Here is a 72089-nt window from a genome sequence, read left to right as displayed (position 1 = left end):
ACCCTTTTTTTAAATGTATTCTTGTATTTCAAATGTTCTGGTGATTTCAGGAAAGTCCGTTCTGAGGGCTGATTAGCAGATAGATAATATTCCCGTTTATGTCTATAATTTACATTTCCTCTGGGAATCAATCAAGTAGCCTATTATTCAATGTTGGTTTTGTTGTTGTGTGTGTGTGTGTGTGTGTGTGTGTGTGTGTTCCAGGTCATAACAGGGGAAAGCTACCCAGCCTCTTGCCACCCAGAGGAGGTCTCTCATGGATATATCACCATCAAGGTAACAACACAATGCTGTATGTAGCAGAAAGCGTATACATGATTACACAATGGTATTACTTTATTGAAGAACTCACTCAACCCCCCCCCCCCCGTCTGTCTCTGTCTCTCTCCGTCTCTGTCTGTCTCTCTCTCTCTTGCTCTGTCTCTCTCTCTCTGTCTCTCTCTCTCTGTCTCTCTCTCTCTCTGTCTCTCTCCGTCTCTGTCTCTGTATCTCTGTCTCTCTCGCTCTGTCTCTCTCTCTCTCTGTCTCTCTCTCTCTCGCTCTGTCTCTCTCGCTCTGTGTCTCTGTTTCTCTCTCTGTCTCTCTAGCCCAGGGTAAAGCTGCACTATGTGGAGATGGGGGCGGGGCCTCCGGTCATGCTGTGTCACGGCTTCCCTGAGAGCTGGTACTCCTGGAGATACCAGGTACACACACACACACACACACACACACACACACACACACACACACACACACACACACACACACACACACACACACACACACACACACACACACACACACACACACACACACACACACACACACACACACACGACTACTCACTCACACACCTCTCTCTCTCTCTCTCAGATTCCAGCTCTAGCTGATGCAGGGTTTAGAGTCTTATCTCTGGACATGAAGGGCTATGGAGAGTCTACAGCTCCACCAGGTTAGAGTGTGTGTGAATATTGTCTATATGTATATAGTGAATTGAATTATGACTTAATTAATTAATTCTTAAGGGTTAAGGTAAGGGATAGGGTTGAATCTAAACAATATATAATGAGTGCCTGGCACTGGGATTGAACACGGGACCCTCGGAGCCGGAGCTCGCGGCTTTACGTCCACAACACCCTACTTGATGGTAATAGCGCTCACCGTTGCCCCTAGTAGCCGGTTTTAGAGGCATCTCCCAACATACTGGGGACCTGGATGAACAACACACATCGCCTTGGATCTGGAGTGACCTGACTGGAGTAGGGTCTGGAGTGACCTGACTGGAGTGACCTGACTGGAGTAGGGTCTGGAGTGACCTGACTGGAGTGACCTTACTGGAGTGACCTGGCTGGAGTAGGGTCTGGAGTGACCTGGCTGGAGTGACCTGACTGGAGTAGGGTCTGGAGTGATGTGACCTGATTGGAGTAGGATCTGGAGTGACCTGACTGGAGTGACCTGACTGGAGTGACCTGACTGGAGTAGGGTCTGGAGTGACCTGACTGGAGTGACCTGACTGGAGTGACCTGGCTGGAGTGACCTGGCTGGAGTAGGGCCTGGAGTGACCTGACTGGAGTGACCTGACTGGACTGACCTGGCTGGAGTAGGGTCTGGAGTGACCTGGCTGGAGTGACCTGACTGGAGTGACCTGGCTGGAGTAGGGTCTGGAGTGACCTGATTGGAGTAACCTGGCTGGAGTAGGGTCTGGAGTGACCTGGCTGGAGTGACCTGACTGAAGTAGGGTCTGGAGTGACCTGACTGTAGTGACCTGGCTGGAGTAGGGTCTGGAGTGACCTGACTGGAGTGACCTGGCTGGAGTGACCTGACTGGAGTGACCTGACTGGACACCAATCTTAATGAGAAGTGCTGTGTGTGGCACCTTCCTTCCTTATTTATACCCTCTATCTTTCCTTTCTCACGCTAGAGAAGTACAGTTATGTGACTGTCGACACGTACAGGGTTTACTGACAATGTCTCGTTCCATGGTTTTACAGTTTTAAGTTTAGTCTGCTGTTAGTTGAACAGTTTAAAGCCTGGTTTCTCCATCTCCCTGCTGGTTAGTTGAACAGATTAAAGCCTGGTTTCTCCATCTCCCTGCTGGTTAGTTGAACAGTTTAAAGCCTGGTTTCTCCATCTCCCTGCTGGTTAGTTGAACAGATTAAAGCCTGGTTTCTCCGTCTCCCTGCTGTTAGTTGAACAGATTAAAGCCTGGTTTCTCCATCTCCCTGCTGGTTAGTTGAACAGATTAAAGCCTGGTTTCTCCATCTCCCTGCTGTTAGTTGAACAGTTTAAAGCCTGGTTTCTCCATCTCCCTGCTGTTAGTTGAACAGATTAAAGCCTGGTTTCTCCATCTCCCTGCTGTTAGTTGAACAGTTTAAAGCCTGGTTTCTCCATCTCCCTGCTGTTAGTTGAACAGATTAAAGCCTGGTTTCTCCATCTCCCTGCTGTTAGTTGAACAGATTAAAGCCTGGTTTCTCCATCTCCCTGCTGGTTAGTTGAACAGATTAAAGCCTGGTTTCTCCATCTCCCTGCTGGTTAGTTGAACAGTTTAAAGCCTGGTTTCTCCATCTCCCTGCTGTTAGTTGAACAGATTAAAGCCTGGTTTATCCATCTCCCTGCTGTTAGTTGAACAGATTAAAGCCTGGTTTCTCCATCTCCCTGCTGGTTAGTTGAACAGATTAAAGCCTGGTTTCTCCATCTCCCTGCTGTTAGTTGAACAGATTAAAGCCTGGTTTCTCCATCTCCCTGCTGTTAGTTGAACAGATTAAAGCCTGGTTTCTCCATCTCCCTGCTGGTTAGTTGAACAGATTAAAGCCTGGTTTTTCCATCTCCCTGCTGGTTAGTTGAACAGATTAAAGCCTGGTTTCTCCATCTCCCTGCTGTTAGTTGAACAGATTAAAGCCTGGTTTCTCCATCTCCCTGCTGGTTAGTTGAACAGATTAAAGCCTGGTTTCTCCATCTCCCTGCTGGTTAGTTGAACAGTTTAAAGCCTGGTTTCTCCATCTCCCTGCTGTTAGTTGAACAGATTAAAGCCTGGTTTCTCCATCTCCCTGCTGTTAGTTGAACAGATTAAAGCCTGGTTTCTCCATCTCCCTGCTGGTTAGTTGAACAGATTAAAGCCTGGTTTCTCCATCTCCCTGCTGTTAGTTGAACAGATTAAAGCCTGGTTTCTCCACCTCCCTGCTGTTAGTTGAACAGATTAAAGCCTGGTTTCTCCATCTCCCTGCTGTTAGTTGAACAGATTAAAGCCTGGTTTCTCCATCTCCCTGCTGGTTAGTTGAACAGATTAAAGCCTGGTTTCTCCATCTCCCTGCTGTTAGTTGAACAGATTAAAGCCTGGTTTATCCATCTCCCTGCTGTTAGTTGAACAGATTAAAGCCTGGTTTCTCCATCTCCCTGCTGTTAGTTGAACAGATTAAAGCCTGGTTTATCCATCTCCCTGCTGTTAGTTGAACAGATTAAATCCTGGTTTCTCCGTCTCCCTGCTGTTAGTTGAACAGATTAAAGCCTGGTTTCTCCATCTCCCTGCTGTTAGTTGAACAGATTAAAGCCTGGTTTATCCATCTCCCTGCTGTTAGTTGAACAGATTAAAGCCTGGTTTCTCCATCTCCCTGCTGTTAGTTGAACAGATTAAAGCCTGGTTTATCCATCTCCCTGCTGTTAGTTGAACAGATTAAAGCCTGGTTTCTCCAACTCCCTGCTGGTTAGTTGAACAGTTTAGAGCCTGGTTTCTCCATCTCCCTGCTGGTTAGTTGAACAGATTAAAGCCTGGTTTCTCCATCTCCCTGCTGGTTAGTTGAACAGTTTAGAGCCTGGTTTCTCCATCTCCCTGCTGGTTAGTTGAACAGATTAAAGCCTGGTTTCTCCATCTCCCTGCTGGTTAGTTGAACAGATTAAAGCCTGGTTTCTCCATCTCCCTGCTGTTAGTTGAACAGATTAAAGCCTGGTTTCTCCATCTCCCTGCTGGTTAGTTGAACAGATTAAAGCCTGGTTTCTCCATCTCCCTGCTGTTAGTTGAACAGATTAAAGCCTGGTTTCTCCACCTCCCTGCTGTTAGTTGAACAGATTAAAGCCTGGTTTCTCCATCTCCCTGCTGTTAGTTGAACAGATTAAAGCCTGGTTTCTCCATCTCCCTGCTGGTTAGTTGAACAGATTAAAGCCTGGTTTCTCCATCTCCCTGCTGTTAGTTGAACAGATTAAAGCCTGGTTTATCCATCTCCCTGCTGTTAGTTGAACAGATTAAAGCCTGGTTTCTCCATCTCCCTGCTGTTAGTTGAACAGATTAAAGCCTGGTTTATCCATCTCCCTGCTGTTAGTTGAACAGATTAAATCCTGGTTTCTCCGTCTCCCTGCTGTTAGTTGAACAGATTAAAGCCTGGTTTCTCCATCTCCCTGCTGTTAGTTGAACAGATTAAAGCCTGGTTTATCCATCTCCCTGCTGTTAGTTGAACAGATTAAAGCCTGGTTTCTCCATCTCCCTGCTGTTAGTTGAACAGATTAAAGCCTGGTTTATCCATCTCCCTGCTGTTAGTTGAACAGATTAAAGCCTGGTTTCTCCATCTCCCTGCTGGTTAGTTGAACAGTTTAGAGCCTGGTTTCTCCATCTCCCTGCTGGTTAGTTGAACAGATTAAAGCCTGGTTTCTCCATCTCCCTGCTGGTTAGTTGAACAGATTAAAGCCTGGTTTCTCCATCTCCCTGCTGTTAGTTGAACAGATTAAAGCCTGGTTTCTCCATCTCCCTGCTGGTTAGTTGAACAGATTAAAGCCTGGTTTCTCCATCTCCCTGCTGGTTAGTTGAACAGATTAAAGCCTGGTTTCTCCATCTCCCTGCTGTTAGTTGAACAGATTAAAGCCTGGTTTCTCCATCTCCCTGCTGGTTAGTTGAACAGATTAAAGCCTGGTTTCTCCATCTCCCTGCTGGTTAGTTGAACAGATTAAAGCCTGGTTTCTCCATCTCCCTGCTGGTTAGTTGAACAGATTAAAGCCTGGTTTCTCCATCTCCCTGCTGTTAGTTGAACAGATTAAAGCCTGGTTTCTCCATCTCCCTGCTGGTTAGTTGAACAGATTAAAGCCTGGTTTCTCCATCTCCCTGCTGGTTAGTTGAACAGATTAAAGCCTGGTTTCTCCATATCCCTGCTGGTTAGTTGAACAGATTAAAGCCTGGTTTCTCCATCTCCCTGCTGTTAGTTGAACAGATTAAAGCCTGGTTTCTCCATCTCCCTGCTGTTAGTTGAACAGATTAAAGCCTGGTTTCTCCATCTCCCTGCTGTTAGTTGAACAGTTTAAAGCCTGGTTTCTCTGTCTCCCTGCTGGTTAGTTGAACAGATTAAAGCCTGGTTTCTCCATCTCCCTGCTGTTAGTTGAACAGATTAAAGCCTGGTTTCTCCATCTCCCTGCTGTTAGTTGAACAGATTAAAGCCTGGTTTCTCCATCTCCCTGCTGGTTAGTTGAACAGATTAAAGCCTGGTTTCTCCATCTCCCTGCTGTTAGTTGAACAGTTTAAAGCCTGGTTTCTCCATCTCCCTGCTGTTGGGGGACTGTAGTGTCAAACACAATAGGAACACCATCATTATTACAGACCAAGATTGATTTATTCAATTTCAATAACACTCTCTCTTCCTCTTTCCTCTCCCACACGTTCTCTCTCTAGACATAGAGGAGTACTCACAGGAACAGATCTGCCAGGTAAAGGACACGCGTACATACGAACAAAACATCCTCTGTCTATCCTTGACATGATTGTAATGGTTTTCTGTATGTTCTTATCTCTGTTGTAGGATCTTGTGACTTTCATGGATAAAATGGTGAGTCCACTCCCAATAATCAGCCCTGTATATGTTAAGCTATCAGGGTGAAGTATTAGTCGCCACATGGGCGGTGTGATGCTACAGGAAGAGCTCAACGCTTCCTTTAACGCTCTCGCTCTCTCTCTCTCTCTCTCTCTCTCTCTCTCTCTCTCTCTCTCGCTCTGTCTCTCTCTCGCTCTGTCTCTCTCTCGCTCTGTTTCTCTCGCTCTGTCTCTGTCTCTCGCTCTGTCTCTCTCTCGCTCTGTCTCTGTCTCTCGCTCTGTCTCTCTCTCTCTCTGTCTCTCGCTCTGTCTCTCTCTCTCGCTCTGTCTCTCTCTGTCTCTCTCTGTCTCTGTCTCTCTCTCTCGCTCTGTCTCTCTCTGTCTCTGTCTCTCTCTCTCTCTGTCTCTGTCTCTGTCTCTCTCTCTCTGTCTCTCGCTCTGTCTCTCTCTCTCGCTCTGTCTCTCTCTCTCGCTCTGTCTCTCTCTCTCGCTCTGTCTCTCTCTGTCTCTGTCTCTCTCTGTCTCTGTCTCTCTCTCTCTCTCTCTGTCTCTCTCTCTGTCTCTCTCTCAGGGTATTCCCCAGGTGACTCTGGTTGGTCATGATTGGGGTGGAGTTGTGGTCTGGAACATGGCCCGGTGTCATCCAGAGAGAGTCAGGTAGACTAAAGGGGTCTAAACACCTTACGCAAACGCAGCGCAAACGGAGTATGTGAATGTCGTTTTACGGCATAAAATGGGCGTAGTCCTGCCACATTTATTTATTTATTATTCCACTCAAATATTGTTACGGACTGCACAATTCCTTCCGCGGCGGCGGGGGCCGCGTTGAGTAGTGTGGAGCTTTGTATTTTATCACCAAACTCACTTTGGTTGAAAATGGAACTTCTAAACGAAGGTATTTTGTTTAGTATTAATAACTACCTGATTAACTACCTAAAAACAGCCTCAAGCCATGTGATTTTTCTCTGACCGCATAAATGATGGCGTTCTATTTTTAGCTAATATTGAGGGAGCGAATATATTCAAGCAGCATGTTAAACTGCGATAATGTTGTAGGTTACACTGGCAAGTATAGAAATATTTACCAGGGCATATTATTACATTTATAAATGGGATTATTTCACATGGGGGAATCTAAAAGACTAGTTTGCTTGCTGTTTTTTAGCCAGCTAGCTTGCAAGCTGCTAGCGGAGTAGCCTACAGCCTACTGCCAGGCACCAAACAAGGTCATGTAAAACAAACCTAAACTTGTAGCTATTATTCAATAGGCAGTTGGTTTTCATTGAAATTAGCTAACAGTGGTGATGTTTTTGATTTGATTCCTATTTGCTTTTACCACAAATGGGAAGACATCAAGGAAATCTCTGCTATCGCCCCCTTGTGTATGTTGCTATTGGGGGGTTTAGGAACACATGGACCGGCAAGGCTATTATGTTACAAAAGGAATATGTTGCTCCCCCCCCCCCAAACATCTGACTCCACCCAAGAGCACACACGCGTGTAGGTAGATCTACGCACGTTAAGTATGTGGAAACCTTAACACACACACACACACTCCCTGAGACGGTAAAGTAAAGAATTAAACCAATACCTGGTGTGTGTGTGTGTGTGTGTGTGTGTGTGTGTGTAGAGCGGTAGCTTCTCTGAACACCCCTCTGTTTCCTGTGGACCCCTCCAAGGATCCAATGAACTTCCTGAAGACTGTGCCAATCTTTGACTACCAACTCTACTTCCAGGACCCCGTAAGTGTGTGTGTGGAACGGAGGGGAGAGGAACTTTACTCTATTGTCCCCCTACTGTACCATATTCATCCATTATGCGTCAGTACAACAGCTTTGGTAGCCAAGTCACCCGTTATAGAAGTCAGTATTCAACGTCCATCCATGTCTGAGGACGTCGGGAGATGACGTTGAAACCGGCCACTAGGGGGCGACAGTGAGCGCTGTTACTTTTCAAGAAGGTTTCAGTTTTGACAGAGTGTTGTGGAAGGGGATGGAGGATGGGTGTAATCATCTGTCTGACTCAAAAGGTCCCAAACCTTAACCCTTACCTTAACCAGTTAGAGATAACAACTAACCTTAACCAGTTAGAGTTAATGACTAACCTTAAACACTTAAAAATGTGATGATTGAACAACTTAGAAATGTGACATTTTGAGAAACATGGACGAACGTCTCATTTTGACATGAGACTGTGAAAGCTGGTTGGGCTTTGGTTCCAGTTTTTCGCAAGTACTAATTGTTGCTAGTGCTAAATGATCCTCTAATTACTCAAGTTGCTTTTGTTTACATTGTGAACATAGTCAATGTAGCTAGCTAGCGAGAGTTTGTTCTAGCTAGTAGCTTCTTGACTTTATAAATCTTAGTACAATAACCAGTGGTGTGTCTAGTGGAGGCCATATGCAACCAAAATCAACTTTTATTTCTCATTATTTAAATTCACAAGATAGAATGAACACACGACACACAGCCATCGAGAATTGAACCTCTGATTCTTGAGCTTGGACGCTGCCATTGGACATGACGCAACACGGCGGTATAGCAGCTTTCATTGAGGAAGAATTTCCTCAATGGCTGAAAGCTCATGGCAATACCGGCCGCCTGATGGCTATAGTATAGCAGGGCCGTAAGTCCTCTACAGGATGTACTGTAACAGAGACCTTTCCTTATGTAACTCATCTACAGGATGTAACAGAGACCTTTCCTTATGTAACTCCTCTACAGGATGTAACAGAGACCTTTCCTTATGTAACTCTACAGGATGTAACAGAGACCTTTCCTTATGTAACTCCTCTACAGGATGTAACAGAGACCTTTCCTTATGTAACTCTACAGGATGTAACAGAGACCTTTCCTTATGTAACTCATCTACAGGGTGTAACAGAGACCTTTCCTTATGTAACTCATCTACAGGGTGTAACAGAGACCTTTCCTTATGTAACTCTACAGGATGTAACAGAGACCTTTCCTTATGTAACTCTACAGGATGTAACAGAGACCTTTCCTTATGTAACTCTACAGGATGTAACAGAGCCCTTTCCTTATGTAACTCCTCTACAGGATGTAACAGAGACCTTTCCTTATGTAACTCTACAGGATGTAACAGAGACCTTTCCTTATGTAACTCTACAGGGTGTAACAGAGACCTTTCCTTATGTAACTCCTCTACAGGGTGTAACAGAGACCTTTCCTTATGTAACTCCTCTACAGGATGTAACAGAGACCTTTCCTTATGTAACTCTACATGATGTAACAGAGACCTTTCCTTATGTAACTCCTCTACAGGATGTAACAGAGCCCTTTCCTTATGTAACTCTACAGGATGTAACAGAGACCTTTCCTTATGTAACTCTACAGGATGTAACAGAGACCTTTCCTTATGTAACTCCTCTACAGGATGTAACAGAGACCTTTCCTTATGTAACTCTACAGGATGTAACAGAGACCTTTCCTTATGTAACTCTACATGATGTAACAGAGACCTTTCCTTATGTAACTCCTCTACAGGATGTAACAGAGCCCTTTCCTTATGTAACTCTACAGGATGTAACAGAGACCTTTCCTTATGTAACTCTACAGGATGTAACAGAGACCTTTCCTTATGTAACTCCTCTACAGGATGTAACAGAGACCTTTCCTTATGTAACTCTACATGATGTAACAGAGACCTTTCCTTATGTAACTCCTCTACAGGATGTAACAGAGACCTTTCCTTATGTAACTCTACAGGATGTAACAGAGACCTTTCCTTATGTAACTCCTCTACAGGATGTAACAGAGACCTTTCCTTATGTAACTCCTCTACAGGGTGTAACAGAGACCTTTCCTTATGTAACTCCTCTACAGGATGTAACAGAGACCTTTCCTTATGTAACTCTACAGGATGTAACAGAGCCCTTTCCTTATGTAACTCTACAGGATGTAACAGAGACCTTTCCTTATGTAACTCCTCTACAGGATGTAACAGAGACCTTTCCTTATGTAACTCTACAGGATGTAACAGAGACCTTTCCTTATGTAACTCCTCTACAGGATGTAACAGAGACCTTTCCTTATGTAACTCCTCTACAGGATGTAACAGAGCCCTTTCCTTATGTAACTCTACAGGATGTAACAGAGACCTTTCCTTATGTAACTCTAAAGGATGTAACAGAGACCTTTCCTTATGTAACTCCTCTACAGGATGTAACAGAGACCTTTCCTTATGTAACTCTACAGGATGTAACAGAGACCTTTCCTTATGTAACTCTACAGGATGTAACAGAGACCTTTCCTTATGTAACTCTACATGATGTAACAGAGACCTTTCCTTATGTAACTCCTCTACAGGATGTAACAGAGCCCTTTCCTTATGTAACTCTACAGGATGTAACAGAGACCTTTCCTTATGTAACTCTACAGAATGTAACAGAGACCTTTCCTTATGTAACTCATCTACAGGATGTAACAGAGACCTTTCCTTATGTAACTCATCTACAGGATGTAACAGAGCCCTTTCCTTATGTAACTCTAAAGGATGTAACAGAGACCTTTCCTTATGTAACTCTACAGGGTGTAACAGAGACCTTTCCTTATGTAACTCTACAGGATGTAACAGAGACCTTTCCTTATGTAACTCTACAGGATGTAACAGAGACCTTTCCTTATGTAACTCCTCTACAGGATGTAACAGAGCCCTTTCCTTATGTAACTCTACAGGATGTAACAGAGACCTTTCCTTATGTAACTCTACAGGATGTAACAGAGACCTTTCCTTATGTAACTCTACAGGGTGTAGCTGAAACTGAGATGGAGAAAGACCTGGCAAGGACCTTCAAGATCTTCTTCCGTGGCAGTGGAGATAAGGTGACACACACACACGCTGACACACACGCACGCAGACACACACACACACACACACACACACACACACACACACTCTCTCTCTCTCTTGTGAATGATCTCTGTTGTGTTGTTCTCCAGGATAATGTTCCTCAGATCAACACTGCTGGAGTTTGTGCCAGAGGTGAGTCTAGAAGACAAACCAACGTTATGATTGGAGGCTTGGGGCTGAAGGTGTGACCTATGGTATTCAACAGAACCAACTGACTGGATGGACAATACTGTGCTGTAAAACTTGTGCAACATAGTACATTGCTGTCAATCAATCTTCACACTGGTGTGTGTGTGTGTGTAGGTGGTCTGTTCGTAGGACTACCAGATGAGATTCCCAGGAGCTCCATCCTCAGTGAGACTGCTCTGCAGTTCTACATCACTCAGTTCAAAGACAAGGGATTCAGGTACACACACTCTCTCTCCCTCACACACACAATGGCAGCAGCAGGAGGAGAGTGACAGAGTGTTCTGTTTTTCCAGAGGGCCGTTGAACTGGTACCGTAATGTTGTGAGCAACTGGAAATGGCTATGCTCCCGACCCAGGGCTAAGGTAGGGGTGTGTGTGTGTGTGTTAACACAGTTACAGTAAATGTTGACGAATGATTGCGGTTTCCTGTGTTTGTGTAGCTCTTGATGCCAGCTCTCATGGTGACAGCTGGTAAAGATCCTGTCCTGCTGCCTGTCTTCTCCAAGGGGATGGAAACCATGGTGAGACCACACACACATATTTATACACACATGTATACATGTAATTGACACGTGTGACTGTGACATCTCTGTGTGTCAGATACCCAACCTAACAACAGGACACATCGAAGAGTGTGGACACTGGACCCAGATGGAAAGGTGAGTCCCAGTGTGTGTGTGTGTGTTTGTCCTTGCACAGACCAATGGAGGGGAGGCTGACCATGTGAACTCTGCAGTCAGCTCCTGTTAGTCACCAGAATGACCTCTGATCTAAAGCCCTGCTGAGGGAGACGGGTCAGGTAGAGGTTAAAGGTCATAGGGTCACTTCTGCTCTGCTGTCTAAGGAATTTGGTGTGTGGTATAAACTGTGTACAGTGTACTGGTTGAAAGAGTTGTGTATATTGGCTGACGTACTGTATTTGGCATAACGTGTGTGTGTGTGTGTGTGTGTGTGTGTGTGTGTGTGTGTGTGTGTGTGTGTGTGTTTTTTTAGGCCGTCTGAGCTGAACACCATTCTGATCTCCTGGCTGAAAGACACTCACAACAACACTGGGGTTGCCATGACACCCAAGCTGTGATCAGTTACCAGGACAACGTATTCCTCTTAGTGCACTTTGTAGTGGACTCTTGGAATCACCTGTTCATTCAGAATTATTTCTAAAACTGTACGATAACCTTTTTTAAAAACCTGAAACATTTTTCTCTTCTAAAGACACACGATGCACAAATAGACAGTACCAACAGCCACGACACCTCCAGCATGATTGTCTCCAAACGTCCCTTTTTGAGCCATTTCATGAGAAAGTGCGACTGGCCTATACGTTGAGTGTACAAAATATAAAGGACACCTGCTCTTTCCATGACTTAGGTCCCATTCTACATCTGCACTGCTTGCTGTTTGGGGTTTTAGGCTGGGTTTCTGTACAGCACTTTGTGGCATCAGCTGATGTAAGAAGGACTTTATAAATACATTTGATTTGAATTTGATTTGACTAGTGTTACTATAGAATGTCGATTATGTCATTATTACCCCAGCTTGTCTGTTTTTTCAAGTGGACAATTCGGACGGGATTAGATTTTACCAAACTGCCTCTGTAATAATTGTTTTCCTTATTCACAATTGACCGTTATGACGGAAGCCTGGAGGCTCTTCCAGGTCGTGAAGATATTTCAAATGTCTAGGGATCAACCAGCTCTGTCTCACGATAGTACAGAGTTTAACAGGTGCTGCACCCAGTTTGGGTAAGAACACGAGAACAAATTGATGCTTAAAACAACGTGCTATGCAGGTACCCTACAGATGAATGATTTGTTTTGTCAAATAACCTAGTGCCATACTTCTCTTTCAATAGATGAAGTGGACGATTCTGAGCCAATGATTTGATACATTGCCAAATCCGTCTGGTAATTTAATGTCTGCAGGTTACAGCTCATTCTTCTTATTGATATGCATTATTATTTTGACTTTCTCTGAACTGAAGGCCATTAGCCCAATATTAGACAATCCCTAGACATTTAAAATGTCTTCACACCTAGAAGAGCCTCCAGGCTGACGTCATAACGGTCAATTAGGGGGGAAACAAAAATAATTACAGGGGCAGTTTGGTAAAACTAATCCGGTCTGAATCGTCCACTGGAAAAACAGACATGCTGTGGTAATAATGACATACCTGACTTTCTATAGTAACGCTAGTCCCGTACGAATAGGGTTAAAGAAGGATTTTTAAGTCTTGAGACAATTGAGACATGGATTGTGTATGTGTGTCATTCAGAAGGTGAATGGACAAGACATAAGATTCAAGTGCCTTTTAAAACGGGGTATGGTAGTAGGTGCCAGGCGCACCGGTTTGTGTCAAGAACTGCGAGAGTGGAGGAAGAGGAGAGAGTGGAGGAAGAGGAGAGAGTGGAGGAAGAGGAGAGAGTGGAGGAAGAGGAGAGAGTGTTAACATCAAACATCTTTCCTCTGTGATGCTGTACACACATTCACACTATAGGAGAAAGCGCTTCGGAGATGAAATTATTTTTCTTAGTAAATGTACCGCGCCTTTTCATTCCCCAGGACACGAGCACAAAGAGCAGATTCATATTTTCTCCATCGTTTCATGTCCCACAGCACCATAACAACAATATGAGATCGACTTCAGGGCTCTACTCATTCCGCATCGTTCCGGAAGTACAGCGTGATTGAAATGTGAAGGCAATGTAACCGCGTTAGTGGAGACTGCATTCACGGTAAACGCTGCATATGTCAGCACATTCACAAATGACCTGTAACGCATTTCTGTAACGCTTTGGCAATACAGATTGAATGGTGCCCACGTCCCTTAAACTGAAGTAAAACCCTCACCCCCGCCTTCTCTCGCGCTCTCTCTGAGACACACAGAATAATAGGAAAGTATTTTACTGTATTTTATTGATGTGTGTATATATATTTAAAAATACAATGTTCAATGTAACCCTGAATCTAAAAACTCAAATAAAAATATTAATTCCCCTATATCATCATCCTACACTGGCTATGGAGTTACATTTAATACATGTACTGTTATGATTCTCCTTGTTGTACCTCGTTAGTAGATATCTTGAGGGAATTAAACTGTAGACCGTGTTCCAATCTAGAACACAGCCACGGCCGTCGTCATGGTTACAACAACTTCTTCTCAAACGGCTTCTTCCAGGTGGGCAGGATCTGGGCGTAGACCTTTTCAATCTGTAACCAATCACAACAGACCTTTTCAATCTACAACCAATCACAACAGACATTGTTGCACATCATATACACCCCCCCCCCCCCCCCCCCCCCCCCCCCTCAAAAGACACACACACACACACACTCACCATCCCTACCCTTACCTGTGTAGATTTCTTGAGTCCGTATCTGAAGAGCGTGGCCTGGTGTTCAGAGTTATGGAACAAGATGTCGAAGGTGACGTCTCTACCCATCATATCGTCTATAGCAGGCTTCACCACAGAGTAGAAGTCCCTGGGATGATGGACCTCATCCAGCATGTTCCTCACCTACATTCACACAGAGGAGCTATTACCTCACCTACACACACAGAGGAGCTATGACCTCATCTACACACACAGAGGAGCTATGACCTCACCTACACACACAGAGGATCTATGACCTCACCTACATACACAGAGGAGCTATAACCTCACCTACACACACACAGAGGAGCTATAACCTCACCTACACACACACAGAGGAGCTATAACCTCACCTACACACACAGAGGAGCTAAAACCTCACCTACACACACAAAGAGGAGCTATGACCTCACCTACACACACACAGAGGAGCTATGACCTCACCTACACACACACAGAGGAGCTATGACCTCACCTACACACACAGAGGAGCTATAACCTCACCTACACACACACACACAGAGGAGCTATAACCTCACCTACACACACAGAGGAGCTATAGCCTCACCTACACACACAGAGGAGCTATAACCTCACCTACACACACACACACACAGAGGAACTACAGTGGGGCAAAAACGTATTTAGTCAGCCACCAATTGTGCAAGTTCTCCCACTTAAAAAGATGAGAGAGGCCTGTAATTTTCATCATAGGTACAGTTCAACTATGACAGACAAAATGAGGAAAAAAATATCCAGAAAATCACATTGTAGGATTTTTTATTAATTTATTTGCAAATTATGGTGGAAAATAAGTATTTGGTCACCAACAAACAAGCAAGATTTCTGGCTATCACAGACCTGTAACTTCTTCTTTAAGAGGCTCATCTGTCCTCCACTCGTTACCTGTATTAATGGCACCTGTTTGAACTTGTTATCAGTATAAAAGACACCTGTCCACAACCTCAAACAGTCACACTCCAAACTCCACTATGGCCAAGACCAAAGAGCTGTCAAAGGACACCAGAAACAAAATGGTAGACCTGCACCAGGCTGGGAAGACTGAATCTGCAATAGGTAAGCAGCTTGGTTTGAAGAAATCAACTGTGGGAGCAATTATTAGGAAATGGAAGACATACAAGACCACTGATAATCTCCCTCGATCTGGGGCTCCATGCAAGATCTCACCCCGTGGGGTCAAAATGATCACAAGAACGGTGAGCAAAAATCCCAGAACCACACGGGGGGACCTAGTGAATGACCTGCAGAGAGCTGGGACCAAAGTAACAAAGCCTACCATCAGTAACACACTACGCCGCCAGGGACTCAAATCCTGCAGTGCCAGACGTGTCCCCCTGCTTAAGCCAGTACATGTCCAGGCCCGTCTGAAGTTTGCTAGAGAGCATTTGGATGATCCAGAAGAAGATTGGGAGAATGTCATATGGTCAGATGAAACCAAAATAGAACTTTTTGGTAAAAACTCAACTCGTCGTGTTTGGAGGACAAAGAATGCTGAGTTGCATCCAAAGAACACCATACCTACTGTGAAGCATGGGGGTGGAAACATCATGCTTTGGGGCTGTTTTTCTGCAAAGGGAACAGGACGACTGATCCGTGTAAAGGAAAAATGAATGGGGCCATGTATCGTGAGATTTTGAGTGAAAACCTCCTTCCATCAGCAAGGGCATTGAAGATGAAACGTGGCTGGGTCTTTCAGCATGACAATGATCCCAAACACACCGCCCGGGCAACAAAGGAGTGGCTTCGTAAGAAGCATTTCAAGGTCCTGGAGTGGCCTAGCCAGTCTCCAGATCTCAACCCCATAGAAAATCTTTGGAGGGAGTTGAAAGTCTATGTTGCCCAGCAACAGCCCCAAAACATCACTGCTCTAGAGGAGATTTGCATGTAGGAATGGGCCAAAATACCAGCAACAGTGTGTGAAAACCTTGTGAAGACTTACAGAAAACGTTTGACCTCTGTCATTGCCAACAAAGGGTATATAACAAAGTATTGAGATAAACTTTTGTTATTGACCAAATACTTATTTTCCACCATAATTTGCAAATAAATTCATTAAAAATCCTACAATGTGATTTTCTGGATTTTTTTCTCTCATTTTGTCTGTCATAGTTGAAGTGTACCTATGATGAAAATTACAGGCCTCTCTCATCTTTTTAAGTGGGAGAACTTGCACAATTGGTGGCTGACTAAATACTTTTTTGCCCCACTGTATAACCTCACCTACACACACACACACACAGAGGAACTATTATCTCATCTACACACACAGAGAGGAGCTATAACCTCACCTACACACACAGAGGAGCTATAACCTCACCTACACACACACACACACACACACACACACAGAGGAACTATAACCTCACCTACGCACACACACACACAGAGGAACTATTATCTCATCTACACACACAGAGAGGAGCTATAACCTCACCTACGCACACACACACACAGAGGAGCTATGATCTCACCTACACACACAGAGGAGCTATAACCTCACCTACACACACAGAGGAGCTATAACCTCACCTACACACACAGAGGAGCTATAACCTCACCTACACACACAGAGGAGCTATAACCTCACCTACACACATACAGAGGAGCTATAACCTCACCTACACACACAGAGGAGCTATAACCTCACCTACACACACACAGAGGAACTATAACCTCACCTACACACACACACAGGAACTATAACCTCACCTACACACACAGAGGAGCTATAACCTCACCTACACACACACAGAGGAGCTATGACCTCACCTACACACACACAGATGAGCTATGACCTCACCTACACACACACAGAGGAACTATAACCTCACCTACACACACAGAGGAGCTATAACCTCACCTACACACACAGTGGAGCTATGACCTCACACACACACACAGAGGAACTATGACCTCACACACACACACAGTAAATATTTCATTATTATAGTTTGCAGTGTGTTACCTTGTATCTCCGTCCCACTAGCTCCACTGGGTCCAGTTTGACCTCTGACTTCAGGGCTCGACCAAATAACAGCAGCTTCGTCTCCGAGTCTACACACATAGTCGGTTAGTACAACATAGCAAGTGTGTGTCAGTGTGTATGTACACGTTTTACTACACTTGTGATTACTTTTTTAAATTTGTTTATTTAACCTTTATTTAACTAGGCAAGTCAGTTATGAACAAATTCTTATTTTCAATGACGGGCTAGGAACAGTGGGTTAATTGCCTTGTTCAGGGGCAGAACAACAGATTTTTTCATTGTCAGCTTGGGGATTCAATCTAGCAACCTTTCGGTTACTGGCACAATGTTCCATCACTAGGCTACCTGCCGCCCAGGTAGCCTAGTGGTTAGACTTGAAGTCCTCACAAGAATAGTTAACCAACTAAAATTCAGAGAAGTGAGGACATTTTGCCGGTTCTCACTTGTAAAAAGGCCAATTTAGGCTTCGGGGTTATGGTATCAATTGTTGGTCCCCAAAAAGTCCTCACAAGTATAGTAACACAAAAACGAAAACAATTGCAAATTGTTGTGGACCTGTAAACAGGTTGTCTGAATTCAATAATGTTTTGCGTCTACTTTCCCCTAACCTAAACACTGCCCTCTGAAACCGGTGTGTAGGTTACCACTGTAGTTATCTTCCAGAGTAGACAATGTTTATGAATTTGTGGGCAGTGTAGCATATTTAGGGGCCTCATTTATAAACCGTTACTTGACGTGAGAATGTGCTTGCCACCCCACAAACCTGCGATCCAAGCGGACCCACATCTGGTAGCAGTTGAAACATTGTATTGCGTTGCTGGAAAATAAGTATGTCGTGCAAATGAGTTATATGATGTAAAGCTTACGTTTTTTTATGCTATGTCTGAATAGCTTACTGTTAGTTGAAATGTCACAGGTGAACAATATTTCATTTATATGATACACAATACATAGGCTATTTTCATAACCATTACAGAATAAATTCTTTACCACCTTTTCTGGCCATGATGGTTCATATTCCAGAATAAGCTTTAGCCCAAAACAAATTCAGGCAGGTCACCCATGATACAAGTCAGTATTCGACGTCCATCCACGTGTGAGGATGTCGGGAGATGACGTGGAAACCGGCCACTAGGGGACGCTGTTACCTTCACGTAGGTTTCAACGTTGTGGACGGAGATGGCGGATGGGCGATAAACATCTGCCTCTGAATCTAAAGGTTGCATGTTTGAATCGAGTGATAGAAAGTGGTTTTGACCATTACCTTAACCATTCAGAGTTAATGTCTAACCTTAACCATTCAGAGTTAATGACTAACCTTAACCATTCAGAGTTAATGACTAACCTTAACCATTCAGAGTTAATGACTAACCTTAACCATTCAGAGTTAATGTCTAACCTTAACCATTCAGAGTTAATGTCTAACCTTAACCATTCAGAGTTAATGACTAACCTTAACCATTCAGAGTTAATGTCTAACCTTAACCATTCAGAGTTAATGTCTAACCTTAACCATTCAGAGTTAATGCCTAACCTTAACCATTCAGAGTTAATGTCTAACCTTAACCATTCAGAGTTAATGACTAACCTTAACCATTCAGAGTTAATGTCTAACCTTAACCATTCAGAGTTAATGTCTAACCTTAACCATTCAGAGTTAATGCCTAATCTTAACCATTCAGAGTTAATGTCTAACCTTAACCATTCAGAGTTAATGCCTGACCTTAACCATTCAGAGTTAATGTCTAACCTTAACCATTCAGAGTTAATGCCTAACCTTAACCATTCAGAGTTAATGTCTAACCTTAACCATTCAGAGTTAATGCCTGACCTTAACCATTCAGAGTTAATGTCTAACCTTAACCATTCAGAGTTAATGCCTAACCTTAACCATTCAGAGTTAATGTCTAACCTTAACCATTCAGAGTTAATGCCTAACCTTAAGAATTCGGAGTAAATGTCTATACTTAAACATTAAAACAATTTGACATTTGGAACAACTTCTACATTTGGCTTTTGAGAAACAGGAATGAACAACAAATGACCATGCACATCTCTCATTTAACTGAGCCTATACGTATTTTGCTCTATACATCTGAAAGGGAACGCGGTTTATAGGGTAATACTCGAATTTAAAACATGGACAGTTGATATTTTGCTTTGAAGTGTGTAGGCTATTGCTATAAGTACGCCTACTGAGTAGATATACAGTACGCTTCCAGACAATGTTTCAGAATTTGCGGGCAGCACATTTAGGTTTGGGAAAAAGTCAATGCAAAACATTGATTGAAATCAAATGATCAGTTTACAGGTACACATTTTTTTTTTTTTTTACTGCAAATAAAGCAAATGTATTTGTAAAAATTTTAAACATTCTGACAACAGACAATTAATCAAGATTGCCATTGCTCCTTATTTTAGTAACTTCCCTGGCCTAATTCCAATACTTCCACAGTATACAGCAAATAAGGGGGTAATATTGTCACCACAAAGGGCATTTTTCAGGCAGAGTTGTAATACCTTTTCACGAGTCCAGTTTCAAGTCGGGTCAGATTTATATTGGGGGAAAATGCGCATGTATTGCGTGCGACAAGTTTATAAATCTTTTGTACATAGTGTTTTCAGAAATGGCTCATGCAGATATTTAGTGTCAAATGTACGCAGCGGTTATAAACGAGGCCGATGATCTTCAGTAGGCCCCCTAATGATTTTGTTAGTCACTCTCACTCAGATATCATATTAACAAAAATGGCGCCTGGAGAGGAAGGCAGATGTATCCCATGATAAGCTGTAGACCACACTATCTACCTAGAGACTTTTCATCTGTATTTTTCGTGGCTGTTTAAATACCACCACAGTCAGAGTCTGGCACTAAGACAGCAATGAATGAGCTGCATTCCGCCATAAGCAAACAGGAAAATGCTCACCCAGAGGCGGCGCTCCTAGTGGCCGGTGACTTTAATGCAGGGAAACTTAAATCAGTTTCACCTCATTTCTATCAGCATGTTACATGTGCAACAAGAGGAAAGAACTCTAGACCACCTTTACTCCACACAGAGATGTGTACGAAGCTCTCCCTCACCCTCCATTTGGCAAATCTGACCATTATTATATCCTCCTGATTCCTGCTTACAAGCAAAAACTAAAGCAGGAAGCACCAGTGACTCGGTCAACAAAGAAGTGGTCAGATGAAGCAGAGGCTAAGCTACAGGACTGTTTTGCACAGACTGGAATATGTTCCGTGATTCCTCCGATGGCATTGAGGAGTTCACCACATCTGTCATTGACTTCATCAAGTGCATCGATGATGTCATCCCCACAGTGACTGTACGTACATACCCCAACCAGAAGCCATGGATTACAGGCAACATCCGCACTGAGCTAAAGGCTAGAGCTGTCGGTTTCAAGGAGCGGGACTCTAGCTTATAAGAAATCCCGCTATGCCCTCAGACGAACCATCAAACAGGCAAAGTGTCAATACAGGACTAAAATCGAATCATACTACACCGACTCCGACGCATAGGAACTGAGAAGTGGTCTGTGGTCACCACCTGCAGAACCACTCCTTTATTGGGGGTGTCTTGCTAATTGCCTATAATTTCCACCTTTTGTCTATTCCATTTGCACAACAGCATGTGAAATTTATTGTCAATCAGTGTTGCTTCCTAAGTGGACAGTTTGATTTCACAGAAGTGTGATTGACTTGGAGTTACATTGTGTTGTTTAAGTGTTCCCTTTATTTTTTTGAGCAGTGTATATAACAGATCCCTCTGTATATATTTAATAGTTTTTCATCCCGGTGCTGAGTTGATGTGTCGTGGTTAATCTGTGTTTGTAGATCGGTGAATGAAGCCACAACAACCAAAGAGATAATGGCTGGGAGGTGGGGGGAGCTCACTAAAACTCAAACCCTGGTTACGGCCCTGTGTGTGTGTGTGTGTGTGTGTGTGTGTGTGTGTGTGTGTGTGTGTGTGTGTGTGTGTGTGTGTGTGTGGACACAGACCTCTGCAGGTAAGATGTGCTACGTAGGGCACTCCATCCCTCTCTCCGTAATAAATTCCAAAATGGGAGAAGTATTTATTCAGAGGAAACTCCAGGATGTCTCCTGGGAACGGCTTCGGATGGGAACTCCCCTACAAGGCAGAGAGAAACTGGGACTGAGACATGGTTACACACACACGCACACACACACACACACACACACACACACACTCACCGACCCCCAAACTCAGAACCAAACCCCCACTACAGTTCTTGTGTTGATATAAAGTGTTAGTTGCTAGTGCTACAGGTTGGTCTTTCCTCTAAAGTCATTATAGAATCAGTCTAACATTTATGAATCATGATAACAAACACTACAATAATGTCTCATCACATAACAATCCTAGCTCAATAACCAATAATGTAGCTGCTAGTGTAACGGATGTGAAATGGCTAGCTAGTTAGCGGGTACGCGCTAGTAGCGTTTCAATCAGTTACGTCACTTGCTCTGAAACCTATTAGTAGTGTTGCCCCTTGCTCTGCAAGGGCCGCGGCTTTTGTGGAGCGATGGGTAACGACGCTTCGTGGGTGTCAGTTGTTGATGTGTGCAGAGGGTCCCTGGTTCGCGCCCGTGTCGGGGCGAGGGGACGGTTTAAAGTTATACTGTTACATTGGTGCCGTGACCCGGATCACTGGTTGCTGCGGAAAAGGAGGAGGTTGAAAGGGGGGTGAGTGTAACGGATGTGAAATGGCTAGCTAGTTAGCGGGTACGCGCTAGTAGCGTTTCAATCAGTTACGTCACTTGCTCTGAAACCTATTAGTAGTGTTGCCCCTTGCTCTGCAAGGGCCGCGGCTTTTGTGGAGCGATGGGTAACGACGCTTCGTGGGTGTCAGTTGTTGATGTGTGCAGAGGGTCCCTGGTTCGCGCCCGTGTCGGGGCGAGGGGACGGTTTAAAGTTATACTGTTACACTAGCAGCAATGAACGGGGTTCACAGGATGACAGAAAGGACACGAGAGCAGTTGGATAACAAAACAAGGACTATCCTGTAGTAACTATCTTCCTTTATGTGCAATCAGTGAAAGCATTATCATGTTTATCTCTCAGTAACACAAGGACGACGCTTGGTCTTTTGGTCTTTGGATGCAGCAGGTAATCATTCTTAGGGATCCATTTTAACAAACGTAACACAATGGTATATCGTAGCGCTGGAGCTAGGGCTATAGGTCCGGGTGTGTGTTAGAAATATGTTTTTTGCTATTTTCACTGTGGGCATTATCAGCGCAATAGCTAGAGGTGGCACGAAAGGCCTGTGTTTGATAAATATATTATAGGTGTGACGAGGGCTTGGCCACTCATCGACCAATCAACACGCTGCATGCCGTTGTCTCAAGTTCTGTAGGTTATTAGCAGTATTTGCGTTGTCATCAACCCGGGGGCCACGGAATATATTCTACCTAGTCCATTGTGGATTGACACAGTTTGGTTGATACAGTTGTTTAAATAACATAGGCTACAGGAACAGTAAAAATAAGATAATCCATTGTTTGCTCTACACGTTTGGAGTGTTGACAGCCAACATTGTTGCAATTGGCTTAAAACCTCTGTTTAAAACGAGACAGACTTCATGACCAAAATGATCCTATTTAGACTTTGTAGTACATTTTTACACTAGAATAAAAGTTTGTTGACTCATATCAATGCCACAACAGACCGTTTTTAAAATACGAAGTAGATTTTTTTAGGAACAGTCGCTCTTTTAAATCTAACATTCATTTTCATGAGACAAAGTCCACTTGATCGATAGTTATTGATCTAATATTTTATGGTGCCAATGACATCTATAGTGCCACCAACTAGTCTGGTAAAGCCATCTAAAGTTGAAGTGACTTTATATTCACACAGTTTCTAAGGGCATAAGGTTTACATACCAAATGTTATGGCCCCATGTCCATCGGTTCAAACCTTATAGCCCTGGTGTGATATGGTGCCATCTAGTGGTGTAGCGTGGCCCACTTTGAATGCAACAACAATCATTCTCAAATAGAGTCAATCTGATTTACGGTTCATGAGAAAACGATAAAAAATAAAGTGTTTTTAGCATTAGCATATGTGCGAAAGTACATCTATGGTTCATAATGAGAAAATGATTGCAGATGAGCATTAGCGTTACATATGCTAAGAATGAGTTGTTAATAGTTTCCTTGTTTTTTTTAGATATCAATACCACATTCAGTAAGGTTCGTCTAAGGGACGTCCATGATAGCGATGACACGTTTCAAGTTCATAGGCCAGTGGTTTAAATGGACAAATAAATTGTTAACAGTTATTCCTTTTAAGATATCAATTTTTTATTTTATTTTTATTTATCCGTTATTTTACCAGGTAAGTTGACTGAGAACACGTTCTCATTTGCAGCAACGACCTGGGGAATAGTTACAGGGGAGAGGAGGGGGATGAATGAGCCAATTGTAAACTGGGGATTATTAGGTGACCGTGATGGTTGAGGGCCAAATTGGGAATTTAGCCAGGACACCGGGGTTAACACCCCTACTCTTACGATAAGTGCCATGGGATCTTTAATGACCTCAGAGAGTCAGGACACCCGTTTAACGTCCCATCCGAAAGACGGCACCCTACACAGAGCAGTGTCCCCAATCACTGCCCTGGGGCATTGGGATCTTTGTTTAGACCAGAGGAAAGAGTGCCTCCTACTGGCCCTCCAACACCACTTCCAGCAGCATCTGGTCTCCCATCCAGGGCCTGACCAGGACCAACCCTGCTTAGCTTCAGAAGCAAGCCAGCAGCGGTATGCAGGGTGGTATGCTGCTGGCTATATGTCACATATGTCATATGTCATATATGCCAAAAACTTCAGAGTGGATTTACAAATTTAAAATTTAAAATCTAATTTGTGATTTGTCAATAACTCTGCCATCTTTGGACCAATGAGTCATTTGGTCCTATGGTTCATGAGAAGATTTTAAGTATTTTTTTCTGCATAATAACGTATGTGTTAGCATCTACTGGTATAGTGTGTCCATCTTTGAATGTATCAATGTTTTTTTCACAAACACAATAGTCCCTAAAGAGATGAGTCCAAAGATCCAATTTGCTGTGAATCTGACTTTTAGTCCATGAGAATATTTTGGGGGATTATTTTAAGCATTAGCTTTACATAATCAAAAAAGTGAATTGTTAACAGTTATTCCTTTTAAGATATCAAGGCCAAAAACTTGGGAGTGGATTTACAAATGATTTCCTGATTTATAAATAACTCAAGACATCTCTTAACCAATCCCTTAGCCTTGCTCAAACTAAGTTAAAATGTAGAATTGCCCTACATACTTCATTTGATGTTTTGGGGATTTATGGTTAATGCCATTTTTTTTTTTTTATATAAAGGTTTTCCAATATGTGCAATATAAAGGAAAAATCTATCCTGACGGACATGAGTCATTGAGGCAAACTTGTCAAGGAAAAAAAAAATAATCAAAGAATAACAATAGGTTTCACAGATTTGCTGTGAAGCCCTAATAATGTCTAATCATATACGATTAATAAGTATCCTACCAGGTAGTAATGATCAGAGAATGTAACAACAAAATGATTAAATATAATCCTACCAGGTAGTAATGACCAGATATAACATCATGTTTAAGTATAATCCTACCAGGAAGTAATGACAAGATAATATAACAACATGATAAAGTATAATCCTACCAGGAAGTAATGAGAAATTAATATAACAATATGATTAAATATAATCCTACCAGGTAGTAATGACCAGATATAACAATATGATTAAATATAATACTACCAGGAAGTAATGACGAGATATAACATGATTAAATATAATCCTACCAGGAAGTAATGACCAGATATAACAACATGATTAAATATAATCCTACCAGGAAGTAATGACCAGATATAACAATATGATTAAATATAATACTACCAGGAAGTAATGACGAGATATAACATGATTAAATATAATCCTACCAGGAAGTAATGACCAGATATAACAATATGATTAAATATAATCCTACCAGGAAGTAATGACCAGATATAACATGATTAAATATAATCCTACCAGGAAGTAATGACCAGATATAACATGATTAAATATAATCCTACCAGGAAGTAATGACCAGATATAACATGATTAAATATAATCCTACCAGGAAGTAATGACCAGATATAACAATATGATTAAATATAATCCTACCAGGAAGTAATGACCAGATATAACATGATTAAATATAATCCTACCAGGAAGTAATGACCAGATATAACAATATGATTAAATATAATCCTACCAGGAAGTAATGACCAGATATAACATCATGATTAAATATAATCCTACCAGGAAGTAATGACCAGATATAACATCATGATTAAATATAATCCTACCAGGAAGTAATGACCAGATATAACATCATGATTAAATATAATCCTACCAGGTAGTAATGACCAGATATAACATCATGATTAAATATAATCCTACCAGGTAGTAATGACCAGATATAACATCATGATTAAATATAATCCTACCAGGAAGTAATGACCAGATATAACAATATGATTAAATATAATCCTACCAGGAAGTAATGACCAGATATAACAATATGATTAAATATAATCCTACCAGGTAGTAATGACCAGATATAACATGATTAAATATAATCCTACCAGGAAGTAATGACCAGATATAACAATATGATTAAATATAATCCTACCAGGAAGTAATGACCAGATATAACATCATGATTAAATATAATCCTACCAGGAAGTAATGACCAGATATAACATCATGATTAAATATAATCCTACCAGGAAGTAATGACCAGATATAACAATATGATTAAATATAATCCTACCAGGAAGTACTGACGAGATATAACATGATTAAATATAATCCTACCAGGAAGTACTGACGAGATATACATCATGATTAAATATAATCCTACCAGGAAGTAATGACCAGATATAACATGATTAAATATAATCCTACCAGGAAGTAATGACCAGATATAACAATATGATTAAATATAATCCTACCAGGAAGTAATGACCAGATATAACATGATTAAATATAATCCTACCGGGTAGTAATGACCAGATATAACAATATGATTAAATATAATCCTACCAGGAAGTAATGACCAGATATAACAATATGATTAAATATAATCCTACCAGGTAGTAATGACCAGATATAACATGATTAAATATAATCCTACCAGGAAGTAATGACCAGATATAACATCATGATTAAATATAATCCTACCAGGAAGTAATGACCAGATATAATATGATTAAATATAATCCTACCAGGAAGTACTGACGAGATATACATCATGATTAAATATAATCCTACCAGGAAGTAATGACCAGATATAATATGATTAAATATAATCCTACCAGGAAGTAATGACCAGATATAACAATATGATTAAATATAATCCTACCAGGTAGTAATGACCAGATATAACATGATTAAATATAATCCTACCAGGAAGTACTGACGAGATATAACATGATTAAATATAATCCTACCAGGAAGTAATGACCAGATATAACAACATGATTAAATATAATCCTACCAGGAAGTACTGACGAGATATAACATGATTAAATATAATCCTACCAGGAAGTAATGACGAGATATAACATGATTAAATATAATCCTACCAGGAAGTACTGACGAGATATAACATGATTAAATATAATCCTACCAGGAAGTAATGACCAGATATAATATGATTAAATATAATCCTACCAGGAAGTACTGACGAGATATACATCATGATTAAATATAATCCTACCAGGAAGTAATGACCAGATATAATATGATTAAATATAATCCTACCAGGAAGTACTGACGAGATATAACATGATTAAATATAATCCTACCAGGAAGTACTGACGAGATATAACATGATTAAATATAATCCTACCAGGAAGTAATGACCAGATATAATATGATTAAATATAATCCTACCAGGAAGTAATGACGAGATATAACATGATTAAATATAATCCTACCAGGAAGTACTGACGAGATATAACATGATTAAATATAATCCTACCAGGAAGTAATGACCAGATATAACATGATTAAATATAATCCTACCAGGAAGTAATGACCAGATATAACATGATTAAATATAATCCTACCAGGAAGTAATGACCAGATATAACAATATGATTAAATATAATCCTACCAGGTAGTAATGACCAGATATAACATGATTAAATATAATCCTACCAGGAAGTACTGACGAGATATAACATGATTAAATATAATCCTACCAGGTAGTAATGACCAGATATAACATGATTAAATATAATCCTACCAGGTAGTAATGACCAGATATAACAATATGATTAAATATAATCCTACCAGGTAGTAATGACCAGATATAACAATATGATTAAATATAATCCTACCAGGAAGTAATGACCAGATATAACAATATGATTAAATATAATCCTACCAGGTAGTAATGACCAGATATAACATGATTAAATATAATCCTACCAGGAAGTACTGACGAGATATAACATGATTAAATATAATCCTACCAGGAAGTAATGACCAGATATAACATGATTAAATATAATCCTACCAGGAAGTAATGACCAGATATAACAATATGATTAAATATAATCCTACCAGGCCCATGGGTGTTGGTGTTTCTCTTCTGTGTGCTTTGAAACTCCAGTCACAGACACCCACTTCAGAGAGACACTGAGAAATGCATAGATGATCTGAGAGCCTCTATCTTAATAATATCTCAGTCATGTTTTGCATAAGGGACCGTGATAATATGACCCCTTCAGTCAGGAAACACCTGTTGACAAAGACACACACCCTAAAATATAAAGATATCAGATGGATTACAAGCATTACACACAAACCACCCCTATTACAAGTATAAACCCACAAAGGGAAAACAGTTAAAGGTCTTTATTTCAGGATTGGAGAGATGTATAAGGCAATGTGTGCAGACAGACCTTTACTGTGGCCCTGTCCATTCTCTGAGTAGCCTTGCACTCAGCTGTGAAACATTGTTGAAATAATGATTAATAAAATAACTCAAATATAATCATACAAATTTGTACACTTTCACAATTCGGTTCATTGCAGTTTACAAAAAAATTGTTTAGTCATACAAAACCTGACTGTGAAATGGGCTACAATTCAATCAAAACATACATTTCAAACATTGGATCCACTGAATTAAAAACAACATGTTACAGTTCAAAAACAAGATCAATCTTTAATGGCACGCCCTTTAATGCCCAAGGTAAAGGTCAGTGCAGCAATCACATGTAGTACGACGGCTCATGTAGCTCCGCCTCTAAAGGCACCTGAGATAAGCCCCACCCCTCTGAGGCCTGAGAACAGAGGAAGGGGTCACCAGTGTAATAAACACCCCCTCCCCCCAGCTACACCTCTCCTTGGCTATGCTTCCCTGTCTCTTGAACCCAGAGTTGGTCTGTGGTATGTGGTGGTGTGTGTTTCTCCGTTTTCTCCTGTGTGTTCCAGCCCTCGCTGTCTGCTGCTGTAGTGTCCTGGTGTGTGTGTTTGTCCCAGCTGTCTGCTGCAGTGTCCTGGTGTGTGTGTTTGTCCCAGCTGTCTGCTGCAGTGTCCTGGTTTGTGTGTTTGTCCCAGCTGTCTGCTGCAGTGTCCTGGGGTGTGTGTTTGTCCCAGCTGTCTGCTGCAGTGTCCTGGTGTGTGTGTTTGTCCCAGCTGTCTGCTGCAGTGTCCTGGTTTGTGTGTTTGTCCCAGCTGTCTGCTGCAGTGTCCTGGTTTGTGTGTTTGTCCCAGCTGTCTGCTGCAGTGTCCTGGTTTGTGTGTTTGTCCCAGCTGTCTGCTGCAGTGTCCTGGTGTGTGTGTTTGTCCCAGCTGTCGGTGTTGTGTCCGTGTTTCCTCTGATGGCGTTTGTAGTTGTCCCAGTGTCCCGTAGTGTAGTCACACTCAGCACAGCCATACGGCTTCTCCCCCGTGTGTCTCAGCATGTGTCTCTTCAGGTTCATACTCTGGTTACAGCTGTAGCCACACACAGAGCAGTGGAACGGCTTGGCTCCAGAGTGAATCCTCTCATGGCGCCTCAGGTTGGCCAGGTTCCCGCAGGCGTAGGAGCACTTGGGACAGCGGTAAGGCTTCTCCCCCGTGTGGACCCGGAGGTGGCGTTTCAGGTTGTCTAGGTGGGCCGAGGCGTAGGGGCACTGGGGACAGCGGTGGGGCTTCTCCCCGCTGTGGGTGTGGGCGTGTCGGGCCAGGTGGTTGGGGTAGAGGGAGAGGAAGGGGCAGAGAGGACAGCGGTACAGCTTGCTGGCCCCTGACTGGAGTGTGTCAGTGGGGCTGGGGGACCCTGGTTTCTTGGAGATGAGAGACTCAGAACATTTATTACACACCTGCCCTCTGCCCTCCGCCTCTGTCTCTCCTTCCAGGGTGAGGCCACAGGAACGACAGCAGAGGGGGAAGAGGAGGTCGGGGAGAGGAGCGGAGGGGGGGAGACGGGGGGAGGAGGAGGGAGAGGCTACCCCCTCTAGGTTCTGGAGGAAATCAGAGCCCTCCCTCACACACACGGTCAGGTCTGACACCAAGGCATCTGAAGGAGAGAACAGTACACACACATTAACACACAACTAGTGTGACGGACCGTTCAGTAGAGGGACCTTTGTCACCTACTAAGGAAATGGCCTCTATAAACAGCATTTTAGGCAGTTAAATGTAACAAAACATTATTCATAATGAACACTACAATTTGTTTACAAGCATGACACTGTAGCAGCTTGTTGGCCAGCATCAGGGTGGAAACTTGAGGCCCAACATAACAATTCTGTCACAACAGACAATGCCAGGAACATTGTGAATGTTGCATATTGTGGATGGCGTTTCAACACCGAACCGTGACCCCAAAACTGCAACACATACGGAGCGTGGTTTTGGTGAACCGGAGACACCCGTCACAACAGCGTGAAATGTACGTGCGTAGCCGGAGTCAGTACACTCCGTGGCGTACGCCAACGTCGTCATGACAATCCATAATAAACAGTTGTATTTGTTTGCTATGTAGCCCCTGGGAGTTACTGTTGTGAGTTCCTTTTGACTCACCTTAGATGTGCTCACCTCACCGTACCTGTGCTAAACTGTTGTTGCGTTGCTAGCTCACTTCATCTACAAAGAGTAGCGTTATTCTCTCTTGAGATCGGAGTCGTCTAGTTTTCCAGTCGTAGCCTGCCTAGGCTATATGCCTATGATGAAAATCAACACAGCTAAGCTGTAAATGTTTTCAAATATCTAGCCTATTTGATTGATAAACCTTAGCTTTACAGGTCAACTACATTTAGTCTACTTAGTATAGGGAAGATCATAACAATTGCTTTTCTAAATCGAACCACGCAATGTATCCGCTTATTTTAAAGCAGGTGTCAAACTCATTCCACGGAGGGCCGAGTGTCTGCGGGGTGTCGCTCCTCCCTTGTACTTGATTGATACACGGAGGTAACTAATTAGTGACCCTTCACCTGGTTGTCTTGGTCTTAATTGAAAGGGATAAAAAAAAACATCTGCAAACACTCGGCCCTCCGTGGAATGAGTTTGATACCCCGGTTAAAAAAGCAGTGCTCCGCGTAGACGTGTAAAATATAGACTTTCTTTCGAATTTAAAGCGTTATGACTCCGTAGATGCTTACGGGCCTGTTGTCTCATCTGCATTCTATTTCCAGCGTGACCATGTTCGTTCAAGTGCTTAATATATATATATATATATATATATTTCATTTGAATTAGGCGTTGCAGCCCGACACACAACCCAAAGATCTTAAGTTCAGTAACCAGCCAACCAAACAGAGCTTGTTCCTCTTTTCTAACAGTTTCAGAAAGTTAACCAACACTTCTCCTTTCACTCTGAGCTTTGTGTGCTACAGGACATACTGTTCTCACTAAAACTATCCTCTAACATATCACTCCCAGTTTGAGTGAGGATCATTAGTGCTGGTTGGGTAAATATGTTGAACAGGTGTGTGTAACGCATATCTTTATATATATATATAGTACAAATCAAAAGTTTGGACACCTACTCATTCATGGGTTTTTCTTTATTTTTACGATTTTCTACATTGTAGAATAATAGTGAAGTTGTCACAACTATGAAATAACACATATGGAATCATGTAGTAACCAAAAAAGTGTTAAACATATCAAGTGTTAAACAAATCAAATATATTTTATAATTGAAATTCTTCAAATAGCCACCCTTTGCACACTCTTGGCATTCTCTCAACCAGCTTTATGGGGTAGTCACCTGGAATACATTTCAATTAACAAGAGTGCCTTGTTAAAAGTTAATTTGTGGAATTTCTTTCCTTCTTAATGTGTTTGAGCCAATAATTTGTGTTGTGACAAGGTAGGGGTGGTATACAGAAGATAGCCCCATTTGGTAAAAGACCAAGTCCATATTATGGCAAGACCAGCTCAAATAGGCAAAGAGAAACAATAGTCCATTATTACTTAAAGAGGGTCAGTCAATCCGGAAAATGTCAATAACTTTGAAAGTTTCTTCAAGTGCAGTCGCAAAAACCATCAAACGCTATGATGAAAGTGGCTCTCATGAGGACCGCCACAGGAAAGGAAGACCCAGAGTTACCTCTGCTGCAGAGGACACGTTCATTAGTTACCAGCCTCAGAAATTGTAGCCCAAATAAATGCTTCACAGAGTTCAAGTAACAGACACATTTCAACATCAACTTTTCGAAGGAGACTGTGTAAATCAGGCCTTCATGGTGGAATTGCTGCAAATAAACCACTACTTAAGGACACAGATAAGAATAAGAGACTTGCTTGGGCCAAGAAACATGAGCAATGGACATTAGACCGGTGGAAATTTGTACTTTGGTCTGGAGTCCAAATTTGAGATTTTTGGTTCCAACCGCCGTGTCTTTGTGAGAAGCGGTGTGGGTGAACAGATGATCTCCGCATGTGTAGTTCCCACCGTGAAGCATGGAGGAGGTGGTGTGATGTTGCTTTGCTGGTGACACTTGGTAATTTATTTGGAATTTAAGGCACATTTAACCAGCATGGCTCCCACAGCATTCTGCAGTGATACACCCATCCCATCTGGTTTGCGCTTAGTGGGACTATCATTTATTTTTCCACAGGACAATGACCCAACACACCCCCAGGCTGTGTAAGGACTATTTGACCAAGAAGGAGTGGTTCATCAGATGGCCTGACCTCCACAATCACCCAACTTCAACCCAATTGAGATAGTTTGGGATGAGTTGGACCTCAGAGTGAAGGAAAAGCAGCCAACAAGTGCTCAGGATATGTGGGAACTCCTTCAAGACTGTTGGAAAAGCATTCCAGGTAAAGCTGATTGAGAGAATGCCAAGAGTGTGCAAAGTTGTCATCAAGGCAAAGGGTGGCTGGCTTTGAAGAATCTAAAATATATTTGGATTTGTTTAACACTTCTTTGGTTACTACATGATTCCATATGTGTTATTTCATAGTTTTGATGTCTTCACTATTATTCTACAATGTAGAAAATAGTGAAAATAAAGAAAAACCCTTGAATGAGAAGGTGTGTCCAAATGTTTGACTTGTTGTAAAGGTGGTATATACATATATAGATAGCTCTAGAGATATATATATATATATATATACACACATACAAACTGAACAAAAATATAAACACAACATGTAAAGTGTTGGTCCCATGTTTCATGATCTGAAATAAAAGATCATAGACATTTTCCAAACGCACAGAAAAGCTTATTTCTTAGAAATGTAGTTTCCACCTGCGGGATGGTCTGAGACCAGCCACCCGGACAGCTGATGAAACGGAGGACTATTTCTGTCTGTAATAAAGCCACTTGGTTGGGAGAAAATAATTCTGATTGGCTGAGCCTGGCTCCCCCGTTGCCCTCCCAGGTCCACCCATGGCTGCTCCCCTGCCCAGTCAGGTGAAATCCATAGACTAGGGCCTAATTCATTTATTTCAATTGACTGATTTCCTTATATGAACTGTAACTCAGTGTAATATATATAAAATATATACAGTGGGGAAAAGAAGTATTTGATACACTACCGATTTTGCAGGTTTTCCTACTTACAAAGCATGTAGAGGTCTGTCATTTTTATCATAGGTACACTTCAACTGTGAGACGGAATCTAAAACAAAAATCCTGAAAATCACATTGTATGATTTTTAAGTAATTAATTTGCATTTTATTGCATGACATAAGTATTTGATACATCAGAAAAGCAGAACTTAATATTTGGTACAGAAACCTTTGTTTGCAATTACAGAGATCATACGTTTCCTGTAGTTCTTGACCAAATTGGCATACACTGCAGCAGGGATTTTGGCCCACTCCTCCATACAGACCTTCTCCAGATCCTTCAGGTTTCAGGGCTGTTGCTGGGCAATACGGACTTTCAGCTCCCTCCAAAGATTTTCTATTGGGTTCAGGTCTGGAGACTGGCTAGGCCACTCCAGGACATTGAGATGCTTCTTACGGAGCCACTCCTTAGTTGCCCTGGCTGTGTGTTTCGGGTCGTTGTCATGCTGGAAGACCCAGCCACGACCCATCTTCAATGCTCTTACTGAGGGAAGGAGGTTGTTGGCCAAGATCTCGCGATACATGGCCCCATCCATCCTCCCCTCAATACGGTGCAGTCGTCCTGTCCCCTTTGCAGAAAAGCATCCCCAAAGAATGATGTTTCCACCTCCATGCTTCACGGTTGGGATGATGTTCTTGGGGTTGTACTCATCCTTCTTCTTCCTCCAAACACGGCGAGTGGAGTTTAGACCAAAAAGCTCTATTTTTGTCTCATCAGACCACATGACCTTCTCCCATTCCTCCTCTGGATCATCCAGATGGTCATTGGCAAACTTCAGACGGGCCTGGACATGCGCTGGCTTGAGCAGGGGGACCTTGCGTGCGCTGCAGGATTTTAATCCATGGCGGCGTAGTGTGTTACTAATGGTTTTCTTTGAGACTGTGGTCCCAGCTCTTTTCAGGTCATTGACCAGGTCCTGCCGTGTAGTTCTGGGCTGATCCCTCACCTTCCTCATGATCATTGATGACCCACGAGGTGAGATCTTGCATGGAGCCCCAGACCGAGGGTGATTGACCATCATCTTGAACTTCTTCCATTTTCTAATAATTGCGCCAACAGTTGTTGCCTTCTCACCAAGCTGCTTGCCTATTGTCCTGTAGCCCATCCCAGCCTTGTGCAGGTCTACAATTTTATCCCTGATGTCCTTACACAGCTCTCTGGTCTTGGCCATTGTGGAGAGGTTGGAGTCTGTTTGATTGAGTGTGTGGACAGGTGTCTTTTATACAGGTAACGAGTTCAAACAGGTGCAGTTAATACAGGTAATGAGTGGAGAACAGGAGGGCTTCTTAAAGAAAAACTAACAGGTCTGTGAGAGCCGGAATTCTTACTGGTTGGTAGGTGATCAAATACTTATGTCATGCAATAAAATGCAAATTAATTACTTAGAAATCATACAATGTGATTTTCTGGATTTTTGTTTTAGATTCCGTCTCTCACAGTTGAAGTGTACCTATAATAAAAATTACAGACCTCTACATGCTTTGTAAGTAGGAAAACCTGCAAAATCGGCAGTGTATCAAATACTTGTTCTCCCCACTGTATATATACACATATACACATACATATACTTGTGGACACCTCTTCAAATGAGTCTATTCAGCTCTTTCATCCACACTCGATACTGACAGGTGTGCAATCTCCATTGGCAGTAGAATGGCCTTACTGAAGAGCTCAGTAACTTTAAAATGTGGCAATGTCATAGGATGCCACCTTTCTTTCCAACAAGTCAGTTCCTCAAATTTCTGCCCTGGTCAACTGTAAGTGCTGTTAAATTAACGCTACAGCATACAATGACATTCTAGACATTTCTATGCTTCCAACTCTGTGGCAAAAGTTTGGGGAAGGCCCTTTCCTGTTTCACCATGACAATGCCCCCGTGCACAAAGCAAGCTCCATACAGAAATGGTTTGTCGAGATCAGTGTGGAAGAACTTAACTGGTCTGCACAGAGCCCTGACCTCAACCGCATCGAACACCTTTGGGATGAATTGTAACGCCGACTGTGAGCCAGGCCTAATCACCCAACATCAGTGCCTGACCTCACTAATGCCCTGGTGGCTGAATGGAAGCAAGTCCCCGCAGCAACATTCCAACATCTAGTGGAAAGCCTTCCCAGAAGAGTGGAGGCTGTTATAGCAGCAATGGGGAGACCAACTCCAAATTAACGCCTAGGATTTTGGAATGAGATGTTTGACGAGCAGGTGTCCACATACTTTTGGTCAAAGAGACTTACAGTCATGCGTGTATACATCTCACATATGGGTGGACCCGGGAATCGAACCCACAACCCTGGTGTTGCAAGCACCATGCTCTACCAACTGAGTCATACGGGACCCGTGTGTGTGTGTACATGCCTGATTGTGTGCTCTCAACCTCAGCGTTTCCTCGGTGTGTGTGTTTTCGTCTGCTGCGTCTCATCAGTGTGTGTGCACGTTGCGCCCGGGGTTCCTGGCTGTGTGAGCGCTGGTGCCTCCGCAGGTTCCCCAGGGAACTACAGGCATAGCTGCAGGCGTTGCAGAGGTAGGGCTTCTCCCCGGTGTGTGTGCGTGTGTGTCTCTGCAGGTTGACCCTCTGCGTAGAGGCGTAGGGGCAGTGGGGACAGCGGTAAGGCTTCTCTCCGTCATGCGTTCTCATGTGGCGTTTTAGATGGTTGGAGTAGCGAGAGGAGAAACTACACAGAGAGCACGTGTACACCTTCATACAGTCTTCTTCATCACCCGCCTTACTTCTCTTCCTCTTCCTGTCTTGCACCGCATGGGATTGGACGGCTGGGGTTGACTCCTCCCCTTGTGAGGTGTCCTCCAAGGCTGTGTGCGATTCCGACTGGACGTCCTCCTCACAGGTCGTGCAGTAGAGTCCCACCCCCAAGTGTAGTCCCGCTCCTAGGTCAAGGTCGGCCCCAATCAGTTGACCACACCCCTTACAGGAGAGGAATGCTGGGAAGGTGGAGTCATCCGGAGCCGGAAGGCTGGAGCTTTCTTCACTCAGAGAAAACACCGTCAGAGCTGGTGGAGGGAGAGGGGATACCACAGCATTTAGTCAAGGCCTCGGAAATCCATGTGTGTGTGTGTGTGTGTGTGTGTGTGCGTCTGACCTGTGTCTCTGTCCAGCCCCATGATCTCCGTGTCTCCAAACTCACAGAGCTCTCCACTAAGCAGGAAGTCACTGTCCAGAACTAGGCATCCTGGATCACACTCCACACCGTCTACTGCAACACATACACATCGTCATCATTACACTACACACACACACACAGCATCGTTACACTACACACACACACAGCATCATTACACTACACAGCATCATTACACTACACAGCATCATTACACTACACACACACACAGCATCATTACACTACACAGCATCATTACACTACACAGCATCATTACACTACACACACACATAGCATCATTACACTACACACACACATAGCATCATTACACTACACACACACATAGCACCATTACACACACACACAGCACCATTACACTACACACACACACAGCATCATTACACTACACACACACACAGCATCATTACACTACACACACACACAGCATCATTACACTACACACACACACAGCATCATTACACTACACAGCATCATTACACTACACACACACAGCATCATTACACTACACACACACAGCATCATTACACTACACACACACAGCATCATTACACTACACACACACACACAGCATCATTACACTACACACACACACACAGCATCATTACACTACACACACACACAGCACCATTACACTACACACACACACAGCACCATTACACTACACACACACACAGCACCATTACACTACACACACACACAGCACCATTACACTACACACACACACAGCACCATTACACTACACACACACACAGCACCATTACACTACACACACACACACAGCATCATTACACTACACACACACACACAGCATCATTACACTACACACACACACACAGCATCATTACACTACACACACACACACAGCATCATTACACTACACACACACAGCATCATTACACTACACACACACAGCATCATTACACTACACACAGCATCATTACACTACACACACACACACACACACAGCATCATTACACTACACACACACACACACAGCATCATTACACTACACACATCGTCATCATGACACTACACACACACAGCATCATTACACTGTCTACTATAATACACATCATCGTTACACTTAGTGGTTTTCCAGGGTCTTGTCTGTCAGTGCAGAGTTACACAGCTGCCTGCTGCTCATGATAGCTCTCCTACATATCATAAGTGGAGTTCCATCTTGTTGTGACATGGTGTATGAGCTTGTGGGTCGGTGGCTGTAACACTTCCTGCTTGGTCTTAAGCACATGAGCGGCTGTTGTGCTTCGGTGGAAACAGGAAACTACCGTCCTGATCCTCCCAAGGAGGCGGTCCATCTGGTTCACTGAGATTCTCCTTTGGGATGCTAAATGGATCACATGTGCAAAGCAAGCTATCTGTGGTCCCAGTCCAGCTTCTATCACTGCATTTACTTGGTTCTTGGTATTATCTGTGGTGGTTGGGATATTTCTATTGGGCCTCTCTAGCTTCCACTCTGCTACTGCCTGCTCCTAGCAGTACCCGCGCCAGATTTGTGCCTGTGTGACTCTCATAGAGTGGGAGTGTCTGTAGCACCGGAGTTCACATCTCCCACTCCTCTATGGTGTAGTGAGCAGTCACAGTCACGTAGCTTTCTGTTAGCCTGGAGGTTCACTCCTCTGTGGTGTAGTGAGCAGTCACAGTCACGTAGCTTTCTGTTAGTCTGGAGGTCCACCCGTCTGTGGTGTGGTGAGCAGTCACAGTCACCTAGCTTTCTGTTAGCCTGGAGGTCCACCCGTCTGTGGTGTGGTGAGCAGTCACAGTCACCTAGCTTTCTGTTAGCCTGGAGGTCCACCCGTCTGTGGTGTAGTGAGCAGTCACAGTCACCTAGCTTTCTGTTAGCCTGGAGGTCCACCCGTCTGTGGTGTGGTGAGCAGTCACAGTCACCTAGCTTTCTGTTAGCCTGGAGGTCCACCCGTCTGTGGTGTGGTGAGCAGTCACAGTCACCTAGCTTTCTGTTAGCCTGGAGGTCCACCCGTCTGTGGTGTAGTGAGCAGTCACAGTCACCTAGCTTTCTGTTAGCCTGGAGGTCCACCCGTCTGTGGTGTACTGAGCAGTCACAGTCACCTAGCTTTCTGTTAGCCTGGAGGTCCACCCGTCTGTGGTGTGGTGAGCAGTCACAGTCACCTAGCTTTCTGTTAGCCTGGAGGTTCAGCCGACTGTGGTGTAGTGAGCAACAAAAGTATGGCCTCATGTCTGCAGTGATAAACATCCCAATAGATTTGGTGATGGCTTCAGCCCGGTCTGATTCTGCAGCAAAGGACTTAAATGCCGCGGTGAGAAGTTGTTGTCTCTTGGCTGAGTTGGCTCCTGTCACTGACACACCAGGGTGATGACGCTTTAAATGCGTGGCCATGCTCCATGTATTTCCATGATCATACGGCTTTCTTACGGCACAATGCCTTCACACCGTAATGGTGTTGTCCCCCACCCTTCTTCCGTCATCATATTTGACAGGGAAGCCAAAATGCTCCAATACATGAGACTTAAATGAAGCAGGAGGCTTTTCCAGTTCTTCAGCTCCTCCCCCAGCCGTGGCTGTCACTGCTCCTTTTTCTTCTTTGCTTTTTGCAACGCGAGCATCCAGGATTGATTCGTTGGGATTCAACATGTCCCGTTCACGTGAACAGTACAAACAACTGCTTTAAAAAATAATTATCAAATCAACCTCCAGGCTTCAGAGAAAAACACAGCACACATTTGTCTTGTCTTTATACTGCAATTCTGCAATTATTACTTTCAAAAGTAACAGCGGCAGTAAAACTGTGTTTTACACTATGATGGTTAAACTTTGCAATTGATCTGCGGTTCACAAGCGTGCCGAAACCGTGGGGGGTGATCCGTACGGGTCACGGGTCAACTACGGTCCATAACACCACTAGTTACACTACGCTGTCCACTGCAATACACACACACAGGAGAGAGCAGATGGAGGGGGGAGGAGAGATGGAGAGAGAGGGAGATAGAGGAGGGAGGAAAGGGGGCAGGGGAGGGATTGAGAGTGGAGGGAGAGAGAGAGGGGGGAGAGCGGGACAGAGAGGGGGGAGAGCGGGAAAGAGTGAAAGAGAGAGGGAGAGGAGGTCAGGTAGGGGAGAGCCTGTAGAGGAAGTGGAGACAAGAAGAAGAGAGGAAGTCCAGGATGAGATGAAACACACACAGAAAGACAGGATGAGATATAACACACATCCGTGAGGAAAGAGGATGACGAAACGGTGTGACCCAACATATAAATCATGCACACACGCATGACACACACACAGGAGAAGAAAAAATATATCTGTTCAGTCGTGTAAACTGATGGCGGTTTAGTAACTGTGTACACCTCAACTCGCTCACTAAATGACCTAATCCTGTATCAACGTTAGATATAAATATAATGTTACTATCCAAACCAGTACGAAAGACGGATTTGATTGATTAAGGTTACAGTTAATCTAGTTACCATCCATGAGCCAGGGATCACTCCTGTAGTAGGTAACGGTACACATAGCAACATATCTCTGACATTGAAAGATGTAACCAAGACTCAAAGGACATCCAGCTAGTTAGCTTTGTGACAACTCCTTCACTACCCAGTCGATAGCATGACTAGTAGCTAGCTAGGTTATCACACTTTACTTACATTTCACGGGCTGTGGGTTCGACTGTTTTCTCCTCGGCATTCTCCCTCTTCTTTATCCGCCTCGCTGTCCTGTCCGTCAGCCAGTCGCTGTCCTGTCCGTCAGCCAGTCGCTGTCCTGTCCGTCAGCCAGTCGCTGTCCTGTCCGTCAGCCAGTCGCAGTTCCCGCTGTGGTCTGGTGTCGCAGTCAGCGCGTCAATCCCTCCACTCTGTCATCTTCCTCTTCCTCCAACGGACAAACGCAGAAGTATCCGTGCCATCGATCAAACACACTAGTTAGCTAGCTAAATATATGTGCGGGGACTGGCTGTCTCAGTTTGCCATTCTCAAACTCGTTAGTCAAACCGAGAACATCATTAGCTAGGTAACTCGCAAAACACATCGAGCTATAGAGAGAGAAATTGGGCAGATGGAAGCTAATCAGCTAACGTTACATATAGCTCAACTATCTGGCGTTCAGTATTTAGGAGAAAACAAATTGTAAATTACGTCAATACGTTTGATGAAATGCAAAGGCTACATTGATATCAACTTAAGTTGTCGTTTAGAGAAACAACAACTACCTCTTACTAACTTCGTAGAAGGTCCATTGTGTACTTACAGCAATTTCCTAGAGCGTGACGTCAGAGTCATTCTAAACTACTTCCGGTTATTGGGGCTTGTAGTTTTTTAAATGTAGTCAGCTAACTTTGTACTGTTGCAATTATCACATCCAAACACTACAGAGCCAACAAACGTTGACTTTTTTTGGAAGAAAAAATATAAATGTATTTTTTACATTAGCCTCTTTGTCTAATTTAAGCTAATTGTGCACGCAAATAAGTCCTAATACCGCACACATCCTATCCTCTGCCGGTTACAGAGATCATTCAGTGGCATCATTTGTAAAAACAAATCTGTAATTACCTGATACTGGGTTTGACCACAAGGGGGCATCACTGGTCGTTTTTTTGTTGTTGTTGCTCCTGATAGATTAGAGCAACTAGAACTGGAAGTTTAGAAAAGGTCTTTTTCGTAATATAATATTATAGGTTACTGAGAGAGGAGCAGCATGGAAACAGCCTTTTAAGAATCACAGGAGATTAAGTTGTTTTCCCTGCTCCTCCTAATCCAATTATGTGTTTATACAAAGCAAATCAAATTCTATTTGTCACATATGCCACATATGCCGAATAGAACAGGTGTAGACCTTACCGGGAAATGCTTACTTTACAAGCCCTTAACCAACAATGCAGTTCAAGAAATAGAGTTAAGAAAATATTTACTAAATAAACTAAAGTAAAAAATAAAATTAAAAGTAACCCAATAAAATTACATAACAATAACGAGGCTATATACATGGAGGTACCGGTACCGAGTCGATGTGTGGGGGTACAGGTTAGTCGAGGTAAATTGTACATGTCAGTAGGCATAAAGTGACTACGCAAAGATAATAAACAGCGAGTAGTAGCAGTGTAAAAAACAATGGATATAGTCCGGTGACATTTGATTAGATGTTCAGTGGTCTTATGGCTTAGAGGTAGAAGCTGTTAATAAGAAGCTATTTGATCTAGACATGGAGCTCCGGTACCACTTCCCGTGTGGTAGCAGAGAGAACAGTCTATGTGTCACGCCCTGACCTTAGTAATCTTTGTTTTCTTCATTATTTGTGGTTAGGTCAGGGTGTGACAAGGGTGATATATGTTTTTTTGTCCTGTCTAGGGTTTTTGTATGTTTATGGGGTTTAACTAGTCTAGGTGTTTTGTATGTCTATGGTTGCCTAGATTGGTTCTCAATTAGAGGCAGCTGTTTATCGTTGTCTCTGATTGGGAACCATATTTAGGCAGCCATATTTCCTTGAGTATTTCGTGGGTGATTGTCTATGTTTAGTTGCTTGTGTCAGCACTATGCTTATATAGCTTCTTGTTTGTTGTTTTTTGTATAGTTCGTTCAGTGTTCTCTATTTAATAAATATCATGATGAACACATACCACGCTGCACTTTGGTCCTCCTCACCTCTTTCTACAGACGACGGTCGTGACACTATGACTTGGGTGACAGGTGTCTTTGACATTATTTTGGGGCCTTTCTCTGACACCGCCTAGTATATGCTGGAGTGTTTACGGACATATTCAATCTCTCCCAATCCCATTCTACTGTCCCCACATACTTCAAGATATCCACTATTGTTCATGTACCCCAAAAAACAAAGGTAAATTAACTAAATGACTATCGCCCCGTACCACTCACTTCTGTCATTATGAAGTGCTTTGAGAGACTAGTCAAGGATCATATCACCTCCACCTTACCTGCCACCCTAGACCCACTTCAATTTGCTTACCGCCCCAATAGATCAACCGACGATGCAATCGTCATCGCACTGCACACTGCCCTATCCCACCTGAACAAGAGGAATACCTATGTAAGAATGCTGTTCATTGACTAAAGCTCAGCATTCAACACCATAGTACCCTCTAAGCTCATCATTAAGCTTGGGATGTTGGGTCTGAAACCCGTCCTGTACAATTGGGTCCTGGACTTCCTGACGGGCTGGGCTGGACTTCCTGACGGGCCGCACCAAGGTGACACCTCCATTTCGCTCATCCTCAACACAGGGGCCCCACAAGGGTGAGTGCTCAGCCCCCTCCTGTATTTCCTGTTCACCCATGACTGCGTGGCTCCATCTCAGTCATCAAGTTTGCAGACTACACAACAGTAGTAGGCTTGATTACCAACAACGACGAGACAACCTACAGTGAGGAAGTGAGGGTGAGTGCGGTGCTAGTAAAATAACCTTTTACTCAACGTCAACTTAACAAAACAGCTGATTGTGGACTTCAGGAAACAGCAGAGGGAGTAACCCCTGTCCACATCGACGGGGCAGCAGTGGAGAAGGTGGAAAGCCTCAGCTTCCTTGGCGTACACATCACTGACAAACTGAAATGGTCCACTCACACAGACAGTGTGATGAAGAAGGCGCAACAGTGCCTCTTCAACCTCTGTAGAGGTTGAACCGCCCTTGCCCTTGCTGTCTCTGCCTGGCCGGTTATCCTCTTTCAACTGGGATTCTCTGCCTCAAACCCTATTACGGGGGCTGAGTCACTGGCTTACTGATGCTCTTCCAAATATAAAATATATTTTGATTTGTTTAACACTTTTTGGGTTTCTACATGATTCCATATGTGTTATTCCATAGTGTTGACATCTTCACTATTATTCTACAATGTAGAAAATAGTAAAAATTAAGAAAACCCCATGAATGATTAGGTGTGTCCAAACGTTTGACTGGTACTGTACATTAGATATAAAACAAATGTTGTTTATATTTACAATCCCCTTATCCTAACAGATGACTCATTTACCTAGCTCTCATCAATAGCTCTCATCAATAGCTCGTATCAATAGTTCTTGTCAATAGCTCTTATCAATAGCTCTTATCAATAGCTCTCATCAATAGCTCTCACCAATATTTCTTACAATAGCTCTTATCAATAGCTCTTATCAATAGCTCTCATCAATAGCTCTCATCAATAGCTCTTATCAATAGTTCTTATCAATAGTTCTTATCAATTGCTCATATCAATAGTTCTAATCAATAGCTCTTATCAATAGCTCATATCAATAGCTCATATCAATAGTTCTAATCAATAGCTCTTATCAATAGCTCATATCAATAGCTCATATCAATAGTTCTAATCAATAGCTCTTATCAATAGCTCATATCAATAGCTCATATCAATAGTTCTTATCAATAGTTCTTATCAATAGTTCTAATCAATAGCTCTTATCAATAGCTCATATCAATAGCTCATATCAATAGTTCTTATCAATAGCTCATATCAATAGTTCTAATCAATAGTTCTTATCAATAGCTCATATCAATAGCTCATATCAATAGTTCTTATCAATAGCTCATATCAATAGTTCTAATCAATAGCTCTTATCAATAGCTCATATCAATAGCTCATATCAATAGTTCTAATCAATAGCTCTTATCAATAGCTCATATCAATAGTTCTTATCAATAGTTCTTATCAATAGCTCTTATCAATAGCTCTTATCAATAGCTCTTATCAATAGCTCTTATCAATAGCTCTTATCAATAGCTCATATCAATAGCTCATATCAATAGCTCATATCAATAGTTCTTATCAATAGTTCTTATCAATAGCTCTTATCAATAGCTCTTATCAATAGCTCTTATCAATAGCTCATATCAATAGTTCTTATCAATAGTTCTTATCAATAGCTCATATCAATAGTTCTAATCAATAGCTCTTATCAATAGCTCTTATCAATAGCTCTTATCAATAGCTCATATCAATAGCTCATATCAATAGTTCTTATCAATAGTTCTTATCAATAGCTCATATCAATAGTTCTTATCAATAGCTCATATCAATAGTTCTTATCAATGTTTAAATGACAATGCATGGAGAATGCTGTTATTTCCATCGGGAAAAAAGAAAGTAAATGTTTTCCACTTGGAAACCGGCAGCTTCGCTCGAACCTTATTTATGGTTTCCTCTCATGTGAAGTTGGTGGAATTATGAGGGAATTAGGTCAAGGAATACCGTGTTTCTACAGATACTTAATGTCTTAGATCTCTACCCCCCGAACGAATAGCAGGTGAATAACTATCTACCCCTGAACGAATAGCAGGTGAATAACTATGCTATTCTCATGCTTTAATTTAAGGTCAGAATAGGAATAGAAAGAAAGAGCATAACAAGGGAATAACGTTCTATTTACACAAACGTATCTCGGGTCGGAATCGGGGGCCCCATGTATTTGTATTTATTATGGATCCACATTAGCTGCTGCCAAGGCAGATTAAGGCATTAACGTGACCACCGATATGGTCACATGCCCAGTTATTGAGGCAGTCTTCCCTCACTCTGCTTCCTCTGCGAGCAGACCTTGGACACCTAGAACCTAGAATGCTTCAAAGGAAACCGTTTTGGATTGGTTGTGAATGTTTTATCGTCGGAGGGAAATGGCAAAAAAAATCACTCTGTACGTGATCCAAACGATAGCCATCGTTATTGTTTTCGAGTGGTTTTTGTAGTTAACGTTGTATGGACACTGTTCACTTGAACTATTTTTTTTGTTTTTTTTGTTCTTGGTGTGGACGTCCTTTGATCATCTGGATGACATCATGATATAGTCTACTGCTCAGTTGGGAGGGTAAGCCAGGAACCAGGGCAACACGACACCAGGGCAACACGACACCAGGGCAACACGACACCAGGGCACTACGACACCAGGGTAACACGACACCGGGGCAACACGACACCGGGGCAACACGACACCGGGGCAACACGACACCAGGGCAACACGACACCGGGGCAACACGACACCGGGGTAACACGACACCGGGGTAACACGACACCGGGGTAACACGACACCGGGGCAACACGACACCAGGGCAACACGACACCAGGGCAACACGACACCAGGGCAACACGACACCAGGGTAACACGACACCAGGGCAACACGACACCAGGGCACCACGACACCAGGGTAACACGACACCAGGGTAACACGACACCAGGGCACCACGACACCAGGGTAACACGACACCAGGGTAACACGACACCAGGGCAACACGACACCAGGGCACCACGACACCAGGGCAACACGACAACAGGGCAACACGACACCAGGGCACTACGACACCAGGGTAACACGACACCAGGGTAACACGACACCAGGACACCAGGGCAACACGACACCAGGGCACCACGACACCAGGGCACCACGACACCAGGGCAACATGACACCAGGGCACCACGACACCAGGGTAACACGACACCAGGGCACCACAACACCAGGGCACCGTGTCCTTCCCTTCCCTAGTAGACTAAACAACACAGTGGGCCCGTTAGTGGGCGCGTTAGTGGGCACGTTCGAACTGACCACTTTTGTTAAGATGTTGACAAGCGTTGGACACCGCCTTTCAAAGTGTGTTGCATTATGGGTGTAAAAATTGTCTGACTGCATGATCTTTATAACAACCATGCTATCAAAGGTCATGACCTTTTGACTACAGTCGACTGGAGATTTCTGCAGCTGCTCCTCACCAACTGCATCTTGAAGTCGGAACCAAAGCATTGTGGGAGTTCACCTTCTGTGTTCTTGGATGCAAAAGGCACTACATGCTCGTAGATGGCAGGTAGCCTAGTGGTTAGAGCGTTGGACTAGTATCCGCAAGGTTGCAAGGTCAAATCCCTGAGCCGACAAGGTAAAAATCTGTTGTCCTACCCCTGGCAGTTAACCCGCTGTTCCTAGGCCGTCATTGGAAATACGAATTTGTTCTTAACTGACTTGCCTAGTTCAATAAATAATTAGTTGGTGTCACCAATCATTGGTTATTATCAATGCATGTTTACTGTTTTGGGTGGATGACTATCTAGAGCTTAAATACATCTGTTAGAGACTATTTGACTTGAGCCCATCTACATCTGTTTCTAATTGTATCAGTAGCCTAGCAGTAGTAAGTATCATGTTTACGGGTCAAATGGAATGATCTATGTGCATAGTATTTGGGCAGAGGGAAAGTACAAAGGCTGAGATCAAGAATGATTCCATGAAGGATGTTTTATATCATTACATACCCGGCTCTTAGTATGAATATATAGTTCTTATGTATTCATAGAGATTGAAAGTGGTGTTAGATTTGAGCTCTTTGTGTTTGAGAAGTGTAATTATCTAGTGGACTGCAGTAGACTGTAGGAATGTGTACTCCCCAATAAGTTGCTAAGTTAAATAAAGATTAAATACAGACATTTTAATAAAAAATATCTCAAGGCCTCTCCTGACTGATAAGAATACTTGTGAAAGACACGGAGGAGATCAGAGGTTCTGGACTCAGACTGGGACACGATAACACCAAGAATACGACACGATAACACCAAGAATAGTGAGAAAGGTACAAGAGCATGAAGTAATTGCAAAGAGCCAGGACCCCAGTGTCCAGCCTTGAGCGTGAAGTCACAAGCTCTGCTGGTCGGCTGCTGCATAGCAACCTAGCGGTGCCAAAAACCCTGGTCTGCCCTAGAAAGCCTCTATGTAAATATGATCGGCAGAACGGCCAAACCCCAAAAATGTAGACCTTTGTTTTGGGCTCTTAAATGAGTTTATTATGATCAAGTTCGATCCTCACAGCGTATTATTTAAAAGTGCTGACTACTGTATTTGTCGTCACACAGCAACCGTGATCAGGATCCTAGACAGAGAAAGAGAGAGGAGAGGAGAGGAGAGGGAGAGACAGAGAGAGACAGAGAGACAGAGAGACAGAGAGACAGAGAGACAGAGAGGAGAGAGAGAGAGAGAGAGAAAGAAAGAAAGAAAGAAAGAAAGAAAGAAAGAAAGAAAGAAAGAAAGAAAGAAAGAGTGAGGAGAGAGAGAGAGAGAGAGAGAGGGAGAGAGAGAGGAGAGAGAGAGAGAGAAAGAAAGAAAGAAAGAAAGAAAGAAAGAGAGAGAGAGAGAGGAGAGAGAGGGAGAGAGAGAGGAGAGAGAGAGAGAGAGAGAGAAAGAAAGAAAGAAAGAAAGAAAGAAAGAGAGAGAGAGAGAAAGAGAGAGAGAAAGAGAGAGAGTGAGAGAGAGAGAGAGAGAGAGAGTGAGGAGAGAGAGAGAGAGAGAGAGAGGAGATTTTTCGCCACTTTTCAACTTCATATTAACTGTCTCCAGCAACATACCAGTGTCTACATGTGAAAACGGCACTTTTCTATGTTCTGTTGTTAAAAAGAGAAGAAAGCTTCTCTGTGACATCGCAGGGTAGGATTAAAAGTCAGAAAAACTGTGATTTTCAAATCACCGTACACCTGGCGACAACGTGCACTGCTCCCGGCTGTCACAGGAGTCACAAGTGCGCGATGGGGACAGGAATAGCCCCACCTTTTTTGAACCCCACATTTTAAGCTAAAAAATATAAAAACTATATATATATATATATGTGCAGTACCAGTTAAAAGTTTGGACACACCTACTCATTCAAGGGTTTGTCTTTATTTTTACAAATTTCTACAGTTTTTGTATTTTATTTTTTGATTGTAGAGTAATAGTGAAGACATCACAACTTTGAAATAACACATATGGAACCATGTAGAAACCCAAAAAGTGTTAAACAAATCAAAATATATTTGTATTTGAGATTCTTCAAAGTAGCCACCTTTTGCCTTGATGACAGCTTTGAAAGAGAGAAAGAGAGAGAGAGAGAGAGAGATATTCTCTCAGCATTCGCTCAACCAACTTCATGAGGTAGTCAGTCACCTGGAATACATTTCAATTAATTAACAGGTGTGCCTTGTTAAAAGTTCATGTCTAATTTCTTTCCTTAATGCGTTTGAGCCAATCTGTTGTGTTGTGACATGGTAGAGGTGGTATGCAGAAGATAGCCCTATTTGGTAAAAGTCCATATTATGGCAAGAGCAGCTCAAATAAGCAAAGAGAAATGACAGTCCATCATTACTTTAAGATATGAAGGTCAGTCAAAATAGAAAATGTCAAGAACTTTCAAAGTTTCTTCATGTGCAGTCGCAAAAACCATCAAGCGCTATGATGAAACTGGCTCTCATGAGGACCGCCACAGGAAAGGAAGACCCAGTATCAAGGCACAAGGCGAGATCCAAATGTAGACACAGGAGGCAGATGGTTGAAGTCTTACAATATTTATTAATCCAAAGGGGTAGGCAAGAGAATGTTTGTGGACAGGCAAAAATGTCAAAACCAGATCAGAGTCCAAGAGGTACAGAGTGGCAGACAGGCTCGTGGTCAAGGCAGGCAGAATGGTCAGGCAGGCGGGTACAAAGTACAGAAACAAGCAAGGGTCAAAACTGGGAGGACTAGAAAAGGAGAATGCAAACAGCAGGAGAACGGGAAAATCACTGTTTGACTTGGAAACATACAAGACGAACTGGCAAAGAGAGACAGGAAACACAGGGATAAATACACTGGGGAAAATAAGCGACACCTGGAGGGGGTGGAGACAATCACAAGGGCAGGTGAAACAGATCAGGGCGTGACACCCAGAGTTACCTCTGCTGGAGACGATAAGTTCATTACAGTTAACTGCACCTTCTTCAAGGCTGTTGGAAAAGCATTCCAGGTGAAGCTGGTTGAGAGAATGCCAAGAGTGTGCAAAGCTGTCATCAAGTCTAAGGGTGGCTACTTTGAAGAATCTCAAATATAAAATTACTTTTTTGGTTATCCTGTTAGGGATAGGGGGCAGCATTTTCACGTTCGGATGAAAAGTGTGCCCAGAGTAAACTGCCTGCTACTCAGGCCCAGATGCTAATATATGCATATTATTAGTAGTATTGGATAGAAAACACGCTGAAGTCTCTAAAACTGTTTGAAGGATGTCTGTGAGTATAACAGAACTCATATGGCAGGCGAAAACCTGAGAAAAATCCAACCAGGAAGTGGGCAATCTGAGGTTTGTAGTTTTTCAACTCATTGCCTATCGAATATACAGTGTCTATGGGGTCATATTGCACTTCTTAAGGCTTCCACTAGATGTCAACAGTCTTTAGAACCTTGTTTGATGCTTCTACTGTGAAGGAGGGACGAATGGGAGCTGAATGAGTCAGAGGTCTGCCAGAGTGACGTGAGCTGGTGATGCGCTATCACGTGACAGTAACCTGCATTCCATCACATTTCTACAGACACAGGAATTCTCCGGTTGAAACATTATTGAAGATTTATGATAAAAATATCCTAAAGATTGATTCTATACTTCGTTGACATGTTTCTACGAACTGTAATATGACTTTTCGTCCAAACTTTCACCTGGACTTGCCCGCGCGTTGTGATTTTGGATTGTGTACTAAACGCGCGAACAAAAAGGAGGTATTTGGACATAAATGATGGACTTTATCGAACAAATCAAACATTTAATGTGGAACTGGGATTCCTGGGAGTGCAATCCTGGGAGTGAATATTTATAATGCTATTTCTGACTTCTGTTGACTCCAACATGGCGGATATCTGTTTGGCTTGATTTGTTGTCTGAGCGCCATACTCAGATTATTGCATGGTGTGCTTTTCCGTAAATTTTTCTTGAAATCTGACCCAGTGGTTGCATTAAGGAGAAGTAAATCTTTAATTCTGTGCATAACACTTGTATCTTTTATCAAAGTTTATTATGAGTATTTCTGTAAATTGATGTGGCTTTCAGAAAATTCGCCGGATGTTTTCGAGGCACAACATTACTGACCATAATGCGTCAATGTAAACTGAGATTTTTGGATATAAATATGAACTTTATTGAACAAAACATACATGTATTGTGTAACATGAAGTCCTATGAGTGTCATCTGATGAAGATCATCAAAGGTTAGTGATTCATTTTATCTCTATTTCTGCTTTTTGTGACCCATCTCTTTGGTTGGAAAAATGGCTGTATGTGTTTTTGTGCCTCCGCTCTGACCTAACATAATCATATGGTATGCTTCGCTGTAAAGCATTTTTTAAATCGGACACGATGGGTGGATTAACAAGAAGTCAAGCTTTAATTTGATGTATTGCACTTGTGAATGTTTGAAAGTTAAATATTTCTAAAAAATCTTTTGAATTTCGCGCTCTGCCTTTTCAGCGGATGTTGTCGAGCATAACAAGATTTATTACATGTTTCCATTTGTGTTATTTCATAGTTGTGATGTCTTCACTATTATTATACAATGTAGAAAACCCTTGAATGAGTAGGTGTGTTCAAACTTTTGACTGGTACTGTGTATTATTTTTCTCTAAATGGCAGATATAGCATTTTATTTGGAGGTTTTTATTAAAAATGTCATATTAAACGTAAAAATAACTACTGGGATTGACAGAGACAATAGGCTTTACATTCAACATATTTTGCAGATGTATGAAAGAGATAATATATGAATAAAACAAAACATAAATCAAAAGAAATTAGCAAGATATTAACAGCAACGATGTGAACAGGTCAATTTATTTATTTTATTTATTTACCCTTTATTGAACTAGACAAGTCAGTTAAGAACAAATTCTTATTTACAATGATGGCCTACACTGGCCAAACCTGGACGACGCTGGGCCAATTGTGCGTCGCCCTATGGGACTCCCAATCACGTCCGGTTGTGATACAGCCTGGAATCAAACCAGGGTCAATAAAAACTGTCTATTTCCAGTAAAGCTATTGCATCACCTGTCTCTCCCTCTGCCCTCCCTTCCCCTGGTTAAATATGGTAATGATGTCAGCTCCCTCTGTCCCTCCCTCTGCCCTCCCTTCCCCTGATAAATATTGACACATAAATCCCTATAAAGCGCTGCTCACATGGACACAGCAACAACACTTCAACAGGTACCTGGGTGAATTAGTATCTTCTCTCTGAACTAAATGTGATAACTGTTGTTCTGCTGATTTAAATAAAGTAAATGTCTAAGTTTGTTTTAGATGTTTTCCATAACTTGAGTTAACCTTCATCTGTTTTGTCTTGGATAGAGGACATCAGGCAGCCATCTACAATCTAGAGGACATAAACCAGCCATCTACAATCTAGAGGTCATAAACCAGCCATCTACAATCTCTGTAAGTTTATTCTACTTGACTTATATCTAATGTTATCTTTACTGCTTATCAACATTGTTGATTTTATATAATTAGGACCCTTGTAGCCCTCCATGGGCTCCTAAACAGAATAATTAAACACTGAGTATACAAAACATTAACAACACCTTAATACTGAGTTACCCACGTTTCCCTCAGAGCAGCCTCAATTCATCAGGACATGGACTCTACAAGGTGTTAAAAGCGTTCCACAGGGATGCTGGCCCATGTTAACTCCAACGCTTCCCACAGTTGTGTCAAGTTGGCTGGATGTCCTTTGGGTGGTGGGCCATTCTTGATACATTTACATTTACATTTACATTTAAGTCATTTATCCAGAGCGACTTACAAATTGGTGCATTCACCTTATGATATCCAGTGGAACAACCACTTTACAATAGTGCATCTAACTCTTTTAAGGGGAGGGGGGGGGGTTAGAAGGATTACTTTATCCTATCCTAGGTATTCCTTAAAGAGGTGGGGTTTCAGGTGTCTCCGGAAGGTGGTGATTGACTCCGCTGACCTGGCGTCGTGAGGGAGTTTGTTCCACCATTGGGGTGCCAGAGCAGCGAACAGTTTTGACTGGGCTGAGCGGGAACTGTACTTCCTCAGAGGTAGGGAGGCGAGCAGGCCAGAGGTGGATACCCACGGGAAACTGTTGAGCGTGAAAAACCCAGCAGCGTTGCAGTTCTTGACACACACCGTGCGCCTGGCACCTACTACCATGCCCCGTTCAAAGGCACTTAAATAATTTGTCTTGCCCATTCACCCTATGAATGACACACATACACAATTCATGTCTCAATTGTCTCAAGGTATAAAAATCCTTCTTTAACCTGTTTCCTCCCCTTCATCTACACTGATTGAAGTGGATTTAACAGGTAACAACAATAAGGGATCATAGCTTTCACCTGGATTCACCTGGTCAGTCTATGTCCTTGAAAGAGCATGACAGACTATTATGAAAGTGTTCAGATTTTTTTGTCCACTCATTGTATATATATATATAGTGAATTAATGTGTGTTTCAGCTGTGTGTGTATATATAGTGTGTTCCTGTGTGTGTGTATATAGTGTGTTCCTGTGTGTGTGTATATAGTGTGTTCCTGTGTGTTTCAGCTGTGTGTGTATATAGTGTATTCCTGTGTGTGTATATATAGTGTGTTCCTGTGTGTGTGTATATAGTGTGTTCCTGTGTGTGTGTATATAGTGTGTTCCTGTGTGTTTCAGCTGTGTGTGTATATAGTGTATTCCTGTGTGTGTATATATAGTGTGTTCCTGTGTGTGTATATATAGTGTGTTCCTGTGTGTTTCAGCTGTGTGTGTAGCTATGAGGGGAGTTGTCCTTCTCTTCCTGCTGTCTCTCTGGTCTGGAGGTCAGGTGGATGCTATCAATCAAGATGTATTGGCTAATGTGGTACAAGAGATGAGAAGGTGGGTGTTTCTCTGTTCATTCAGACTCTAAGAACTCCTAAATGTCTGTTAGACAGAATCCTTAGGCATTATTTAAAACATTTCATTTTTGGGGGACACACGTATGAATAATGATAGGTAACTTTCCCACTCATCGTTATTCACGATTCATTCAGGACTATCCTTAATCATGGTAGCACATTAATGTAGAAGTGGTTAGAGACATATTCTATTCTAATTTACAATAAATGACACAATACATTATTTACCATTAATTTCTATTCTGCACAAAATAATCTGAAACACAACCAAAACAAACAGGAAATGCATCCAACAAGTTTAAAACGTCACAAGCTTGATGTAATCATTGGGTGCTAAGAATATGGGATGAAATACTTAACGTTTGACTACTTATATACACATAAGTGAATTTGTTCCAATAATTTTGGTCCCCTAAAATGGGGGGACTATGTACAAAAAGTGTTGTAATTTCTAAATGATTAACCCGATACGGATGAAAATATCCTCAAATTGAAGCTGACAGTCTGCACTTTAACCTCGTAGTCATTGTATCATTTCAAATCCAAAGTGCTGGAGTACAGAGCCAAAACAACAAACAATGTGTCAATGTCCCAATAATTACAGAGGGCACCATCTCAGACCTCTCTTAACTTTGTCCATGAGATGGTGGTGATAATTTATGCATAAGTAACAGTGCACATATTCATATATTCAAACTTTAGTTTTGGTCAAATAGTTGGGAGTGTCCTCCTCCTGTCTGTTTCTAATGTTTCAGAATTAACCCGTGTTTCTGATCGTCTGATCCTCTGTGTTCTGTCTCTTCTGTCTCCTGTCTGTTTGTAATGTTTCTGATCCTCTGTGTTCTGTCTCCTGTCTGTTTGTAATGTGTCTGATCCTCTGTGTTCTGTCTCTTCTGTCTCCTGTCTGTTTATAATGTGTCTGATCCTCTGTGTTCTGTCTCTTCTGTCTCCTGTCTGTTTATAATGTTTCTGATCCTCTGTGTTCTGTCTCTTCTGTCTCCTGTCTGTTTGTAATGTGTCTGATCCTCTGTGTTCTGTCTCTTCTGTCTCCTGTCTGTTTATAATGTGTCTGATCCTCTGTGTTCTGTCTCTTGTCTCCTGTCTGTTTATAATGTTTCTGATCCTCTGTGTTCTGTCTCTTCTGTCTCCTGTCTGTTTGTAATGTGTCTGATCCTCTGTGTTCTGTCTCTTCTGTCTCCTGTCTGTTTGTAATGTTTCTGATCCTCTGTGTTCTGTCTCTTCTGTCTCCTGTCTGTTTGTAATGTTTCTGATCCTCTGTGTTCTGTCTGTTGTTCAGGTTCGGCCTGGGGGGACGCCAGTATGCCATGGCTGTCTTACTCACCAAACAGCAGTGCACCCAAAATAGAGCAATCTTTGATGTAGGCGTGCAACCTCAGGTTGTCCAGAACGCACTTAATGGTAACAATGTCTACACAGGAAACCGGCTCATCGCAGCCACACCTCTTAGAATAGTCCAGGCTATTGACAGAACTAAAACAGACCATGCTGAGTACCGTCTCTTGAGTCGTGGTAATACCAACCTCAGCCCAATGCAGACTCTGATAAACAGTGCTGGTCGTAATGATGGTCAATGTATCGTCTTCTTCTCCACCTACTCTCCCTGCCTGGAGAAATGCAACAACCCTAATGGACGAAATGATATTGTCCCCTTAATGAACGTCTTTCAAGGCTTTGACAAAAACCGTAAGGCCTTTGTCTTCTCCTCGGTTTGGGACCCTTCAAGGAACAATCCAGGAGTGACCAACCCCTCTAGGCAGTGGATGTTTGACTCCTTCAAGAGAATAGATGGATACCTACCTTTATATCGTTGTGACAGATTCAAGGAAAACAATAAATGGGTCAACAGATGTTACCGTTGTGTCACTGCCAACACAAATCCTGAGACCAATGACTGTCTGTATGGATACTCATAGTGTACACTGTCTGTATGGATACTAATAGTGTACACTGTCTGTATGGATACTAATAGTATACACTGTCTGTATGGATACTAAAAGTGTACAATATCTCAATGGTGGAAATATAGAACTGAATATTTTCTTTCTCTCTTTCCCTCTCTCTGTCCACCCCCTTCTCTCTGTCCATCTCCCTTCTCTGTTCTCTCTCTGTCCATCTCCCTTCTCTGTTCTCTCTCTGTCCATCTCTCTCTGTCCATCCCTCTCTCTCTGTCCATCCCTCTCTCTCTGTCCATCTCTCTTTCTGTCCATCTCTCTCTCTGTCCATCTCTCTCTCTGTCCATCTCTCTCTCTGTCCATCTCTCTCTCTGTCCATCCCCCTCTCTCTGTCCATCTCTCTCTCTGTCCATCTCTCTCTCTGTCCATCCCCATCTCTCTGTCCATCTCTCTCTCTGTCCATCTCTCTCTCTGTCCATCTCTCTCTCTGTCCATCCCTCTCTCTCTCTGTCCATCCCTCTCTCTCTCTCTGTCCATCCCTCTCTCTCTCTCTGTCCATCCCTCTCTCTCTCTCTGTCCATCCCTCTCTCTCTCTCTGTCCATCCCTCTCTCTCTCTCTGTCCCCTCTCTCTCTCTCTGTCCATCTCTCTCTCTCTCTGTCCATCTCTCTCTGTCCATCTCTCTCTCTACACAGTTCATTAAAGTTCACCATAGCAGCAACAATAGTGTCTCCATCATTACTGTTGTTGGTATTTCTGTCTTTATTAGGTTTTATTACACTGACATAAACACTGCATGACAGAAAGACCATGGCCTTCCTGTTTCCCTGCATCTTCTGAGAACAAAAAGGTTGAACGTAGAGGACTATAAACAGTCCTGTAAATGTTGTTGAAAACACTTGAAATATGGTGAGACTGACGGAGTTTAGATTTGGACCCACGGAAACAAACACACACCCTAATGAACATGTACTAGGTTTTCCCAAGAGAATTCTGGTCAGTCATCGTCTCAGCGGTGTACATTCCCCCTCAAGCAGACACCAAGACGGCCCTTAAGGAACTTCACTGGACTCTATGTAAACTGGAAACCATATATCCTGAGGATGCATTTATTGTAGCTGGGGATTTTAACAAAGCAAGTTTGAGAACAAGGCTACCTAAATTCTATCAGCATATTTATTGCACTATGCGCCGGGGTAATACACTCTATCACTGCTACCCTAACTTCCACGATGAGTTATGACATTATGACAATAACCGAAGGAGATATCTACACACATGTAGCTGTGTAATATATAGTCCTTATAACTATTCATATTCTCCTAACTATATTTATCTGGTTGATTCTGTATCTACAGACTGTCTACAGACTCTATATCGTTGTATAAGATCACATTCTGTCAGTTCAGGGACTTTTAACCCTTTATGTCCTGGAGTGAATAGGTATTGCAGGGTTTAGTTCCAACCAAGCACCAAACCTGTCTTCACTAATCATCTCACACATTGTTCTATAGAGAAACTGGTAGCAGGAGTCCACCTTCTGGAAGACAAGTTGATGATGAGTGAGACGAGAGCTGGACAAAAAATACTGGATCAGGTCAAAATGTGTGACGTCTGCTTTTTTGAATATTCAGAAGATAATATTTAGTGTGTTATCTTTCTTCATGGCCAACATGGCAGGTTGATTCGTTAACTCTTTACTTGAAGGGGGTACAGAAGTCATCTGGGCTTCCGAGTGGTGCAGTTGTCTAAGGCACCACATTTCAGTGCAAGAGAGGTCACTACAGTCCCTGGTTCAAATCCAGGCTGCATCACATCTGGCTGTGATTGACAGCACCATAGGGTGATACACAATTGGTCCAGGTTTGACCGGGGTAGGTCGTCGTTGTAAATAAGAATTTGTTCTTAACTGAATAGCCTGGTAAATAAAACATTATTTGAAGTAGAAAGAGGAGGATGTACTCCCTGACGAAGGCCATGCAGCCGAAACGCGTCGGTTTTTAAACAACTTTGTTTCTATTGAACATGCCATACTAATAAAGGCATTTTAATTAATTATATGAAGAGTGCCTTGGTCCTCCTTTCTTTTTGATGACATTATTTGAAGTGTTGTGGTTGCAGGTTCACTTGGCACATCTAAAGCCCATTGTTTTGGGGTGTTGCTATAGGCCACCAGAGCTAACAGTCAGAATCTAAATAATGTGTGTGAAATGCTTGATACTGTATGTGATGTAAACAGAGAGGTCTACTTTCTTGGGGACCTGAATATTGACTGGTTTTCATCAAGCTGTCCGCTTGTGTTTTATACAGAACCCTGTCTAAGGCCTTGTGTTCTATATAGAACCCTGTCTAAGGCATTGTGTTCTATACAGAACCCCGACAACCGGCCTTGTGTTCTATACAGAACCCTGTCAAACAGCATTGTGTTCTTTACAGAACCCTGTCAAACGGCATTGTGTTCTTTACAGAACCCTGACAACCGGCCTTGTGTTCTATACAGAACCCTGACAAACAATCTTGAAATCTATACGGAACACCGACAAAAGGCCTTGTGTTCTATACAGAACCCCGACAAACAGCCTCGTGTTTTACATAGAACCCTAACAAACGTCCTTGTGTTCTATACAGAACACTGTCTAAGGCCTTGTGTTCAATACAGAACCCTGACAAACGGCCTAGTGTACTTTACAGAACCCTGTCAAACGGCCTTGTGTTTTACATAGAACCCTAACAAACGTCCTTGTGTTCTATACAGAACACTGTCAAAGGCCTTGTGTTCTATACAGAACCCTGAAAAATGGCCTTGTGTTATATACAGAAACCTGACAAACGATCTTGAAATCTATACGGAACCCTGACAAAAGGCTGTGTGTTCTATGCAGAACCCTGACAAATGGCCTTCTGTTCTATACAGAAACTAGAAAAAGGCCTTGTTTTCTATACAGAACCCTGACAAACAACCTTGTGTTCTGTACAGAACCCTGACAAACGGCCTTGTGTTCTATTCAGAACCCTGACAAACGGCCTTGTGTTCTATTCAGAACCCTGACAAAAGGCCTTGTGTTCTATTCAGAAACCTGACAAAAGGATGTGTGTTCTTTGCAGAACCCTGACAATTGGCCTTGTGTTCTATACAGAAACCAGAAAAACGGCCTTGTGTTCTATACAGAACCCCAACAAACGGCCTTGTGTTCTATACAGAACCCCAACAAAAGGCCTTGTGTTCTATACAGAACCCCGACAAAAGGCCTTGTGTTCTATACAGAACCCTGACAAATTGCATTGTGTTCTAAACAGAACCCTGACAAACGGATTGTGTTCTATTCAGAACCCTGACAAACGGCCTTGTGTTCTACACAGAACCCTGACAAACGGCATTGTGTTCTATACAGAACCCTGACAAACAGCCTTGTGTTCTATACAGAACCCTGACAAACGGCATTGTGTTCTAAACAGAACCCTGACAAACGGCCTTGTGTTCTATACAGAACCCTGACAAACGGCCTTGTGTTCTATACAGAACCCTGACAAACGGCCTTGTGTTCTATACAGAACCCTGACAAACGGCATTGTGTTCTAAACAGAACCCTGACAAACGGCCTTGTGTTCTATACAGAACCCTGACAAACGGCATTGTGTTCTATACAGAACCCTGACAAACGGCATTGTGTTCTATACAGAACCCTGACAAACGGCCTTGTGTTCTATACAGAACCCTGACAAACGGCCTTGTGTTCTATACAGAACCCTGACAAACGGCATTGTGTTCTAAACAGAACCCTGACAAACGGCCTTGTGTTCTATACAGAACCCTGACAAACGGCCTTGTGTTCTATACAGAACCCTGACAAACGGCCTTGTGTTCTATACAGAACCCTGACAAATGGCCTTGTGTTCTAAACAGAACCCTGACAAATGGCCTTGTGTTCTAAACAGAACCCTGACAAACGGCCTTGTGTTCTATACAGAACCCTGACAAATGGCCTTGTGTTCTAAACAGAACCCTGACAAACAGCCTTGTGTTCTAAACAGAACCCTGACAAACGGCCTTGTGTTCTATACAGAACCCTGACAAATGGCCTTGTGTTCTATACAGAACCCTGACAAATGGCCTTGTGTTCTATACAGAACCCTGACAAACGGCATTGTGTTCTATACAGAACCCTGACAAATGGCCTTGTGTTCTATACAGAACCCTGACAAATGGCCTTGTGTTCTATACAGAACCCTGACAAATGGCCTTGTGTTCTATACAGAACCCTGACAAAAGGCATTGTGTTCTATACAGAACCCTGACAAATGGCCTTGTGTTCTATACAGAACCCTGACAAATGGCCTTGTGTTCTATACAGAACCCTGACAAATGGCCTTGTGTTCTATACAGAACCCTGACAAAAGGCATTGTGTTCTATACAGAACCCTGACAAATGGCCTTGTGTTCTATACAGAACCCTGACAAATGGCCTTGTGTTCTATACAGAACCCTGACAAATGGCCTTGTGTTCTATACAGAACCCTGACAAAAGGCATTGTGTTCTATACAGAACCCTGACAAACGGCCTCATGTCAACGATGACATTTGAAAGGAAACAAAAGGAAGAGGATCTTTGAGAACTCCAACCTTTGCAGCATCATTATAGACACAGTTAGAAACATGTCCTTCTAGATGCCATTTAAATATCTTCTCCAGCTAATATTTATTTCCCCCCTTTTACAGCAGGTGTGAATCTTGGTGAATCAAACACTACAGGCAGAAATATTACAGGCAATGTCAACCTGCCTGAAATGTGTAACAGACTGCAAGGGTGCAGTGGGAGGTTCACTGAGCAACGTGAATGAGGGGATGAAAGAGGTCATAAATAGTTAAAAGCATAAAAGCCTTTTTTTGGTTCATTGTATATCCATGTCTTTACTGGAGTCTGTGCTAGAAATGCATGTTGTCGTCTTGTACATGTATTTTCTGTTGCAATAAAGGTGTTCATTTAATTGCATATCATCTTTTACACAGACAGAGGTTTACACGATGCTGTTCCACGATACAGCTCTAATTGTGTTACACATCATGACAGTAGCCAACAGTAGTACAGACCCTTAGTCTGGAAGATACATGTTGCATCTTGGGTAGAATGGTATTATACATATCAGGTTTCTTTTCAAGTGTGGGCAACATCAAAGGTCCTGGTTGATACACTACATGGCCAAAAGTATGTGGACACCTGCTCATCGAACATCTCATTCCAAAATCATGGACATTAATATGGAGTTGGTCCCCCTTTGCTGCTATAACAGCCTCCACTCTTCTGGGAAGTCTTTCCACTAGATGTTGGAACATTGCTGCAGGGACTTGCTTCCATTCATTGGATTGGAGATGTTGGTTAGAGCTGCCTTGCCCTATAAAAAACACAATTTCTTTTGAGTTTGCTGTTCACAAGAAGCATTGCCTGATGTGACAAATGCCTTGAACAAAAGAGATCTCAGAAGACCTAAGACTAAGAATTGTTGACGTGCATAAAGCTGGAAAGGGTTACAAAAGTATCTCTAAAAGCCTTGATGTTCATCAGCCGACGGTAAGACAAATTATCTATAAATGGAGAAAGTTCAGCACTGTTGCTACTCTCCCTAGGAGTGGCCGTCCTGCAAAGATTACTGCAAGAGCACAGCGCAGAATGCTCAATGAGGTTTAGAAGATTCCTAGAGTGTTAGCTAAAGACTTACAGAAATCTCTGGAACATGCTAACATCTCTGTTGACGAGTCTACGATACGCAAAACACTAAACAGGAATGGTGTTCATGGTAGGACACCACGGAAGAAGCCACTGCTGTCCAAAAAAAACATTGCTGCACGTCTGAAGTTTGGAAAAGTGCACCTGGATGTTCCACAGAACTACTGGCAAAATACTCTGTGGACAGATGAAACTACAATTGAGTTGTTTGGAAGGAACACACAACACTATGTGAAAAAAAGGCACAGCACACCAACATCAAAACCTCATCCCAACAGTAAAGTATGGTGGAGGGAGCATCATGGTTTGGGGCTGCTTTGCTGCCTCAGGGTCTGGATAGCTTACTATCATCAACAGAAAAATGAATTCCCGAGTTTATCAAGACATTTTGCAGGATAATGTTAGGCTATCTGTCCACCAATTGAAGCTCGACAGAAGTTGGGTGACGCAGCAGGACAACGACCCAAAACACAGAAGTAAATCAACAACAGAAGAAAATACACCTTCTGGAGTGGCCCAGCTAGAGTCCTGACCTCAACCCGATTGAGATGCTGTGGCATGATCTCAATATGTCACACCTCAATATGTGATCTGTTTCACCTGTCCTTGTGATTGTCTCCAGGCAAGAAGGCATCACTTATGTTCCCTGGTGTATATGTCCCTGTGTTTCCTGTCTCTCTGTGCCAGTTCATCTTATTGTTTTTCATGTCAACCAGTGTGTTTTCCCATTTTCCTGCTTCTATTCTCTTTTTCTAGTCCTCCCAGTTTTGACCCTTGCCTGTTTCTGGACTCTGTACCCGCCTGCCGGACCATTCTGCCTGCCCTGACCTCAAGCCTGTCTGCCACTCTGTACCTCCTGGACTCTGAACTGGTTTTGACCTTTTGCTTGTCCACAACCATTCTCCTGCCTACCAATTTTGGATTGTTTAAAACTTCTTAGCGCTAGGGGTCAGATTTTTTTTTTTTTTAAATAACGTGCCCAACGTAAATGGACATTTTCTCTGGCCCAGATCGTAGAATATGCATATCATTTACAGATTAGGATAGAAAACACTCCAAAGTTTACAAAACTGTCAAAATATTGTCTGTGAGTATAACAATACTTATTCTGCAAGCGAAACCCTGAGAAAATGTAACCCGGAAGTGATATTTTTTTTTTTAAACTGTGTTTCCTGGCCTGTCTAACCTCCATTTAAAGGGGTATTAACCAGATTCAATTTCCAATGGCTTCCTCAGGCTGTGACCAGGCTTTAGACAGTTTCAGGCTTTTATTTTGAAAAATGAGCGACATTTTTCAAAAGTAGTCAAGTGTCCTCTGAATATTTCCTGCGTGCGACAGAGGAGCTCACCATTTTCCGTTTCTCTCTTAAAGAATAGGTTATGGTCCGTTTGAAATATTATCGATTGTGTTTGTTAAAAACAACCTGAGGATTGATTATAAAAAACATTTGACATGTTTCTACGACCATTACGGATACTTTTTGGAATTTGTCGAACGGAACACGGCTTTTGTTTTCTCAACATAATGCGCAACCCAAATGGCGTTTTTTGTGATAAAAGTAATATTTATCGAACAAAAAGAAGATTTGTTGTGTAACTGGGAGTCTCGTGAGTGGAAACATCCGAAGATTATCAAAGGTAAGCGATTCATTTTATTGCTTTTCTGACTTTCGTGACTGTTACGCACGCCTCTAAGAAGAGGGAACGCAACACCCTGCTGCAACTCAACTCCCCGTGAAGTGAAAAAGGTATGGACTGTAGGTGCGAGTAAGGATAATACAAAAGCAGAATTTACCGTTTACTAGGATTTATTTCCTTACACGGTAATATGGGGAAAAGGGGCTGGACGGAACCAAAGCAAAGAAAGTAAATATCAAAGCTCCCCCTCTCCTATCTAACCTGCCTACCCACTACTTACCTAACTTAGCACCACCTGGTGCCCTAACCAAAATACAGGGGGATGTCCGCCCAGGTCTTACCTAGTGTGCCTAGACATTGAATATACTACGGGTATATGTATGCCCGCGGGCCTCTTGCCTAAGCACTCCCAAAGTGCCTTCTCCTTCCCCCCTGGGAACAAATGAAACAGAACAAACAATCCACTTCACAACAAAACTGAGAAAACTAACTCAGGTCACTAAAGAAGCTCTGACCAAGCAACAAACACAGAACATTTCAAAGCTGCTACCAACAACTACCAACAACTACTAACACAGTGCATACTCACGACCAACATGCTATAACCCCTCAGCCATAAACCTCTCTCTCAGCAATGATCTAATAACATTCAATCTCAGCATATAATGATATATATATATATATCTCTCTCTAATCATCTCTCTAATGATTTTTCTTCTGAACAGAACACTGGCTTTTATATCTTCAGGTGGCAATGGTGATTAGAAACAGCTGTATCTTGACGAGGGGGCGGGGTCAGCTCTCCAATTATCAATTGGGGCCGACCAATCAGCTGCCTGGGGAGAACTTCAGGAAGCCATCTCCTGAAACACACACACTCAAATACAAAAGCTACAACACAGAAACTGGGGAACGTAACACGCCCACCACAAAAATTGCAAACATACAGTTTGTAATAACAAAACCAACGCTTCCCCAGTTAGTAAACCCGTGATAGAGCGTCAGCAACCACATTCGCCGAGCCCTTCACATAGGCTATCTGTACATTATATCCTTGTAGAATCAGAGCCCACCGCATAAGGCGGCGGTTCTGATTGTACATTTGCTTCAAGAACACTAAAGGATTATGGTCCGTGAAGACCATTACAGGCAAGGCACTGGATCCCACATATACTTCAAAGAACTGTAAGGCTAGCAATAAAGCTAGCGTCTCTTGTTCAATTGTGGAGTACCTTGACTGACACGAGTTGAACTTACGGGAGAAGAAACTGACGGGCCGATCCACTCCATCTTCATCTTCCTGTAAGAGAACCGCACCCACCCCCACTATACTAGCGTCAACCTCCAACTTAAAAGGTCTGTCAAAGTTGGGGGCAGCAAGCACTGGGGCACTACACAGTAGCGCTTTAGCGGACTCAAAAGCATGGTTACAGTCCTTGGACCACCTAAATGGTACCTTGGGACTAAGCAGAGATGAAAGGGGAGCTACTAACGTCGAGAAATTCTTACAGAATGTACGATAGTACCCTACCATCCCTAGGAATCTGCGCAACTGGCGTCGAGTCGTGGGAGCAGGAAAAGCAACAATTGCTTCCACTTTGCCAGATACTGGGCGCACTTGACCTCGTCCCACTTGTTTCCCTAAGTAAGTCACCGTAGCCTTCCCAAACTCACACTTGGCCAAATTGAGGGTTAAAGCAGCATTCTCGCTTAAACACACTTTTCAAAGTGGAGAGATGATCAGACCAAGTAGACGAATGTATCACCACATCGTCAAGGTAAGCAGTACAATTTGGCACATTGGCAAACACAATGTTAACTAGACGCTGGAATGTAGCAGGTGCATTACACATGCCAAAGGGCATCACAGTGTATTGTACAAAGTTATCAGGCGTAACGAAAGCCGATATGTCAGAAGCTCGAGAGGTCAGAGGCACCTGCCAATAACCTTTTAACAAATCTAACTTACAGACGTAAGCAGCAGATCCAAATCTATCAATGCAGTCATCTAATCGAGGTAGAGGAAAAGAATCAGACTTTGTAACTGCATTTACACGACGATAGTCCGTGCATAAGCGGGACGTACCGTCAGGCTTAGGAACAAGAATACATGGGGAACTCCAGGAGCTGTTACTGGGTTGTGCCATGTCATTCTGTAATAAATAAGATACCTCACTTTTCATTACCTCCCTTTTCTTTGCATTAACCCGGTACGGATGCTGACGTATAGGAACAGCGTTGCCCACATCCACGTCATGTTCCAAGATGGACGTGCGACTTGGAACATCCTGAAACACACTGAGAAAACTGTTTATCAATAGGATAAGGTCCTTAGTTTGATCGTTATCCAAATGTTCCATTTGAGAGGGTAACTTCTGAATTACATAGGCGTTCACACTGCTGTAACGTATGGCGTAACTCCAACCCGTCCTCCTTAGTTTTAGCTTCCTCAATGGAAATTACCGAAGCAAAACACTTGCGAAGACTGGTGTCTCCTTTTTGACATTCAATCACCTTCTCAGGGGTGACAGACAAAAGAATGTCATGTAATTGGGGCGCGATTTCGCAGTCCCCTTCATTAGTTTTTACAGGAGTAAAAACTGTCGGCCTTGCAGAAGGAATACTCGGTGCATTGTCTTCTACTTCAACATTCTCAAAAATGGAACTAGCCAAATCCACCACATCTCCTAGCTTGCGAGATTGTGCCCTCGTTAACACACAAGCAGGAAAAACATGGGGAAATGCTTGAATCAATTTATCATCTGTAGTTTTCTACTACCTCTAACACAGGAGTAACGTTACCACCAGCAATATCATTCCCTAGTAGCAATGTGACTCCTTTTACTGGCAGTGTAGACACTACACCAACACGGAAACGTCCCGATACCAAGCCTGACACTAAGTGGACCCAATGTAATGGTACAGGTACTGTTTTTGTCTCTATCCCCTGTAATATAACATGTGAGCCACAAGACGTTTCAGGAGACCAGGGTAAAGCATCAGTAACGATTACTGACTGCGCCGTAACAGTGACCATGCTAATTTGGGGCTGGCTGTTGTAGCATTGAAAGCTACACTCACAAAAGCTTGTATTTCTTTCGCTGTAAAATATATTTTCAAAATCTGACACGATAGGTGGATTAACAACAAGCTAAACTGTGTTTTGGTATATTTCACTTGTGATTGCATGATTATAAATATTTTTAGTAATATTTATGCATTTGGCGCCCTGCAATTCTAGCGGTTGTTTAGGAAAGTGATCCCGTAAAAGGGATCCGTAGCACAGTGAAGTTAATAAATATCAAAGACTCAAACCATCTGCATCTGGGTCTCGCCTTGCGCCCTTATAGAATGGAGCAGTTCACACCAGACATCCCGAGAATATTGCTGAACTGAAACAGTTTTGTAAAGAGGAATGGTCCAAAGTTCCTCCTGACCGTTGTGCAGATCTGATCCACAACTACAGGAAATGTTTGGTTGAGGTTATTGCTGCCAAAGGAGGGTCAACCAGTTATTAAATTCAAGGGTTCACATACTTTCCCACCCTGCACTTTGGATTTTTATATAAATATAGACAAGAAAACGTATAATTGTTTGTGTGTTATTAGTTTAAGTAGACTGTGTTTGTCTATTGTTGTGACCTAGATGCAGATCAGATCAAATGTTATGACCAATTCATGCAGAAAACCAGATATTTCCAAACGGTTCACATACTTTTTCTTGTCACTGTAGTGTAGTTAGTTTTTGTAATCTTAGCTCAGGTTATTATCCTTATTTTATGTAAAGAAGCCTACATTACTAAACTACTTGTAAACATATAATCAACACACTTCATGGATTGGTGATGATCCCTGTTGAATTCATGGATTGGTGATAATCCCTGTTGAATTCATGGATTGGTGATAATCCCTGTTGAATTCATGGATTGGTGATAATCCCTGTTGAGTTCATGGATTGGTGATAATCCCTGTTGAATTCATGGATTGGTGATAATCCCTGTTGAATTCATGGATTGGTGATAATCCCTGTTGAATTCATGGATTGGTGATGATCCCTGTTGAATTCATGGATTGGTGATAATCCCTGTTGAATTCATGGATTGGTGATAATCCCTGTTGAATTCATGGATTGGTGATAATCCCTGTTGAATTAATGGATTGGTGATAATCCCTGTTGAATTCATGGATTGGTGATAATCCCTGTTGAATTCATGGATTGGTGATAATCCCTGTTGAATTCATGGATTGGTGATAATCCCTGTTGAATTCATGGATTGGTGATGATCCCTGTTGAATTAATGGTTGGTGATAATCCCTGTTGAATTCATGGTGTGTTCTGGTCAAATCAGATCACAATGTGTCCTCAATCTCTCTCTAATATTTAAATGTTGTTGATTATTGATTATTAGTCGAGTACAGTTTTTAAACGGGATATCACCAAAATTAAACTGGCTTGAGTCGGATAAAGTTAATCTCATTGATCAATTTCTCAACCAAATATTACCCACATTTCCACATTGAATGAGAACTTGTTCTCAACCTGCCTACCTGGTTAAATAAAGGTGAAAATAAATTAAAAAATACATTGAATTGACGTGGTATGCCCAGTGGTTATCTAATAACATTGGAGTAAACTTGGATGGGCTCAGTGAATTGTTCTTTACTTCCTATGGATTGTAGATAAATGTGACTGCAGAGACCACTTCCTGTGTTTGTTTAAAGATAGGAAGCGCCACAAGACAGGAAATGGTGTAAGGGGCCCCTCTAGCCACTGGCCCTCTCCGGCTCTGCTGTCCAATTAATCTGTCTAATACATTTTTTTAATAACTCATGAATATGATGTCACTTCCTGGAAACAGTCCACATTCATTACAAATGTTCTGTAAAAAGACTCCTATTATCAAAAGGCTAACAATCAACCCACATTTAAAGATGCATATGGGGGTTTAGTTGCTAATATGTCAAAGTTTGAGTTGAATGTTGACTGTATGGTTCAGACATTAAATTATATATTTATCTTTATCTTACAATATCTTACTATCAAATGAAACTAGAAAACAACAATAAACTGTTTTAGGCAAACAATGTTTTTGCTCGTGGGTTTGGGGAGGTGTGCACATTTTGTGGTACCAGAACTTCCCCCTCCTTTGCCCAGCCCTGATGGAGAGCTCCTGGCCAAGGTAACAGTTTGTATTAATATGGCGTGGCAGTGCCCTCTGCTGGCACAACAGGAGTCTGCAGAGACACTGGCACAACAGGAGTCTGCAGAGACACTGAGCCGATCCCAAATCTTCCCTCATGCATAAACTGGTATACAGTAAGCAATATGGTGAAACTTCAGCCTAGCCTATCAGAGGGCAAGGTGGAGCCATTACCAGATTGTTCATACCAATCAAATCCTCTCAGATCGCCACAAGTGCATAGGGCACAGCCCACCCCCCCATCCCTTTATCAAGGGTGTGAAAAATTAAGTTAATTAGATATTTATGTATTTCATTTTGAAGAAATTAGCAAACATTTCTAAAACCAGGTTTTCACCTTGTCATTATGGGGTATTGTGTATAGATGGGTGAACAAATAAATATTGAATATGTTTATAATTCAAGCTGTAACACAACAAAATGGGGAATAAATCAAGGGGTGTGAATACTTTGTGAAGGCTCTGTAAGAGTGGTTGAGTGGGAGTCGGTGCAGAAAGTCTCTTGAGAAGCAAGTGTGAAGAGTCAGTGAACACAGTCTCTAAGGTGCAGGTGATTGTCTGTGGTCTATTGCACTGATGTTCTGGGTAGGGCTGTGATGAACATGGACAGTTGCTCCAGTTTTTCTCCCTGAAAGCGCACTTGCCCCTTCTTCCCCTGGTCTGCTGACACAATCAGATCCTCAAAAATGAGGAGAGCGCCAGGGTTGGGAGGTTATTTAAAAATAATTATATGGCTCTGTCTCCACATCAGAAGAGTTATTTTGACCAACTGGCCAAAGCCTGTGAAATTACAGGAGACTAAGTTATTCTGCCCAATAAACAAATGGTCTTGAACACTGGAATCCCAAAACTAAAAAACTACACACTAAAACACACTAAAATCTCACTTTTCTCACTCATAACTCGGTACTGTATTTAATTGTATGGATTGGTTTACATTTATAAACAAACTTGTCTCTATGGCGACACAGCCTTCATTTTTTTATGTCCCGTTCCTTTGCCCTGTCAGGGGTGTTCAACGACTTATGCCTCTGTCTTTCAGTCCAATAGCGATGTGCAGCTGCATCTGAGGAGTCAGTGAGGTGTATTAACAGTGGTTATATGTTACAGTCAGTGGTGGCGACCCGTCATTCAGGTCCCCCACCTGTTTAGCATGTTATTTTGGCATTAATACGTGTCACATATCAGTTTGCAAACAATGTAAAAATATAATTATAATTGAGTTAATAAAGCCTCCATACAAACATTGTCTCTTTTTTGCTCTCTTGAGTAAGGCAGCTCCAAAATGTTTCAGTAATGAGGGGTGCCAGGCTGCCCTTCAAATAGGTATGTAATGAGACATATCAACTTTTTGTTGTTTTATTTACATTTTAGAGGTGATAAATTGGACAAATCGAGTGAAAAATTTGACATATGTCCCCCTTTCACTATCACTCAGTAGCTTTCGCTTCCCCCTCCGCTATTTTTAAAAAGACCAGAAGGAGCTCCATTGCCTTCTTCAATCATGCAGAGACGGGCATTATGAAGGTCTCGTCAATGATTTTACTGGAAAGGGGAGAGATTGTGCTTTACAATGGTATTCATATTACAGTTGACCTGGAAGTATTACATTTTTTTGGCCGCTAAAATGAAGTCAAGTGTACGGAACACTGCGATGTACGTCCTAGCTCGCTCATTAAAACCTGTTGAGGATAGAGGGCGCTATTTTCACTTTGGGGAAAAATCATGCCCAATTTAAACAGCCTTGTACTCTATTCTTGCTCGTACAATATGCATATTATTATTACTATTGGATAGAAAACACTCTCAAGTTTCTAAAACCGTTTGAATTATATCTGTGAGTAAAACAGAACTCATTTTGCAGCAAACTTCCTGTCAGAAAGTGAAAAATCTGAAATCGAGGCTCTGTTCCAGGGCCTCCCTATTAATTTGCTTGAAATTTATGACTATACATGCACTTCATACACCTTCCACTAGATGTCAATAGGCAGTGAGAGGTGAAATGGGGAGTCGAGCTATATCTATGGTCAAAAGAGAGGTCTTGGAATGACATGACCCCAATTTCCTTTGTTCAGGAAGACGCGGGAAGAACATCAGCTTTGGCTTCTGAAAAGCTTTCGTTATAGACGGCTAATATCTCCGGCTTTGATTTTATTTGATAAATGTGATAATATCATCGTAAAGTATGTTTTTTCAATATAGTTTTATCAGATTATTGAAATTTTTCGTTTTGGCGTGTTCCGTTCTCTGCGTTTGGTGACGATGGACAGCTTCGCGCCACTTGGCTAGTTTTGGTTGCTAATTCAACAGACGAAGAGGACATTCTAAATCCAAACAACGATTATTCTGGACAAAGGAATGGAAGCTCACCAAAAGTAGGACCCATTTATGATGTTATTTCGTATTTCTGTCGAAAATGTTTACTATTATTTTCCGCCCAGATTTTGGGCGCTGTCTCGCTATAACGTAAGCTGTATGTCGTACTAAAGTTATTTTTAGAATTCTAACACGGCGATTGCATTAAGAACTAGTGTATCTATCATTTGCTGTACAACATGTATTTTTTAGTAAAGTTTATTATGAGTTATTTGGTCAGAATAGGTGAGTGTCAGAAAATATATCCGGAGATTCTGGAAAAAAGTTGCTACGTTTTCACAATGTATAACCACGGATTTCAGCTCTAAATATGCACATTTTTGAACAAAACATAAGTGTATTGTATATCCTTATGTTATAGGACTGTCATCTGATGAAGCTTTTCAAGGTTAGTGAAAAATTATATATCTTTTGCTGGTTTTTTACCATCGCAAAATTTTGCTGCTGATAAATGGGTTCTGTTTTTGGCTATTGTGGTAAGCTAATATAGTGCTATATTGTGTTTTCGCTGTAAAACACTTAAAAAATCTGAAATATTGGCTGGATTCACAAGATGTTTATCTTTCATTTGCTGTATTGGACTTGTTAAGTTTAATATTTCTACAGAATTTTTTTGAATTTCGCGCGCTGCCTTTTCAGTGGAATGTGGGCGGAGTTCCGCTAGTTGATGTCTTAATCGAAATGACGGATTGCTTCTTATACACTGGTCGTCCCTTTATGACATACTTTGTACATCTCAAATGTCAGTATTAACCGCGTTTGTACCTGTTAGGGCTAGGGGGCAGTGTTCGGAAGTTCAGAGAGTCTGACATGCCCAGAGTAAACTGCCTGTTACTCAGGCCCAGAAGCTAGGATATGCATATCATTGGTTGTATTCGATAGCAAACATTTTGAGGTTTCTAAAACTGTTAACATAATGTCTGTGAGTTTAACTTCTTATGGCTGCAGGGCGGTGCCGATACACCTATGACAACAGCCACTTCAAGTGCAGGGCGCGAAATTCAAAATATATATTTTTTAAATATTTAACTTTCACACATTAACAAGTCCAATACAGCTAATGAAAGATACACATCTTGTGAATCCAGCCAACATGTCCGAGTTTTAAAATGTTTTACAGGGAAAACACCACGTATATTTATTTTTAGCTCACCAACAAATAGAAAAAAGGACAGACATTTTTCACAGCACAGGTAGCATGCACAAAGCCAACCAAACTAACCTAGAACCAACCAAACTAACCAAGAAACAACTTCATCAGATGACAGTCTGTAACGGCAGTCCTCCTCCTCTTCATCTGAAGAGGAGGAGTATTGAGGGAACCAAGGCGCAGCGTAGTGAAATGACATATTTTATTAACGAAAACACGAACTTGATTAAACTAACAAAAACAACAAACGGTGTAGACAGACCTAGACGACGTACTTACATAAAACAAGAAAACGCACGAATAGGAACATAGGCTACACAAACCGAACAAACCGTAAACAGTCCCGCGTGGTGTACAAACACAGACACGGAAGACAATCACCCACAACGAACACTGTGACAACGCCTACCTAAATATGACTCTTAATTAGAGGAACGCCAAACACCTGCCTCTAATTAAGAGCCATACCAGGCAACCCAAAACCAACACAGAAACAGAAAACATAGAATGCCCACCCAACCTCACGTCCTGACCAACTAACACATACAACAAACTAACAGAAATAGGTCAGGAACGTGACATAACCCCCCCCATAAGGTGCGAACTCCGGGCGCACCAGCACAAAGTCTAGGGGAGGGTCTGGGTGGGCATCTGACCACGGTGGTGGCTCAGGCTCCGGGCGAGGTCCCCACCCCACCATAATCAATCCTAGCCTCCCTCTCCCCCTACAAATGTCCACCCTCAATTTACCCCCACAAAATCCTCTTAGTAACATAAATGACAGGGACAGCACCGGGACAGAGAGATTGATCAAGACAGAGGGATAGCACCAGACAGAGGGATAGATAAGAATAAAGAGGTAGATCAAGATAGAGAGGGAGAACATGATAGAGGGGCAACTCCGGACTGAAAGGCAGCTCCGGACAGAGAGACAGCTCTGGACTGAGGGGCAGTTCTGGGTATATAGCCGTTTCTGGCTGAAGGGCAGC

General features: G+C 42.4%; 4 protein-coding genes across 5 annotated transcripts in view; 2 read left to right on the top strand and 2 right to left on the bottom strand.

The window, feature by feature from the left end:
* The window catches only part of ephx2 (epoxide hydrolase 2, cytoplasmic), a 17661-nt gene extending 5589 nt beyond the window's left edge, over positions 1–12072 (top strand). The window contains exons 6-19 of the mRNA XM_038967073.1: positions 205–276; positions 588–683; positions 853–931; positions 5627–5661; positions 5754–5780; positions 6336–6421; positions 7395–7506; positions 10534–10608; positions 10726–10768; positions 10940–11042; positions 11119–11188; positions 11266–11346; positions 11426–11484; positions 11819–12072. Of these exons, the coding sequence (XP_038823001.1) occupies positions 205–276; positions 588–683; positions 853–931; positions 5627–5661; positions 5754–5780; positions 6336–6421; positions 7395–7506; positions 10534–10608; positions 10726–10768; positions 10940–11042; positions 11119–11188; positions 11266–11346; positions 11426–11484; positions 11819–11903 (1023 nt within the window). The 3' untranslated portion in view covers positions 11904–12072. The remainder of the gene's footprint in view (positions 1–204; positions 277–587; positions 684–852; positions 932–5626; positions 5662–5753; positions 5781–6335; positions 6422–7394; positions 7507–10533; positions 10609–10725; positions 10769–10939; positions 11043–11118; positions 11189–11265; positions 11347–11425; positions 11485–11818) is intronic.
* A 1115-nt stretch (positions 12073–13187) lies between these two features.
* On the bottom strand, positions 13188–27937 carry plaat1l (phospholipase A and acyltransferase 1-like). Its single transcript, XM_038967071.1, has 5 exons — positions 27866–27937; positions 21210–21339; positions 17186–17274; positions 14179–14343; positions 13188–14056 (listed from the first exon to the last, which is right to left on the bottom strand). Exons 1-5 carry the CDS (start codon positions 27872–27874, stop codon positions 13970–13972), a joined length of 480 nt encoding a protein of 159 aa, XP_038822999.1. The 5' UTR covers positions 27875–27937; the 3' UTR covers positions 13188–13969.
* Positions 27938–28144: 207 nt separating this feature from the next.
* Positions 28145–40706, bottom strand: LOC120023530 (zinc finger protein 513-like). 2 transcript variants are annotated; one of them, XM_038967556.1, is made up of 5 exons: positions 40258–40706; positions 40098–40188; positions 36419–36532; positions 35679–36329; positions 28145–29810 (listed from the first exon to the last, which is right to left on the bottom strand). In XM_038967556.1, the coding sequence occupies exons 2-5, from the start codon at positions 40135–40137 to the stop codon at positions 28642–28644; spliced, it is 1974 nt and encodes a 657-aa protein (XP_038823484.1). In that variant the 5' UTR covers positions 40138–40188; positions 40258–40706; the 3' UTR covers positions 28145–28641. The 2 variants fall into 2 exon arrangements, with proteins under 2 accessions (XP_038823484.1, XP_038823486.1); XM_038967558.1 differs by having other exon boundaries at positions 36419–36529; positions 40098–40706.
* A 10672-nt stretch (positions 40707–51378) lies between these two features.
* LOC120023213 lies at positions 51379–55241 on the top strand. The gene is made up of 4 exons (XM_038967252.1): positions 51379–51403; positions 51545–51631; positions 52965–53082; positions 54400–55241. Exons 3-4 carry the CDS (start codon positions 52979–52981, stop codon positions 55034–55036), a joined length of 741 nt encoding a protein of 246 aa, XP_038823180.1. The 5' UTR covers positions 51379–51403; positions 51545–51631; positions 52965–52978; the 3' UTR covers positions 55037–55241.
* The last annotated feature ends 16848 nt before the right edge of the window (positions 55242–72089 follow it).

This window comes from Salvelinus namaycush, chromosome 28, assembly GCF_016432855.1.
Source record: "Salvelinus namaycush isolate Seneca chromosome 28, SaNama_1.0, whole genome shotgun sequence".
Classification (NCBI taxonomy): Eukaryota; Metazoa; Chordata; class Actinopteri; order Salmoniformes; family Salmonidae; genus Salvelinus; species Salvelinus namaycush.
This window is presented reverse-complemented; position numbering and strand designations above follow the sequence as displayed.

Coding starts and splice junctions, on each gene's coding strand:
- LOC120023530 (XM_038967556.1), bottom strand. CDS start 40,137: ATGCCGAGGAGAAAACAGTCGAACCCACAGCCCGTGAAAT. Junction 36,330..36,418: donor GGGGCTGGACAGAGACACAG/GTCAGACGCACA, acceptor TCCCTCCACCAG/CTCTGACGGTGTTTTCTCTG. Junction 29,811..35,678: donor GGTTGAGAGCACACAATCAG/GCATGTACACAC, acceptor TCTCTCCTTCAG/ATGCCTTGGTGTCAGACCTG.
- LOC120023213 (XM_038967252.1), top strand. CDS start 52,979: ATGAGGGGAGTTGTCCTTCTCTTCCTGCTGTCTCTCTGGTCTGGAGGT. Junction 53,083..54,399: donor GTGGTACAAGAGATGAGAAG/GTGGGTGTTTCT, acceptor TCTGTTGTTCAG/GTTCGGCCTGGGGGGACGCC.
- plaat1l (XM_038967071.1), bottom strand. Junction 17,275..21,209: donor AGCACATCTTACCTGCAGAG/GTCTGTGTCCAC, acceptor CTATGTGTGTAG/ACTCGGAGACGAAGCTGCTG. Junction 14,344..17,185: donor TAGTGGGACGGAGATACAAG/GTAACACACTGC, acceptor GTGTGAATGTAG/GTGAGGAACATGCTGGATGA.